This window comes from Nicotiana sylvestris, chromosome 6 (genome assembly GCF_000393655.2).
Source record: "Nicotiana sylvestris chromosome 6, ASM39365v2, whole genome shotgun sequence".
NCBI lineage: Eukaryota > Viridiplantae > Streptophyta > Magnoliopsida > Solanales > Solanaceae > Nicotiana > Nicotiana sylvestris.
In genome coordinates, this window is record NC_091062.1 from 67,885,406 (window position 1) to 67,957,494 (window position 72,089).

At 39.3% G+C, this 72,089-nt stretch overlaps 2 protein-coding genes across 2 annotated transcripts; both read left to right on the forward strand.

The window, feature by feature from the left end:
- The first annotated feature begins 30,644 nt into the window (after positions 1-30,644).
- LOC138870732 (uncharacterized) lies at positions 30,645-31,484 on the forward strand. Its single transcript, XM_070148566.1, has one exon. The coding sequence runs from the start codon at positions 30,645-30,647 to the stop codon at positions 31,482-31,484; it is 840 nt and encodes a 279-aa protein (XP_070004667.1).
- Positions 31,485-63,400: 31,916 nt separating this feature from the next.
- On the forward strand, positions 63,401-64,076 carry LOC138870733 (uncharacterized). The gene is made up of 2 exons (XM_070148568.1): positions 63,401-63,655; positions 63,747-64,076. Exons 1-2 carry the CDS (start codon positions 63,401-63,403, stop codon positions 64,074-64,076), a joined length of 585 nt encoding a protein of 194 aa, XP_070004669.1.
- Positions 64,077-72,089: the final 8,013 nt, after the last annotated feature.

Sequence of the window (72,089 nt, forward strand, 5' to 3'; positions counted from 1 at the left end):
GGTGGCGGTCAGACCCATTTCTATGCACTTTCAGGCAGACCCGATGCAATTGCTTCAGATGTTGTTATTACATGTATTGTTTCAGTCTGTCATGGAGATGCCTCTATATTATTTGATCCCGGTTCTACCTTTTCTTATGTGTCATCATACTTTGCTCGTTATTTGGGTACACCCCGTGAGTTTCTTGATTCACCTATTCATGTATCTACCTCGGTGGGCGATACTGTTGTTGTAGACCTTGTGTACCGGTTGTGTGTGGTGACTATTGGGGGTCTGGAGACCCATGTGGGTCTTTTATTATTGTGTATGGTGGATTTCGATGTCATTTTGGGCATGGATTGGCTATCATCATGTCTGCTATTTTGGACTGTCATGCTAAGACAATCACATTGGCTATACCGGGTGTGCCATGAATCGAGTGGCGAGGTGTGACTGATTATGTTCCCAGTAGAGTGATCACATTCCTGAAAGCCCAACGTATGGTTGGAAAGGGTTGTCTTTCATATCTAGCATTTGTGAGGGATGTCGGTGCTGAGACTCCCACTATTGATTCTGTTCCAGTTGTGAGGGATTTTCCCGATGTGTTTCCTGCAAACTTGCCGGGTATGCCACTAGATAGGGATATTGATTTTGGTATTGACCTGGTGCCGGGCTCTCAGCCCATTTCTATTCAGCTATATCGTATAGCTCCAGCGGAGTTGAAGGAATTAAAGGAGCATCTTTAGGAACTCCTTGATAAGGGGTTCATTCGGCCTAGTGTGTTACCTTGGGGTACGCCGGTTCTATTTGTGAAGAAGAAGGATGGCAATATGAGGATGTGCATTGATTATAGGCAATTGAACAAGGTAACAATTAAGAACAAGTATCATTTGCCTTGCATTGATGATTTATTCGACCAGCTTCAGGGAGCGAGAATGTTCTCTAAGATTTATCTCCTTTCAGGTTATCACCAGTTGAAGATCAGGGACTCGGATATTCTTAAGACAACCTTCAAGACCCGATATGGTCATTAAGAGTTCTTGGTGATGTCTTTTGGGCTGACCAATGCCCTAGCAGCGTTCATGCATTTGATGAATAGTGTATTCCAGCCTTATCTCGACTCATTTGTCATAGTATTCATTGATGATATTCTGGCATATTCGCATAGTCAGGAGGAGCACACGGAGCATTTGAGAGTTGTGTTGCAGAGATTGAGAGAGGAGAAGCTTTATGCAATATTCTCCAAGTGTGAGTTTTGGCTTAGTTCAGTGGCTTTCTTGGGGCACGTGGTGTCCAGCGAGGTTATTCATGGTGATTCAAAGAAGATAGAGGTGGTTCAAAGTTGGCCCAGACCATCCTCAACTATAGAGATTTGCAGCTTTCTTGGTTTGGCGGGTTATTATCACCGTTTTGTTCAGGGATTCTCATCTATCGCATCTCCCTTGACCAAGTTGACTCAGAAGGGTGCTTCGTTTGTATGGTCGGACGAGTGTGCGGAGAGCTTTCAGAAGCTCAAGAAAGCTTTGACCATAGCTCCAGTGTTAGTTTTGCCATCAGCTTTAGGTTCATATACTGTGTATTGTGATGCTTCAAGAAATGGCATTGGTCGTGTATTTATGTAGGAGGGTAGAGTTATTGCTTATGGTTCTCGTCAGTTGAAGCCCCATGAGAAGAACTACCCCGTTCATGACTTGGAGTTGGCTGCCATAGTTCGCGCGTTAAAGATTTGGAGGCATTACTTGTATGATGTGCTTGTGAGGTAATTACTGATTATCGCAGCCTCCAGCACTTGTTCAAATAGATGGATCTCAATTTGAGGCGGCGGAGGTGGTTGGAGTTGCTTAAGGATTATGATATCACTATATTGTGCCATCCGGGAAAAGCCAATGTGGTGGCCGATGCTTTGAGCCGAAAGGCAGTGAGTATGGGGAGTTTGGCATACATTCCAGTTGGGGAGAGACCTCTTGCAGTTGATGTTCAGGCCTTGGCCAATAGGTTCGTGAGGTTAGATATTTTGAAGCCCAGTCGGGTATTGGCTTATGTGGTTTCTCGGTCTTCCTTATATGATCGCATCAGAGAGCGCCAGTATGATGATCCTCATTTGATTGTCCTCAAGGACAGAGTTCAGCATGATGATGCCAGAGATGTTACCATCGTTGATGATGGGGTGTGTAGGATGCATGGCCAGATTTGTGTGCCCAATGTGGATGGGCTTCGGGAGTTGATTCTTGAGGAGGCCCAAAGCTTGCAGTATTCCATTCATCTGGGTGCCGCAAAGATGTATCAGGATTTGAGGAAGCACTATTGGTGGAGGAGAATGAAGAAAGACATTGTGGGATTTGTAGCTTGGTGTCTCAATTGTCAGCAGGTGAAATATGAGCATCAGAGACCGGGTGGCTTGCTTCAGCGGATAGATATTCCCGAGTGGAAGTGGGAGAGGATCACTATGGACTTTATTGTTGGACTTCCATGGACTTTGAGAAAGTTCGATGCTATGTGGGTGATTGTGGATCGGCTAACCAAGTCCACGCACTTTATTCCTGTATGTACTACCTATTATTCAGAGCGGTTGGAAGAGATCTATATCCGGGAGATTGTTCGTTTGCATGGTGTCCCAGTTTCCATCATTTTAGATAGGGGCACTCAGTTTACATTGTAGTTTTAGAGGTCTGTTCAGTGAGAGTTGGGTACTCAGGTTGAGTTAAGCACAGCTTTTCACCCTCAGACGGACGGGTAGTCCGAGCACTATTCAGATATTGGAGGATATGTTGCGTGCGTGTGTCATTGATTTCGGAGGGTCATGGGATCAGTTTCTAACGCTTGCAGAGTTTGCTTATAACAACAGCTACCAGTCGAGTATTCAGATGGCTCCATATAAGGCTTTGTATGGGAGACGGTGTAGATCTCCAGTTGGTTGGTTCGAACCTGGTGAGGCTAGGCTATTGGGGACAGACTTGGTGCAGGATGGATGCTTTAGAAAAGGTGAAGGTGATTCAGGAGAGGCTTCGTACAGCGCAGTCAAGGTAAAAGAGCTATGCTGATAGGAAGGTTCGAGATGTGTCCTACATGGTTGGTGAAAAGGTTCTGTTGAAGGTCTTGCCCATGAAGGGTGTTATGAGATTTGGAAAGAAAGGGAAATTGAGTCCGCAGTTCATTGGGCCTTTTGAGGTGCTTCGGAGGATTGGGGAGGTGGCTTATGAGCTTGCTTTTCCACCCAGCTTATCGAGTGTGCATCCAGTATTTCATATTTCTATGCTCCGGAAGTATATTGGGGATCCGTCTCATGTTTTTGATTTCATCATGGTTCAGTTGGATGATGATTTGACTTATGATGTGGAGCCAGTAGCTATTTTGGGTCATCAGATTCGAAAGTTGAGGTCAAAGGATATAGCTTTAGTGAAAGTGTAGTGGAGAGGTCGGCCTATGGAGGAGGCTACCTGGGGAGACCGAGTGGGAGATGCGGAGCAGATATCCTCACCTGTTTGAGGCTTTAGATATGTTTCTTGACTCGTTCGAGGACGAACGTTTGTTTAAGTTGGGGAGGATGTGACGACTCGGCCTGTAATACCCTATATATTAATAAGAGCATATAAATCTTTAACTAAAGTTTAAAAAAACAAAAAAAAGAAATAATAGGGCAATGGGATAAAGCCCATAAGAGTGAGAAACGGAAAAAAAAAGGGGGAAAAAGGGGAAAAGTTGCTGCTAAGCAACAAAAACTAAAAGCAAAGAAAGAAAGAAAAAAAACGATGGAGGAGGATACAAAGGAGAAGAAGAAGAAAAAGGCTAGAGCCAAACCTTGAGAAATTTTAAAAAACGCACTGGTTCTTACGGGTAATACTCGAATTTCTCATCTGGATTCCTTTATTCTGGTAATTATTGTTTATTTATCTCAGTTCATATGTTTGAAGGGTTTCAAAAGGTATAAGAAATTAAATACCAATAAGAGTTATTTTGGGCAAGTTATGAAATTGAAAATTGGTCAATGTAACTATAGGATAAATTCACTTGAAAAAAAGAAGGGTATTGATGTATTTGTACTTAAACTAGTCTCATTATATATGATCTTTGTTAGGTGTAAATTAAGTTAGGGTGCAAGGATTGAGTTTTGGTGTTTAACTATATTGCAATTAAAATATCGAATTTGGGTTGGAATGTGGTAAGTCTAATATTGAGTACAAAGATAAGTACCAATTAAGAAGGAATATTATGGACAATAAGTATATTTCAGTTTCAATTTATGCACACGATTAAGGAAATTGAACAGTACAGAGAATAAACCATATAAATAACTTTTTATTTAAAAGATTTTGGACTAATTTAAATCACCCATATGTGGGTAAATATAAATCCACAAATTAAGACTCAAACATGAACCCCAATGATTGGGTATTCTAAATTAGCTATGAATTAGCATAAATATGGAAACTAACATGAGATCGATATTATGTAATTATAGATTGATTGGAGGAATTTGTGCGAATTGCTCGAGGTAAAGCATTTGGTATTTCGATATGAGTACTGTGAGTAGTAATCTTACCACAATTTGTGTTTTAATAATCTGTATGATTTATATATGATTTTGAAAATAAGTGTATTACCGATGCTTTGAAATTGCATGTGGGACAAGTTCTTTACTTGATATGATACAGAACAGTTTACTTGATATGTTTACCGATTAATCTAAATATTTTCACCGTTACTAGATATGTTTTATCATTACTTGAGATGTTACAGTTAATTGAAGTATTCTCACGGTTACTAGATATGTTTTAATGTTACTTGAGACATGATTACTGTTACCGAAATAAAATTACAAGATTTGATAAGGAATGATATGCCCTTCATTATTTTAATAATGCTTTTGTACGAGTATTTACTATTTATAAGAAAAAGTATAAATGGGAGGAGACTTTGAAGGATCCCGTAGCTAATGGCGGCTTCGTTAGACCTGGTGCACCTTGTATTTATAGATTACCGATTACAGTTATAGCCCTCGCTAGTGGGAAGGTAGAACTAGCATACAGTTACAGTTTTTCCTCGAGTAGGGACCTACAGTTATATTTGACTCCTTTGACGATGGGGTCTATACAGTGTTACAGATTAGATGATCCTTCCTTGGAAACCTCCCAAACATAAAGATTTGATATGACACAGGGCTTATCGAGTCTATTACTGAATTGTTAAATTGATTCATATTACAGGAAACACATGTTGAGACTGATTATTATTACTGTTTTTTTAAAGGGCATTTTATTTTTATGATAGTTCCTAATTATTATTATACATGCATGTTTTCTGACTTGTCCCCAATTAAAAACGGTTGTGGTTAAGTTTTATTACTCACTGAGCTAGCGACTCACTCCTCACTATTATTTTTCCAGAGACAATAGTTGAAGGGTGGGGATTTTGTTAGTCAGACGCACAAGTTGATAATTTCTGGTGCGCCCTGCATTTGTTCGCGTGGGCGGAGATTTTATTTATTATTATGGTCTTTTCTTTGAACTCTCAGAGTCTCTCCATAGTTAAATTTTTTAGTGTCTTGAGTATTCTTCGTTATTAAAGATCTATATTGAGTATCGCTCATTCTTATCAAATTTGGAGATAAAATAGTATTTCTAGTTGTTGGTGGGTGGACTATTAAAGGTATATATTTATTTTAGTTAATTGATAAGGTCATTGTCATTTAAATTGCTATTAGGATGTTTGGTTGCTGATTTGAGACAGGGAAAATTTTGGGATAGTCCAAAAATAGGGGAAACTCTGTCCGATTTTCTGTAAAATACCGATGAGGCTTACTTGGGGGCACTTGCTCCTAGGTGCCGGTCATGAACCTAAATTGGGTCGTGACAAAGTTGGTATCAGAGCTTAGGTTATTCTTGTGACTAATGGATCACACGTCGGTAGTAGAATCTCAATTATGTTTATGTAGCCGGTCATTCCTATAATCGTGATTCTGTGAGGGCGTGGTAGGATGTGTCTTGTCATTCTTTCTTTCTTATTCCACCGTACGTATGTGGTGATTGGGGTCAGGTAACTGAATCTATCATTACTTATCCTATTCGTGTATGGCTCGGACCAATTACCCTATAATAGAATTTGGCTAGAGGTTCAAACTTCAAATACGTCAAATTTCGCCAATGGATATGCAGCCATCTCCAAGCAAAGAAATACTACATAAGTAGTATACAAGACCAAGGTTCATTATGCTGTATGAGGTGCTTTCTGGTAAGATGCGTAATAGGGTTCATTTCGGACCAGTACACTACTACAGCGATAGAGGAGTACTATCACAAAAAGAAAGAGATCTTTATGGATATAATAGATAAACATGAGAAGAATGAGCAACAGAATAGGGGCTCTAAAGTCCTCATGCACCTAGAAGATTATGCGGAACAACAAATATTCTTAATAAAGTTCCTAAAGTTGAAACTACTAAGTTTACTATTTCTGATAGTTCAAAGGATCCTTAAAGGTTTTAGTAGAATACTTACCATGTTATAAGCTATATTATATTTCATGAAAATGTCTATGGAACAAGCAACTTTTAGACTAGAGAACATGGCGAATACATGAAATGCTACTGTACTCTTAGAGATTCCAACAAGAGCAACGCAACTAATTTGGGAATAATTTCACTAAAGTGTTTATGAATCACTTCCTTCTTTGACAGTTTGTGACGTGAACTTGCCTGCTAGATCATTTAAGAAATTGATTTAGACGTTGGGTATACTTACATATAACACCAAACTTTCTCAGCTGGATATGCAAGCAACATCTTATGTTTAGAGGCTTGTTGAAAGGTTGGTTAATTTTTTAAATAAGATAGTAACTGCATATATGAAGACTTGAACCTCTTCTTTAGCAGTTGCATTTACCAGAAAGATTGAAAATATGGACATGATAGGCGTGCAAGAACTCACACAAGAAGATCGAGATCAGAATATCTTTTAGTATGGATTTTAATATGAGTTGAAGATTTAAAAATCAAGAATGTTTTGAGATATTAAGTGATCCTTTTCGGGTTGCCACATTTGTGAAAATTTTATAGTAGTTAGACATGTGTTTAAAACTTTTAAGATTCAAGTTAAGAGAAGGAGAATCTAGCTAACCAAGTTGTACTTGATATGGTTGACTCTAATGTACAGATGGATATAGATTAATTATATTCTTACCATGCTACCCTTGATTACTATGGAAAAACTATTAGGTTTGGTGAACTTTAAAAGCTGGTTTTGTCCAAAAAAGAGGATTATTGGTTTTAGAGACGAGCAAATTATATATTTTGAAGACTTAACGGTTATAGAAGAAAGGTTGTTTGGATCTCATAGATACGGTAAGGGGCACAAGAGAAGAAACACTTAGTTTGAGAAAAAAAGAAGTATCATAATAAGAGATTCTCTAATGTATTCCTAAAGATTTACTAGGACTACCCCCAATATGAGAAATAGACTTCGGTATTGAGCTGATACCTGACACGCAAACTATATCATATGGCACCCACAAAGTTGAAAGAGCTAATTGAATAATTGAGAGACCTACTGGATATAGGTTTTATCATATCGAGTGTTGCAACATGAGGTACACTAATATTGTTTGGAAAAAAAGGGACAAGTCTTTAAGAATATGGGCCAACTACAGATCATTAAATAAGATAACAATACACAATAAATATCCCTTGTCTTGTATAGATAACTTGTTTGATTAGTTACAAGGAGCCATTGATCTTTCGTCTGTTATCATCAACTTAGAATAAGAAAGGAAGATATTTCAATGTTGCCTCTAGTACTCGATACAAATATTATGAGTTACATGTGATGTCCTTTAGATTGGCCAATGCTCTAATTGCATTGATGTATATAATGAATATGATGTTCAAAGTTGTTTTTGGAGAAAACAAAATCCATAGTTTTACTTACTATATTCTAGTATATTCTCGTACTCAGGAAGAGCACGAGAATTACTTGAAAAATATGTCAAAGACGCTGCAGGAAAATCAACTTTTTTTTCCAAGTTCTTCAATTAGCTGGACTCGATGATATTCATAGGACACATGGTATCTGAAAAAAAAGGATAGATTCTAAGAAGATATAAACAATTCATAAATGGTCGAGACTCATTTCCTCTACAGAGATTACTTTTGGCTTGACAAGCTACTATAGGCATTTGTGTCGGATTTCTCTAGAATAACACCACCACTCACCAAGTTAACATAGAAAATCGCTAAATTTCAGTGGATAGAGAAATGTACAACGAGAAAGCATGTTTGACAATCACACTAATGTTAACCTTATTCCAATAGTCTCTAGAGGATTCACAATGTTATGTGATACTTTGAGGGTAAGATTAGGATATTTTCTCATGCAAAATAGTCGCGTGATATCCTATACTCTAAGGAAACTGAAGAAGCTCAAGTCGCATTATGCCATTCATGATTTGGAGAAGGTCATATTGGTATTTCCTTTTAAGATTTAGAGACTCTATTTATACGAAGAAACCTGTGAGATTTATACTTAGTACAAGAGCCTGAAGTATATTTAGAGACACAATGTATTGTTTTGTATTTTTCGGGAAAGATAAATATTATAGCTTATGCCCCCACCCCCACCCCCCCCCAAAAAAATATGTGTGATTTGACGCATTTAGCTCCTGTAGAGATACTTTTGGATGAAGATATGCATAGACTAGAGGGTGCACGTGTTAAATTCAATATGGAAAAAAAAATTCAAAGACATTATTGGCTATTGGTCAAGCCCGATGTAGAGTGTATAAAAGCTAGCCAATACGAGGATGAACGATTGTTTAATTACCGAGATTAGTTTTTAGCTGGTAAAAGCAAGGATATAACTATTAATAGTGAGGGTATTCTACGACTAGGTAACTAATTATATTTAGCAAACATATATGGGTTGAGACAAGCTATTCGTGATGGAGCTCACAACTCTGGATACACTATATATCTCAGGTCTATAAGATGCACCATGACTATAAAAAAATTTATTGGTTGGAAAAGAAAGAAGGAAAAAAAATCGTTAACTTTGTTTCTAACTATTTGACATGTCAGTATGTTAAGGCAAGCACTTACGACTCATAGGCCCACTAAAACAACTCAAGCTTTTGAAGTGGAAATACAATAGAACAATACATATATGACTAAATTAATCAAACCATTAGAGGTATGATTATATGTGGGAAAGTTGTAAATTGGCTTACCAAGTAGGCATGTTTCTTGCTAGTCAAAACATCTTATAGTGAGGTAAAATATGCATAGATATACATGAACAGAAAATTATGTGACTCAATAGAGCTCTATTGTCCATCAGCTCTAATAAAGTATCGCATTCACTTCACGATTTGAAAATATTTTCAAGGAAGGTTAGGTACACGAGTAGATCTTAGTACTAGTTTTATCGCATGCAAACACAAAGTCCAAAGGTGCTATACAGATCTTGGAGGATATGTTGAGAGATTGTATTCTTGAGTTTCGAGGTAGTTGGGACACTTATCTACCTTTAGTTGAATTTGCTTACAACAATAGCTTCCAGTCCAATATTCAAATGGCACCGTACGAAGCATTGTATGGTAGAAGATGTAGTTCTCCTATCGGACTATTTGAAGCTAGTGACACTAACTTATTGGGACCCGACTTAGTATAAGAAGCTATGGACAAAGTCCAGTTGATCCGACAGAGATTGCTTACAGCTCAAAGTAGACAAAATCTTATGTGGATAAGAGAAAAAGAGGTTTAGTGCTTACAATTGGGGACAAAGTGTTCCTACAAGACTCTCCTATGAAAGGTGTGATGCAGTTTGGAAAAAGAGGCAAGCTAAGCCCCAGGATTATTGGATCATATGAGATACTATACCGAGTGGGAGCAGTGGCTTATCGTTTGGCACTTCCTCTTGAGTTGTCCTTTATTTATCCAGTTTTTCATGTCTCAATGTTAAGGAAATATATATCAGACTCATCTCAGGTGCTTGAAGCGCCTGTTACATCTCTTGATGAGAAGTTGTATTATAAGGAGGAGGCAATGGCTATTGTTGATAGCCAAGTAAGGAAGCTATAGTCAAAAGAAATTTTGTTCGTTAAAGTGTTATGGAGAAATAATACAGTTGAAGAATCTACGTGGGAAGTAGAAAAAGATATTCAAGCAAAGTATCCCCATTAATCTCAGTCCATAGGTATATACTTAAATTAAATTCGGGGACCGAATTTCATAAAGTGGGGAGAATGTAATACCCTATATATTAAGAAGGGCATATAAATCATTAAGTAAAGTTTAAAAAACAAAATAAAAAGAAATAATAGGACAATGGGCTAAAGCCCATAAGCTTATGGGAAATGGAAAAAAAACAAAAGGGAAAAAGGAGAAAAGTTGCAGCTAAGCAACAGAAACTAAAAGCAAAGAAAGAAAGAAAAAAAACGATGGAGGAGGATACAAAGGAGAAGAACAAGAAAGAGGCTAGAGTCAAACCTTGTGAAATTTTAAAAACACACTGGTTCTTACGGGTAATACTCGAATTTCTCATTTGGGTTCCTTTCTTCTGGTAATTATTTATTTTTTATCTCAGTTAATATATTTGAAGGGTTTCACAAGGTATAAGAAATTCAATACCAATAAGAGTTATTTTGGGCAAGTTATGCAATTGAAAATTGGTCAATGTAACTGTAGGATAAATTCACTTGAAAAAAAGAAGGGTATTGGTGTATTTGTACTTAAACTAGTCTCATTATATATGATCTTTGTTAGGTGTAAATTAAGTTAGGGTGCAAGGATTGAGTTTTGGTATTTAACTATATTGCAATGAAAATATCGAATTTGGATTGGAATGTGGTAAGTCTAGTATTGAGTACAAAGACAAGTACCAATTAAGAAGGAATATTATAGACAATAAGTGTATTTCAGTTTCAATTTATGCACACGATTAAGGAAATTGAACAGTACATGGAATAAACCATATAAATATCTTTTTATTTAAAAGATTTTGGACTAATTTAAATCACTCATATGTGGGTAAATATAAATCCACTAATTAAGACTCAAACATGAACCCCAATGATTGGGTATTCTAAATTAGGTATGAATTAGCATAAACATGGAAATTAACATGAGATCGATATTTTGTAATTAAAGATTGATTGGAGGAATTTGTGCGAATTGCTCGAGGTGAAGCATTTGGTATTTCGGCACGAGTACTGTGAGTAGTAATCTTACCACAATTTGTGTTTTCATAACATGCATGATTTATATATGATTTTGAAAATAAATGCATTACCGATGCTTTGAAATTGCATGTGGGACAAGTTCTTTACTTGATATGATACAGAACAGTTTACTTGATATGATTACCGATTAATCTAAATATTTTCACCATTACTAGATATGTTTTACCATTACTTGAGATGTTACAGTTAATTGAAGTATTATCACTGTTACTAGATATGTTTTAATGTTACTTGAGACATGATTACTGTTACCGAAATAAAATTACAAGATTTGATAAGGAATGATATGCCCTTCATTATTTTAATAATGCTTTTGTACGAGTATTTACTATTTACAAGAAAGAGTATAAATGGGAGGAGACTTTGAAGGATCCCGTAGCTAACGGCGGGTTCGTTAGACCTGGTTCACCTTGTATTTACAGATTACCGATTACAGTTATAGCCCTCGCTAGTGGGAAAGTAGAACTAGCATACAGTTACAGTTTTTCCTCGAGTAGAGACCTACAGTTATATTAGAATCCTTTGACGAAGGGGTCCATACAGTGTTACATATTACATGATCCTTCCTTGGAAACCTCCCAAACAAAAAGATTTGATATGACACAGTGCTTACCGAGTCTATTACTGAATTGTTAAATTGATTCCTATTACAGAAAACACATGATGAGATTGATTATTATTACTGTTTTTTAAAAGAGCATTTTATTTTTATGATAGTTCCTAATTATTATTATACATGCATGTTTTCTGACTTGTCCCCAATTAAAAACGGTTGTGATTAAGTATTATTACTCACTGAGCTAGCGACTCACTCCCCGCTATTTTTTTTCCAGAGACAACAATTGAAGGGCGAGGATTTCGTTAGTCAGATGAATAACTTGATAATTTCTGGTGAGACCCGCGTTTGTTTGCGTCGGCGGAGATTTTCTTTATTATTATGATCTTTTCCTTGAACTCTTAGAGTCTCTCCATAGTCAAATTTTTTAGTGTCTTGAGTATTCTTCGTTATTATAGATTTATATTGAGTATCGCTCATTCTTATCAAATTTGGAGATAAAGTAGTATTTCTAGTTATTGGTGGGTGGACTATTAAAGGTAGATATTTATTTTGGTTAATTGATAAGGTCATTGTCATTTGAATTGCTATTAGGATGTTTAGTTGCTGATTTGAGATAGGGAAAATTTTGGGATAGTCCAAAAACAGGGGAAACTCTGTCCGATTTTCTGTAAAATACCGATGAGGCTTACTTGGGGGGACTTGCTCCTAGGTGCCGGTCATGATCTTAAATTGGGTCGTGACACGACCAGTCATCTCATGAGTTACTTCTCTATTTTCCCCCATTTCTGCTTCTTTATACTTTGTTTATCCGTGTTATGTGATATCGGGTTGGTCGGATCGAATCCGGAATGAATTTAGTAAGGTTTGAGACACTGAGTCTCTTTCGAGGAAGCTTAAGTTGGAAAAGTCAACTAAATGTTGACTTATATGTTAGATGGATCAGATGTGAGTTCCAATGGTTCAGTTAGTTTCGGGAGGTGATTTGGGACTTAGGAGTGTGATCGGAATGGGTTTTGGAGGTTCAGAGTATATTTAGGCTTGAATTGGCGAAGTTGATTTTTTTGAGATTTCCGGTTGGTAGGCGAGATTTTGATATAGGGGTCGGAATGGAATTCTGAGAGTTGCAATAGCTCCATTGTGTCATTTTGGATGTGTGTGCAAAATTTCAGGTCATTCGGACATGGTTTGGTTGGGTTTTTGATCAAAAGCGTAATTTAGAAGATTTTGGAATTCTTAGGCTTGAATCCGATGCAAATTTGGTATTTTGATATTGTTTTGAGCATTTCGAAGATTGGAACAAGTTTGAATGAGGTTATGGGATATATTGGCATGTTTGGTTGAGGTCCCGGGGGCCTCTGGTGAGTTTCGGGTGGTCAATCGGACCATTTCATAAAGTTTAAAATTGCAGAAATTTGTTGCTCATTGTTGCAAACAAATGCTCTTCGCGTTCGCGAGAGGGGAGCCGCGATCACGAAGGGTTAGCTGGAGAAGGCTGAGACTTTGGCCTTCGCATTCGCGATGTAGTCTTCGCGTTCACGAAGGAGTGGGAAATGATGCATCGTTTTCGCGAGGTCTGCTCCGCATTCGCATAGAAGGAATTGGCCAGCTAGGTTTTGAGATATTTTTTCATCGCGTTCGCGGGAGGGAGAGCATGTTCGTGAAGGTCTGTCTGAGTAAAGCATCGCGTTCGCGATGGTGTGGTCGCAATCACGAAGAAGAATTTTGGTCAACGGAATTTTTGTTCTTGGCGAACGCGAGGCTTTGACCGCGTTCGCGAAGAGGGAAATTTAGGCGTGGACAGAATGTTTAAGTACTCGTCTTGTCCGCGATTTTGGGGTTTATTTCCTCCATTATAGGTCGTTTTTGGAGTTTTTTGAAGGGGATTGAAGAGGGATTCAAGAGGAATCACTTGGAGGTAAGATTCTCGGACTTAAAACTCAATTCTAATGTGAATTTCACCTAAATAATCATGGGAATTAAGCCAAAAATTGAAGCACTAGGGCTTGGAAATTTAGACCTATGATTGAGAATTTAAAGGACCATTTGAGGTTGGATTTTAGAACTTTTGATATGTATGAACTCGTGGGGATATAAGGAATCTATTGATGTAAAAATTATCGAATTCCGAGACGTGGTCCCAAGGGTCGGGTTTTGGTAATTTCGAGATTTATGTTGTAAATTGATTATTTTCGCTTGGGCTTCGTTTCCTTAGCATATTTTGACATCCTCATTCTGATTTTGGATAGATTCGACGCGAGTGGAGGCCGATTCGAGGGGCAAAGGCATTACGAGCTAGAGATTTGACCGGTTCGAGGTCAGTAATGATTGTAAATGATGTTCTGAGGGTATGAAACCCCAGACTTGCACATCGTTGTGCTATATTGAAGTGACGCACACGCTTGATGACAAGCATGGGGTCGTGCACTATTGGGGATTGTGACTTAGTCCGTTCCGAATGACTATTTTACCGCGTATTTGACTGAAATCTATTTGCTATCATCATTACTTGGGTTGAATGCCAAATTTGGGCTTTGTGCCAACTATTTGAACCCTTCGGGGATTTTTACTGGTATTTCCTCACTTTTTTTTGACTTTTTACTGAACTCAGTCTTTTTATATTTCACTATTTTTCGTACTCAGCCATGTTTGCTCTGTTTTAACACTTACATGGTCTTTTAAATGATATTTTGGACTGAGAAACATGTTTTACTACTGCCCGAGTGGCTTGTGAGGATTTTGGATGAGTAAGGCCGAGGGCCTATGTTGTGAGGAAATATTTGATACTGATTATGAGGCGGAGGGGTTGAGATATGTACGCCACGAGGTGGCTTGACTGATATGAGGCCGAGGGCTTAGTGATGATGCCACGAGGTGGCTTGATATTGCGCTTGGGCCGTAAGAGGTCCCTTCAGGAGTTTACATACCCCTAGTGAGCGCGAGTACCCATTGTGAGGTGAGATTGAGCCCGAGGGGCTGGTATTGCTCTGAGATGTTGCCGAGGGGCGTAATTGTGGATACTGTGCCCGAGGGGAAAACTTTTATGTGTTTATGTTCTTAATTAACTGTCCATTACATGCTTAATTGTTGAAAAAGACTTTTCATGAAATTACATTTGTTATAAAGGTTTTTTACCTATCTTTCACTGATTCACTGATTTTTAAATAGTTTTACTACTTTATTATAGAATGCTTTGTGCTTTACGTGATTTCTTGCTTTCAGTATTTATTTACATTATTTAATCACTAAGTTGGAGTACTCGCTTTACTCCCTGCACCCCGTGTGCAGATTCAGGCGTTGCGTATCCTGTCAGTGTGAGTTGAGAGCTCCCGGCAGATATCAGAGTCCACGAGGTAGATGCTTGACGTCCGTAGTCCCATGTTTCTCCCTCTTTATCATTTCTCTCTCTTATAAGACATTTGTAATAGTTTGTAGACTTTTCATACTTGTATTAGATTTTATAGATGCTTATGACTAGTGACACCCCGGTATCGGGTTGTGTTGGGTTATTTACCGCGATTTATGCTATTAACTGCTTAAACTTTGGTTTATTTATTCATGTTTAGACTGTTTCTTAAATGCTTAATTGTTAATAATCGGATAATGGGAAGGGTCGGCTGACCTTGCCTTCACGAGAGGCGCCATCACGACATAGTCCGGGTTTGGGGTCGTGACACTATAGGTCTATAATTAATAAGCTCGTAGAAATCATGCATATAAAGATTTTGTTAATCGATTCTGAATTTAGTCGCTATTGCTAATCACTTAGGCAACGTATCTGTAGGTCTTAATAACGATTATAGGTTTATAATTGTGACATATTGCTGCCTGAAGTGCGTAGATTCATGATGAATAAAATCAGTAGGCAAACAAATAGGCCTTAATGCTAGCCTTAATAAAACTGCCTTTATACTCTATTTTATCACGTAGATATCCTGCCAATAGGATTCCAAAGTTAATAAAGTTTGTTGATTCAATTGTATGCTTTTGTTGCCTATGTGTGGAGGTCAATGTGAGCCCACACTTGTTCATTATTTGAAAGTCCTACTTGTTTTGTTTGTCAGCTAGATTTCACATCTTTAAGCAATATAGGTTGGTCTAGAACTATCCCAAATAGAGGTCCTAATACCTCCAGGGCCATAGGTAAGGGACGAGTAGTGCACGCATAAGGAACGAGCTAGAAACTACTAGAATGCTTAAGTAATAACTTAAAGATAGTAATTGGGTAGTAAAGGAGATGATAGTCCGTGCGCTAATGCTATGAGTAACACCCCGACTTGAGGGAGTTACAAAGCGTTGCCTGGAATGATCCTATAGGCTAAAAAACTTAGGACCACCCCTATACCCCTGTTTAATATAAATTAAATATTGTATTTGTCCAAATTATTTTCTCTCCCTTTTAGACTAATTCACTTAATTTAAGTTCGGTCGGGACCCACCGTTGTGGACCTCGAAGAGTGCCTAACACCTTCCCCTTAAGGTAATTTTGAGCCCTTACCCGATCTCTGATGATGCAAACTGGTATAATATGAGTTATCTGCTCTAGGTGCCTTAACGCACCTTAATCTGTTAGGTGGAGACTCTTTCAATTCCAATTCTCTACCCTCTCAGAAAAGAGTTGTCCCAGAAATGTAGAAACCCGATTTCGCGAGAAAAAGGGGGCACGATAGCATGGTGATTTTGCTGGAGATATCTTTAGGCTCTTACTATAATGAACTTTTCTATGAATTAGTCTTTAAACATGTCTTTATTATTCCATTAATACTTGCACACCCTTTCCCTTTCCCACTCTATATGAATTTATTTGCCTATATTCATTCATTTATGATTTCTCTTCCCTGTTTATCATATTTTACTGTGAAAGTTGACTTGTCTATTTGTTTTTCTTTCTTAAATGTATTTACTATTATTAAATACCACATTTTATCATTATTCATCGTGCAAATACTTGGAAACATGTTATTTTCTTTTGCATAACTTCATGCTCAACATCATATTCAACTCGTGCATACTAATACTATAGCGGCGCTTGATAAGTGTCCGCGATCTTCCTAAAATCACCCTTTAATTTGGAAAGGCTTATTTGTGGTAAAACTAGTCGATCAGTAGTGTAGTCGACGGTTCCGTGCCTTTCCCTCTCAAGTTGTACGCTTGAGGGTACCTATCTAGACTTTTATAGAAATCTTACTCTGATAATGACTGTACATGCATCATAATCAAACCTAGCCCGGGTTAATATGTTGTCCGCATAATAACCCTCTAAGAAAGCCTTGTCTAAAGTCCATCGGCATTTTCATAATCCCAATGGGCGCAACCACGATATGTGCATTATTTGGAGAGATAAATGCCGACATGCTAATCGTTAATGTGTAAGTAGTCAAATTTGGAGGGGTCAAGGGTCTAACTCTGTTTATTTTTGCAGAAAATGAGGCACGAAGTTTCCAGGTTCGGTATGGTCTGAAGTATACCACCGTTGTTGTTAGATTGGTAAGAAAACCTTTCACCGAGCGACAAAAATCACCTGAAAAGGGTTTTTGGAAATTTACCTTCCTTATTGGATATCCAACCAAACAACATGTTGATCGAGGCTGCTACTATGTTCTGGAACGGAGAAAGAGCTGTATTTCGTTTTGGCAACATAGAAATGACTCCCCTTTTGGAGGAAATAAGAGGATTCACTGGATTACCATGGGATAGTCCCGGATTACTAGTATCGGAAACCGCACCACCAGGGGGGTTCTGAAAATGATGGGTCTTAGAAAGAATGATGACTTGGAGTGCCTAAAGAAGTCCAACATACCCTTCAACTTTCTCTATGAACGATATGGACACAACAAATCTTACTGTATCTTTCATGATGAATTCTCCATCACTTCCCTGGGTTGGACTCACTATAGAGTTTTTGTATTCATCATCTGCTTTCTGGGTATGATGGTGTTTCCAAGCCAAGAGGACAGAATTCACACCAGGTTGGCCATGGTAACCAAATTTTTAATGGAGGGAATCGAGGGACAAACCTATACTATTGTTCCGATGATTGTAGCAGACATATACCGGGCTCTAGATCGTTGCAAGAAAAGGTTCAAACATTTTGAGGGTTGCAACTTGCTACTACAGATTTGGTTGTTAGAACATCTTCAGAGGGGCCAATACTGCCAAGAGTTTCCACAGAGACCATGGAAAGATCACATACCATCCTAAAAGAATGACCTTTATCCAAGATAGATTTGCACAACCGGAGAATGCTACAGAATGGGCACAATTATTTAGCTATTTGACTGAGGACCAGGTTCATTAAATGTTCGAGTGGTTCCCTACTAATGAATTCATCATCAGATCCAGGGATGTTTCGCACTTGGTGTTGATTGGGTTAAGGGGAATACATATATATGTTCCTATCAGAGTCATGAGACAAGCTGGTAGAAAACAAGTCATACCACGATTCTCCAAAATGAGCCATTACAGAGTAGATTTTCAGGATGACGCCATTCCATCCAAATATGAGGTCCATCACATGTGGAATTTGAAGATTATCGTGGAAAAGGTATCATCGATCCAGATCGATATCATGCCGGTCATGTATATTTCTACCCATCATGGTTAGAAGATGACATAGCAGGAACGGTCGAGCCAGGGTTTGGTTGAGGAAACAGAGTCATAGACGAGGTTGCTGAAGCACAAGTGAAGCATGAGAGGTTGCGGAAAAGATTCCTTGAGTCCGAAGCCAGGCATTTGGAACAAAACAAGTTAGACATGGAGGCACTTAATGAGTGAAAGGAAATGGCTACAAGGTTGATAGAAATGTTGGAATATTTAGATCAGGGTGTAATGGAACTGGAAGGGAAGATGAGGAAAAAGGTCGTAGACTGTCAGAATGCAGAGGGCAACGAAGGAGGACACCTAGCAAGGACATACCTGCTGCTGGACATGCATGACCTGGGGAATCTGATTGATGGAGCCAAGAGGGTCAAATATGGGGAAAGTCACTCCGGGACCAAGTAGATTAGGTTTATCTGTTTTGAGTCATTTTAGAATTTGAATGTAATATGGCAGATGCCATTTGTAAATTATTTATTTATCATCGTTTAAGGTTCGTCTTATTTATTACATTAATGAAATGAGGCATTTATCAACATTAAATCTCTCCAAATCTACTTGTCACTAGGCCTACCTCGGGCACAACGAGGTTCCCCAAATTAGGACACAAATTTACATTCCCACAATACGTGTTTAAATACTGCAAATGCTTCTCAGAATGCTTACTGACTTATTTATCTTTTGTTTTTTTCTTTATTTTGATTATTCCCATCCCCTAAGGTTGGTTCGCACATACTAGCATTGTTAGCATATCACACTAGATCTAGAGGCCCTCCACCTCCTCCTCCTCCAAGTAATTTGAAAAGCAAGGAAAAGACTAAGATGGATGATATGAGTGGTATTCAGAAAGAAAATGTTGCGCACGTGGAAAATGTTGAAACTTCAGATGGTCGGAGTACTCCGGCCCAAAATGATTTGGTCTACGATTGGAATAGAAAATACTGGAATTGCAAGGGAAACTTGAGCAGGTCCGCAACTTGGCAAACATCTCCCTCACCCTAAATGTCCCAGAAGTTAACCAACAAAATGCTCAAAACCCAGTATCTCCTTAGAACACACCAAACCATCGCCCACATAATCCTCCCGCACCCCATCAATACGCAACTTCTCCCCAAAATCCTAACCTTCCACCAATACCCACTCCTCTTCAACATAAACATCCTCCTACTCAATACCCACAAACCACTTACCATACTCCTCAGAATATCCTACAACCTATCCCTAATCGGTAAAATTCAACTAATTATCACCACTACACTCCAACCCCTGCCACCCACCAAAATAATCTCATATATGTGGAAACCTTACCTCACTCTACTCAGCCAATCTCATATACTCCAGAATACGCCGAGAAGGACCTGCTCATTAAGAAAATGGCAGAGGAGCTCAAGAAGATCACAAGCTGAGTCTAGGGTGATGAAGGAGGCAAATGAATTGAAGGTCTGAATTATGAGGATCTGTGCATTCAGCCAAATGTGGAACTGCCGAAGGGTTACAAACCTCCTAAGTTCGAGATGTTTGATGGAACAGGTGACCCGAAGGTACATTTGAGAACATACCGTGATAAGTTTGTGGGAGTTGGGAAAGATGAAAGGATTCGCATGGAGCTTTTCATGAGGAGTCTTACTGGAGACGCCCTGTCTTGGTACATAAGTCAAAATCCCAAGAAATGGGTCAATTGGGTGAGTATGACATCAGACTTCATGGATCGATTCAGGTTTAACACAAAGAATGCATCGGATATCTTCTACATACAGAATCTAAAGAAGAAACAAACAGAGACTTTCCGCGAGTATGCTACTTGATGGAGGTCAGAAGCTGCAAAAGTCAGGCCAACATTAGAGGAAGAGCAGATGAACAAATTCTTCGTCAGGGCCCAGGATCCACAATACTATGAAAGGTTAATGGTCATCAAAATCACAAGTTCTTCGACATCATCAAACTTGGGGAAAGGATTGAAGAAGGGATCAAGAGTGGGATGGTAACCAATTTTTAGGCATTGCAGGCCACAAACAAAGCATTACAGTCAGGGGGTATATCAAAGAAGAAAGAAGTAGGGGCAGTAATGGTAGCTCAAAGTCCAAAATCTTCACTCACATACCAAACACCTCCACCCACATATCAACCTTCACCTCCCAGAAATTCTCAACCCACTACCGCCTATCACGCTTATAACACCCAGCTAGTCTATTACCATTCACCTCCAACCCGTCAAAACTATCAAAAACCCAAACCCAATTTTTATCGCAGGCCGCCCAAACAATACACCCCTATTGCTGAGCCCATTGACCAGCTATATGAAAGGCTGAAGGCTGCCGGATATGTCACCCCCATTCCTGCTGTTACCAAGGAAAACTCCTCCCAATTGGTCAACCCAAACAAAATATGTGCGTACCATTCTGGCATGAAAGGACATATTATTGATGAATGCCACACTCTGAAAGACAAGATTCAAACCCTGATTGATACCAAAGTTATACAAGCAAAGGAAGCCACGTCAAATGTCCGCAATAATTGTTACATCCCGTACCTTAGCATCAGGATGTGCCGTAGTAAATCCACATGAGTTCGAAGGGATTATGTCTATTAGAAGGCTATAGAGGGTTTAAGACATTATTATTATGAGACCTTGTTAGGTTGTAACTTCTATGTTGAAAGATTTACGTTCTTCTTGACTCTATTTCCTATTTCCTTAAAATCAAAATCAATATTTGCGGTGTTTCTTTGTCAACTTATTTCAAAAGGGAAGGGATAATATCTTGAAATTTAGACGGATTTATGTAAATTCTATGCATGTAACACGATTATTAAATGGAGTAAAAATATAGTTTCAGTGTTAAAGAATTTATGCATAACTTATTAGCACCAAGGCTAGGGTAAGCGTTTTAGATATAGAGGCAGTCTATGGATACATTTCAAAGAGAGTTTTATTGTTGTAAATCAATGAAATGTGATTATATCTGAAGGACGTTTTGTCTTCATAATGAAGTTAATCGCCAATTATATCAAGTCTTTTTTGGTTGAATCTTACATACACATGAAGAAACACATTATAAATTGATTATCAGAGTGGAACATTTTTATAAAAAAAAAAGTTTGAAAAATATAATTTTATATAGTTATGTTTTAAATTATACACATAATATGAGAAAAGTATATGAGATTTTATTTATTGTAAAGATAGAAATTATTTTCTCACATGAAAAAAAACGTTCTCTTTTTACCATTTTAAAAATTGAGCGTACGAAAAATTTGTACTCTTTATATGAGATTAGGAAAATTATAAGTTGAGAAAATATATGCATTTTTACATGGACAATTTAATGAAATAATAGTGTATGTATTTTTTTTATACGATACCACATGACCATGATAATGGGGTATACATAAAGTGTATTAAAAGTGAATGGTATATCAAGTAATTTGAAATAATTCTTAATTACGCGGGTAATTAGTTAATTACCGGATAACGAGTCATTAGCTAGTTAATTAATAGTTAATGGATAAGATTAAACACCCACCAACCATGTGGCAGCCCCCTTTTAATGACTCATTAGTCATTTATTACATGTGTCACATTAAGAATTGGTTTTACAACATAAAGCTAGAGCCTTTTTGGTATGTAAGCAATTTTCTCTGCCTATAACGCATTGCTCAAATTTGGGTTGCTTGCCTGTTAATCAATAGTTTCAACTTGTGGGTTGTCCTGTCAGAATGGACCATCGTAGTGAATTTTCTGATGCTTTAAGAGAATGTGTTTTGTCATCAATTAGACATCTGATACAAAGACTCAACTTGCATGCCCTCCATTTGTTTTGCATTGATGTAATTTATTGTGGTGCAGACAGTTGTGAAAGGGAAAATTTTTAGGCTACATGGATGTAATTGTAGAGGTTTAAAATGTCTTCAAACCATGGAGAATTGAAGAAAGAAGCTAAAGGAAGGAGACTTCACTGTTGTCATAAAATTTGGCTTGAGTTTTCGGTAGTTCTCCAGTTTCGTCGTACCATTCTTTAGGTGGTAGATTGGGTAGAGTGTTATAGGTCGTCATGGAATCTAGTTACTCTTATAATTTTGTTAAAATATTGTTGCATGTGTGCATGCAATAACTATGAGATGTTTAGTGCGTGGGAGTGGAGCAGGTGTCCATCTAGAAATAGATGCCTTGCCTACGTGGATGTCCACTTGCATGCATCTAACTAACTATTTGTTTTATTGGAATAAAGAAGCTAGCGAAAGGAGATTTCATTGTTGTCATAAAGTTTGAGTTGAATTTTTCAGTAATGCCTCCTCAAAGGAGTGGAAGTTTGAAATTAGAGAATACCATACGGATTTTTTCCCTAACCCAAGTATCTTATGGTTAATCCTTTCTTCTATTGGCATGATCTAAGTAACAATACGTAAATGTAATGTTATTCTATAAGTGGTTCTACTCTTAGAAGTTTAGGATATCTACATTATTCATTCTTATAAAGAGATATTCAAGCATGTCTAAGTATGTTACTGATTCACCATATGTCCTACTACTGTATTGTCTATCCATGGGTCTCATAATATTCCAAGATATCTTATTGTCTTACTTCGTTATGCACTGCATTCATTTATACATGTGCATGTACCCACGACTCAGATGACGTTATATATGCGTATATATGTATACATATGTATATAGGATATGGAAAAATGTTACGACGTTATATACGCATCACCACCTGATCAGCTGGTATACGTTGATGATTTTGCCCACAGTGGCTGAGATGATATGATGGGATGTCCTCAAAGTCATGATGATATTATGTACGTACAGACCTATGCATTACATTATATTTACATGCATATGCATGACATTATAAATATTTTATGATTTATGGAGCTATCCAGACTTACAGGTTGAGTCATTTACCCCAGATTTCTTCCATGTCCTTTATATACTTATTTAAATGTTCTTACATACTCGGTACATTATTCATACTGACGTCCTTTTGTTGGGGACGCTGCATTTATGCCTACGGGTATAGATAATCAGTTTGACGAGCCCTCATAGTAGACGAGATTGGCATTCGGCGAAGGATCGGTAAGACTCCACCTCATTCGGAGTGCAGTCGAGTCTATGAGTCATCGCATTAGAGTTTTGCTACATACTTATGGGTAGGCTAGTACTCTGTCCCATTTTATGTCAAATAATCTTAGAGGCTTTGTAGGCATATGTTTACTATGTACAATATGTCAGAGGCCTTGACGGCCCATATGTATTCATGTTTTATGAACGATGGTTCATTGATATAATATTTGCCCACTTACAATTTTACATTACGAGTTGTGGCCATGTTGGCCCATGATAGTTATAAAAAGGAATGAATGAGTTACAGAGTGGTTCGCTCGGGCTACTACGGCACCGGGTGCCAGCCACGCCTCCCCAGGCTTGGGCATGACAAAGTGGCATGAGAGTAGTTCGTGTCCTAGGGAGTCTACAAAGTCGTGCCTAGTAGAGTCTCACTTATGGGTGTGTTGCGCGCCACATTTATAATTGAGAGGCTATAGGGCATTTAGAAAATATTACCCTTCTTTTGTTTCCAGATCGTACCATAGAGTTGAGTCGCAAGAAGTCAGTATGAAGTTGTCTCGAGATTTTTATGCACCGGATGTGCAGGTATTACAGTAGAGCTTTAATGCGCAATGTGGAAGGGAGATTATGAAAGAAACAAAAGATACGACGCCAGATTGAAAGGTAAGTAAGATAAAGGTGAAGACAATGTGAGATACTTAAGTAGAAAAGATTGTGAATAGTCGAGACTTCAGATAGAGGTTGGGTTTTAGTTTCTATACAGAGGAGACCCTAGCGAAAGTTTTGAAATCTCAAAGAGTTAACATTCGAGGACGAATGTTTCTAAAGGGGGAAATGATGTTACATTCCGTACCTTAGCATCAGGATGTGCTGTAGCAAATTCACATGAGTTCGAAGGGATTATGTGTATTAGGAGGTTATAGAGGATTTAAGACATTATTATTATGAGACCCTGTTAGGTTGTAACTTCTATGTTGAAAGATGTACGTTCTTCTTGACTCTATTTCCTATTGCCTCAAAATCAAAATAAATATTTGCGGTCTTTCTTTGTCAACTTATTTCAAAAGGGAAGGGATAATATCTTGAAATTTAGACGGATTTATGTAAATTTTATGCTTGTAACACGATTATTAAATGGAGTAAAAATATATTTTCAGTTTTAAAGAATTTATGCATAAATTATTAGCACCAAGGCTAGGGTAAGCTTTTTAGATATAGAGGCAGTCTAAGGATACATTTCAAAGAGAAAGTTTTATTGTTGTAAATCAATGAAATGTGATTACATCTGAAGAACGTTTTGTCTTCATAATGAAGTCAATCGCCAATTATATCAAGTCTTTTTTGGTTGAATCTTACATACACATGAAGAAACACATTATAAATTTGATTATCAGACTGGAACATTTTTATAAAAAAAGTTTGAAAAATATGATTTTGTGTAGTTATTAATATTATTACTTTCGAATATGTTTTAAATTATACATATAATATGAAAAAAGCATATGAGATTTTCATTATTCTAAAGATAGAAATTATTTTCTCACATGAAAAAAAAAGGTTATCTTTTTACCATTTTAAAAATTAAGCGTACGAACAATTTGTACTCTTTATATGAGATTAGGAAAATTATAAGTTGAGAAAATATATGTATTTTTAAATGAATATTTTAATAAAATAATAGTTTATGTATTTTTTTATATGATACCACATGACCATGATAGTAGGGTATATATAAAGTGTATTAGAAATAAATAGTATGTCAAGTAATTTGAAATAACTCTTAATTATGCGGGTAATTGATCATTACCTAGTTAATTAATAGTTAAGGGATAAGATTAAACACACCATTGTGGAAGCCCCTTTTAATGACTCATTAGTCATTTATTACATGTGTCACATTAAAAATTGGTTTTACAACATAAAGCTAGAGCCTTTTTGGTATGTAAGCAATTTTCTCTGCCTATAACGCGTTGCTCAAATTTGGGTTGCTTGCCTGTTAATCAATAGTTCCAACTTGTGGGTTGTCTTGTCAGAATGGACCATCGTAGTGAATTTTCTGATGCTTTAAGAGAATGTGTTTTGTCATTAATTAGACATCTGATACAAAGACTCAACTTGCATGCCCTCCATTTGTTTTGCATTGATGTAATTTATTGTGGTGCAGACAGTTGTGAAAGGGAAATTTTTTTGGCTACATGGATGTAATTGTAGAGGTTTAAAATGTCTTCAAACCATGGAGAATTGAAGAAAGAAGCTAAAGGAAGGAGACTTCACTGTTGTCATAAAGTTTGGCTTCAGTTTTCGGTAGTTCTCCAGTTTCGTCGTACCATTCTTTAGGTGGAAGATTGGGTAGAGTGTTATAGGTCGTCATGGAATCAAGTTACTCTTATAATTTTGTTAAAGTGTTGTTGCATATGTGCATGCTACAACTATGAGATGTTTAGTGCGTCGGAGTGGAGCAGGTGTCCATCTGGAAATAGATGCCTTGCCTATGTGGATGCCCACCTGCATGCATCTAACTAACAATTTGTTTTATTGGAATAAAGAAGCCAGGGGAAGGAGATTTCATTGTTGTCATAAAGTTTGAGTTGAATTTTTCAGTAATGCGTCCTCAAAGAAGTGGAAGTTTGAGAAAATATCATACGAATTTTTCCCTACCCCAGGTATATTAAGAATAATTCTTCCTTCTTTTGGCATGATCCAAGTAACAATACGTAAATGTAATGTTATTCCATAAGTGGTTCTACTCTTAGAAGTTAAGAATATCTTCATTATTTATTCCTATAAAGTGATATTCAAGCATGTCTAAGTATGTTTCTGGTTTCCCATATGTCCTACTACTGTATTGTCTATCCATGGGTCTCATAACATTCCAAGATATCATATTGTCTTACTTCGTTATGCACTACATTCATTTATACATGTGCATTTACCCACGACTCAGACGACGTTATATACGCGTATATATGTATATATATGTATATGAGATATGGGAAAAAGTTATAGCGTTATATACGCATTACCACCTGATCAACTGATATACGTTGATGATTTTACCCACAGTGGCTGATATGATATGATTGGATGTCCTCAGAGGCTTGATGATATTATCTACGTACAGACCTATACATTACATGACATTTACACGCATATGCATGGCATTATAAATATTTCATGATTTATGGAGCCATCCAGACTTACAGGTTGAGTCATTTACCCCAGATTTCTTCCATGTCCTTTATATGCTTATTTAAATGTCCTTACATACTTGGTACATTATTCGTACTGACGTTATTTTATTGAGAACGCTGCATTCATGCCCGTAGGTATAAATAATCAGTTTGACGAGCACTCATAGTAGATGAGATGGCATTCAGCGAAGGATCGGTAAGACTCCACCTAATTCGGAGTGCAACCGAGTCAATGAGTCATTGCATCAGAGTTTTGCTACATACTTATGGGTAGGCCGGTGCCCTGTCCCATTTTATGTCAAATAATCTTAGAGGCTTTGTAGGCACAAGATTACTATGTACAGTATGTCAGAGGCCTTGACAACCCATATGTATTCATATTTATGAACGATAGTTCATTGATATAACATTTGCCCACTTAAAATTTACATTATGAGTTGTGGCCATGTTGGACCATGATAGTTATAAAAAGGAATGAATGAGTTACAGAGTGGTTCGCTCGGGCCACTACAGCACCGGGTGCCAGCCACGCCTCCCCCGGCTCGGGGCGTGACAACAACCCCCTCCTAGATCATAGGGGTGAAGGAGTAAATATGATAGAAACTAATGAAGAATGGGATCCTGAGGGGTCGATTGGGTTAATTCGGGAAGGTGATGACCCTAAACCTGCAGTTACAATCACTCCTATTGTGGTAAGCCACCAGTCGAAGTTAAAGTAGCCACATCAGTCCCACTTGAAATTGAAGTAACAATACCTACGATTACACTGCCTCTATTTCAAGTAGAAGTATCCACAAACTTCACTGTGATGGTAGCACCCACACCTCTTTTCAAGTCCAACGCCATACCCTGGGATTACGTTGCCGAAGCTAGATGAAAGGGAAAAACAAAGATGGAAGAATCTGGTGCCGCACAGGGGATGACCAGAACTGGAAGAATTTATACACCCGAAAATTTGGGAGGAACAAGCAAGGAAGCTTCTATCAAACAACCCGTCATTGAAACTGGTCCAGATGATCTCTGGAGGAAAGTACAAGCAAGAGAATACTCTGTCGTTAATTATCTGAACAAGACTCCCGCCCATTTATCTATCCTGTCGCTGCTGCAAAATTCTAAGGCACATAGGAATGCTCTGATGAAGGTGTTGAATGAATCTTATGTGCCCAACAACATCACCAGTGGAGAGATGGCCAATATGGTAGGGTGAGTACTGGAAAGTCACAAGATTACCTTCCACGAAGATAAACTACCAATTGAAGGATTAAGCCACAACACGGGACTGCACATCACAGTACAGTTTGAGGACAAATTCATCGCTAGAATCTTAATAGATGGGGGTTCATGCCCCAACATTTGTCCATTGACTACTTTGAAAAGGTTGGGTAAAGATGTCCATGAGATACGAGTAGGGAGTATGAATGTGAAGGCATTTGACGGGTCTCAAAGGGCCATAATTGGGGAATTTACCTTTGTTTGTAGATAGGCCCAACTTGGTTCGATATTGAGTTTCAAGTATTAGATATATCTGCTACATACAATTTACTATCGGAACGACCTTGGATACATACCGCTGGAGCTGTGGCTTCTACGTTACACCAGGCCGTGAAGTTCGAATGGAACCATCAGGAGATAATCATTCACGGAGATGGAAGTAATCCATTTACACCAGTCAAACTGTCCCGGTTGTCGAGAATATAAGAGAGTTGGATGGAGAAACTTATCACCGCATTGAGCATGTCAATGCAGTTGAGAAATATAAGTGGTAGAGTAGCAAAATAGAAAGCATACTGGCATGGTCAGGGTATGAACCCGACAAAGGGATTGGGAAGAAACTCCAGGGCATTACCAAACTGATACAGTTGAAACATCATGGCACAACTTTCGGGCTCGGATATCAGTATACATGGCAAGAATATGATGATTGGTCACCTCCATGGCGTGGTCCCTATTACCCTCTCGAGCAGCAGGTGTCGCATCTGAGTCAGACCTTTCACCAGGCCGACACAACATGGGGATCTGCGGAGGAGGAAGCTTTGGCTGGGCTAAGGAATTTGTTTCTAGAAGACGAGGATATGGATTGCAATGTGATAGTTGAGGAGGAGGAGGAAGAAAGCCTTACCATTCAAACCGTGGAAAAAGGAGCCGTTCTCAAGAATTGGGTTGCCGGACTATCCCGGGCTCGTCGAGTTCCTAGGTAGCTTGGAAATTAGCCTCACCTATTTTTAATAGCCATTTTAGGCACATAAGATATTTCCAGTATTTTATTTTAAAGACGCATTTTGTTTCGAAATAATTGCTCAAGTCATCGAGCCGTACCTGTTTTGGATGTTTTCAAAATTTAATTAATGCATTATTATTTAGTATTTATTTTATCTTTTACATTTTCCCTCTACAACATTACTATTTCTTACCTTGATAAACCAACGACTGTGACATGTAATGAAACAACACAACATAATGATAGTGACTCTGAAGAAGAGGATGAAATACCTGAGGAAGTTATTAGAGAAGTTGAGAATTTTGAGAACAAACATAAGTCCAACCTGGACGAAACCGAGGAAATTAATTTGGGAGATTTTGAACCATCAAAGAGACTCGCATAAGTATTCACTTATCACCGTTAGAGAAGGAAGAATACATTCGTTTCCTAAAAGAATATGAGGATATTTTTGCATTGTCTTATGATAACATGACTGGCCTAAGCACATCCATAGTGGCTCATAAGTTGCCTACCAATCCAATATGTCCGCCGGTGAAGCAGAAACTCAGAAAGTTCAAACGAAACATGAGCCTAAAAATTAAGGAACTAAGCAGATTAAAGCCAAAGTCCTCATGGTAGTTGAGTACCCAACCTAGTTAGCCAACATCGTACCGGTTCCGAAGAAAGATGGGAAAGTCAAGGTGTGTGTTGACTATCGAAATTTAAATAGAGCAAGTCCAAGGACGATTTTCCACTGCCAAATATACACATTATGATCGACAATTGCACCAAGCATGTACTCTAGTCCTTTGTAGATTTGTTTGAGAGTTATCATCAGATTTGGATGGACGAAGAAGACGTAGAAAAAACAACCTTCATTACACCGTGGAGAGTGTACTGTTACAAAATGATGCCATTTGGTGTAAAAAATACTGGGGACACCTACATGAGAGCCATGACAACCATCTTCCATGATATGATACATAAAGAAATAGAGGTATATGTTGACGACATCATCATCAAATCCAAGAGGGCCACATATCACAAAGCAGGCTTGAGGAAGTTGTTTGACATGCTACAGAGGTACAATCTAAAACTGAACCCCACAAAATATGCATTCAGGGTTTCTATAGGAAAGTTGTTGGGATTCATCATCCGCCGCTGAGGAATTGAGTTGGACTAGTCAAAAGTTAAAGCTATCCAAGAGTTACCACCACCAAAGAGCAAAAAGAATGTGATGAGTTTCCTGGGACGGCTCAACTACATCAGCCGTTTCATAGCACATTCCCTAGTAATATGTGAACCCATCTTCAAAATATTGAGGAAAGATGCTGAAACCAGTTGGATTGAATATTGTCAAAGGGCTTTTGACAAAATTAAGGAATACCTATCCACGCCACCAGTCCTAGTCCCGCTAGAACTTGGGAGACCTTTCTACTCTATTTGTCCGTACTAGATGGGGCTTTAGGCTGTGTTTTGGGACAACATGACGAGACAGGAAGAAAGGAGCAAGCCATATATTACTTAAGTAAGAAGTTCACACCTTATGAAATACGGTACTCTCTGCTAGAACGCACTTGCTATGCTTTGACATGGACAATTCAGAAATTAAGGCATTACTTCTGTGCCTATACCACTTACCTCATATCAAGGATGGACCCTCTGAAGTACATCTTTTAGAAACCTATGCTTACCGGAAAGTTGGCCAAGTGGAAAATATTGTTGAGTGAGTTTGGTATCATCTATGTAACTTAGAAGGTAGTCAAAGGACAAACGTTGGCAGACCATCTTGCTAAACATACTGTGGGAGGAGAGTACGAACCACTAAAAATGTATTTTCCTGACGAAGAAGTGTCATTCGTAGGAGAGGACATTGCTGAAACCTACGAAAGTTCGAGAATGTTCTTCAACAAAGCTGCAAACTTCAAAGGAGTGGGTATTGGAGCAGTTTTAGTGTTAGAGACCGGTCAACATTATGCGGTATCCACAAAGCTTAGGTTCCCATGCACTAACAACATGGTAGAATATGAGGCTTGCATCATGGGGCTCAATTTGGCCATCGATATGAATATACAAGAGTTGCTCGTAATTGGTTATTCGGATCTTCTGGTACATCAAGTTCAAGGAGAATGGGCTACGAAAAATACCAAGATACTACCATACTTGTATCATGTGCAAGAATTGATGAAGAGGTTCATGAAGATAGAATTTAAACATGTTCCAAGAATCCAGAATGAGTTCGCAGATGCACTGGCTACCTTGTCATCAATGATACAACATCCAGACAAGAATTTCATCGATCACATTCCGGTAAGGATCCATAACCAACTGGCATATTGTGCTCATGTTGAAGAAGAAATGGACGAAAAACCTTGGTTCCACGACATCAAAGAGTACTTGGCAAAAGGAGAGTACCCAGAACAGGCGAACTATACTCAGAAATGTACACTACGGAGGCTGTCCAATCACTTCTTGCAAAGTGGAGGAATTTTATATAGAAGAACACATGATCTAGGACTATTAGGGTGTGTTGACGCCAAAGAGTCTTCCAAATTGCTCAAGGAGATATATGCCAGAACCTGCGGCCCACATATGAACTGCTTTGTCTTGGCCAAGACGATACTCAGGGCCGGATGCTTTTGGATGACCATGGAGACAGACTGCATATAGTATGTTCAAAAATGCTACCAATACCAGATACATGAAGAAATGATACGAGTGCCGCCAAATGAGCTTAATGCGACAAGCTCACCTTGGCCTTTTGCTGCTTGGGGAATGGATGTCATCGGCCCAATCGAGCCCACCGCTTCTAACGGGCACCAGTTCATTTTAGTGGCCATCGACTATTTCACTAAATGGGTTGAAGCTGTATCTTACAAAGTTGTGACCAAGAAAGTCATCGCAGATTTTGTCAAAGATCATATTATTTGTCGATTCGGGGTTCCTGAGTCCATCATCACTGATAATGCCGCCAAACTCAATAGTGATTTGATGAATGCTATGTGCGAAACCTTCAAAATCAAGCACAAAAACTCCATAGCACACATGCCTCAAATGAACAGAGTCATGGAAGCTGACAACAAGAACATCAAGAAGATACTTAGAAAAATGGTAGAAAATCACAAACAATAGCACGAGAAGTTACCCTTTACCCTATTGGGGTACCGTACCATAGTACGCACATCAACTGGGGCAACTCCCTATCTGCTGGTTTATGGTACCGAATCTGTCATTCCCGCCGAGGTAGAAATTCCTTCTTTAAGGATCATGCAAGAAGCCGAACTCAGTGATACAAAATGGATAATGAGCCGCTATGAGTAGTTAGCCCTTATAAATGGAAAAAGGACGAATGCAGTATGTCACGGTCAGCTTTATCAGAACAAAATATCCAGAGCTTTCAACAAAAGGGTCAAACCCAGACAATTCACACCGGGGCAGTTGGTGCTGAAGTGAATCTTCCCATATCAATATGAAGCTAAAGGAAATTTTCACCTAACTGGCAAGGTCCTTATATGGTTAATAGTGTACTAACAGGAGGAGCACTCATACTCGCAGAGATGGATGGAGAAATCTGGCCAAAGCCTATCAATTCAGATACAGTCAAGAGATACTATGTTTAGCTTATTTACGTTCCGTTGTAACTGAACTAAGCTTAACCCGATTCCCGTTTAAGAGGGGATACGTAGGCAGCCCTGTGGGTTCGGTCACATCTTAATAAAATCTTCATTTCCCCAAAACCAGAAACTAGGGCAGAATTTTTAGGAGTACCCTCAAAATTCTGGAGCAAGTCTAACCAACATCATCATATGCAAGACAGTCATAAATCAGTTAAGTAACTGGGCAAAATTTTGAGAAGGATTCTCAAAATTCCGGAGCAAATCCAACAAACTTCGTTACATGCAGAACGACCAAAGGATCACTTACTAAACTGGTGCAGAATTTTGAGGAGGACCTTTAAAATTCTAACGCAAAAAAGTCGCAATGTCTCTAAAAGTGTCACAGTCATTAGTTCAACTAATTTAGTTGATGTTATACACCACCATGCTTTATAAAATGATTCTATTCTATCAATAAGTGCATATTTTTGAAAACTTTATTTCTATGACCACTAGGTGTTACCCAGGGAAACTTGAACAGGGCCTCCAGAGCAAAGCAAAGCAAAACAAGCAGACAAAGGCACGAACTAACCTCTCTGCAAAACTCATAGTTTTTCTTTGAATGCGGGGAAAAGGAATAACCACAAGTACGTGCGCCTTAAATCATTACCTTCATAACAGCCAGACCGCCAAGCGCAAATATAACTCCAACTAAGAAATATTCTACTCCTATTTGCTATTTGTCCATATTTGCATAATGCTAAGCATTGCCCTCTCTTTGCATGAGACTAAGCCTTATCTCAAATCGTGCATGAGGCTAAGCCTTGCCTCCATATTTGTATAAGGCTAAGCATTGCCTTCTCTTTGCATAAAACTAAGCCCTATCTCAAATCGTACATAAGACTAAGCCTTGCCTCCCTATTTGCATAAGGCTAAGCATTGACTTCTCTTTGCATGAGACTAAGCCTTGTCTCAACTCCTGCATGAGGCTAAGCCCTGCCTCCCTATTTGCATAAGGCTAAGCATTATCTTCTCTTTGCATGAGACTAAGCCATGTCTCAAGCCTTGCATGAGGCTAAGCCCTGCCTCCCTATTTGCATATGGCTAAGGGTTGCCTTCTCTTTGCATGAGACTAAGCCCTGTCTCAAACCTTGCATGAGGCTAAGCCCTGCCTTTCTATTTGCATAAGGCTAAGCATTGTCTTCTCTTTGCATGAGATTAAGCATTGTCTCCCCAATTGCATAAGGCTAAGAATTACGTTCTCTCTGCATGAGACTAAGCCCTGTCTCAAATCCTGTATGAGGCTATGTCCTGCCTCCATATTTGCATAAGGCTAAGCATTGCCTTCTATCTACATGAGACTAAGCCCTATCTCAAATCCTTGCATGAGGCTAAGCCCTGCATCCATATTTGTATAAGGCTAAGCATTGACTCTTTGCATGAGACTAAGCCCTGTCACAAACCTTGCATGTGGCTAAGCCCTAACTCCCTATTTGCATAAGGCTAAGCACCGCCTTCTCATAAGACTAAGCATGTCTCCCTCTTCATAAGTGGTTCTCTGTTCTATACTTTGCATTATCTTCATCTCTCGGGGTTAAGCTCTAGCCCCAAACTCTACACAAGGTTAAGCTTTGCCTTGTTATTACCTTTGGTATCATGTCTCTGCACTTCATGGGCTGATGTATAGCCAACTTTTCCAAAGGCGTCATAGTCCGAAGGCATCATCCTCATAGCCCGGAGACACCATGTCATGGATTGAGGATCTCTCAATACTACACATTATTATTCAAAGGTGTCATGGTTTAGAGGCACCATTCTCATGGCCCGAGAACATCATTTCATGGCCGGCGAATTCCTTCTCTCATGACTCATGGCCTGGGACGTCATGGTCTAAGGACGTCATCTTCATTGTCCAAAGACAACCTTTATGGTCCAAAGGGAACTTGCATTATGTCTAATTTCTCACAATAATCTATATACTTGCATGCGTTGTGTTTTTTTTGAGTTTTGCAGGTGATCCAGGAAGTAACCGTTCTTCAAATGGGAGCAACCTTTGCGCTGGTTTCCGCTCATATCATTTAGCGCTACCATTATCTCAAACGTAACCGATTCCCATCAATTGCTCGCCTTCGCTCCACCGTTCAAATGCTTGCCCTGTGATACATCCTTTTCACTTCAGATTCATATTCATAACTCCACAAAAACCCATCCGACACTATCCTTCCCAGAAGGAACCCTTTCCAAAACATACGACTATTCCTATAACAATTCTATCGGTTTCATTCACCGTTGGGTCCACAACTACACACCTAGGGACATGTAGGAAGATCAAAGACCAGGGTGCGGCCTATATTTTTCAAAACACCCCAATCAGTCAATATCGGTCATCATTTCTTTACCCGACAACTCTTTCATCCTTCCCGGGTAAAGATAGGCAGCTGTTGATACCTAATTTTTCTCTCATAGATTTTAAATATTCATATACATCTTTAAAATAGTGCACATATATTATTATTATATTTACAAGCACGCCCAAGTGTTTTTATAATTTTTCTATAATTTTAAAGGCTTTAAATAAATTTATTTCTGTATTCTTTATTATATAAATATCCAATAATTATCACTCATATTATTTTAGGATGATTTAATCATTTAAATTTATCATTTATGCCTATATAGTTCTCAAATATTTTATTTTTTTTTACAATTACATTTGCATTTTTTAAGGCTAGAATTGCATATTTTGCACTAATAGCCCATATATATGCATAATTATATTATCTCTACAAAAATGATTTTTTTTATATTTTTATAATGTTAAATAATTATTTTTAAATCATTTCCATATATAAATGGAATTCTATCATTAATTATATTTTTATAAATTATTTTATTAGCTTAATTGAGTATTTAAAACATAGCCCCTTTTCTAATTAATTTTGCGGACCTAACCAGCCCAATTACCCTAACCCAATTACCCAACATCCAATTAACCCGCCCGTCTAAACTATAATCCTGGCCGTTGATCTTAGAAGATCAACCACCCCTAGTCATTTACTCCTTTTAATTATACCAATCACCCATAACCCTAAACCATTTCCCCCCACCCGCCGTCACTGAATCCTCTCGTCTATCCTCTTTCCTCTCTCGAACCCTAACCCGCCGTCACCATTTCCCCTTTGATTCCTATCAGAAATGGGATCCTTTCTTGATTCCCTTCCTTATTTGGCTTTACTTCTTTACTTGCTACCCGGTTTGGATGTTACTTAAGCTTCTTTGTCTCAAATGGCAAGTGTATCTCAAGAGACTCGAACCAGATCTGGTTCAAAATCTCTCATATTTCGATTATTCCCATCTATATTCATCCAAAAACTTGTGAGTACAAATTGTTTTCGTATTTTTCAGTTAGGGTTTTGGATCTCTCGTTCAAACAAGATTTTGGTTCATTCTGGTTCGCTTTAATGTTATTATTTACCTTGTCACTCACGAATCTGTATATTTTTTATTGAATCTTTTACTTACCCAAAAATTAGGGTTTTGATTTTAATAGATTTTTGCCAAAATGTTTTTCCTAATTTATTTCTTACTGATTTTACTTACCATAATTTTTGCCTATATTACTTATATTAAAATTTAGGGTTTTTCGATATGTAATTATTTTCCTTTAATGGTTCTACTTATTTGTCTATGTGATTCTTGCCATTAATTATTGACTAACTTTATTTGCCCTAAAATTAAGAGCTTGAAATCTTTATTATGGTTTAAGTACTGGTACTTCCTTATTTGGTGCGATTTACCTGTTCTCATCACTCCCTAGCTTATTTGATCCGGCATCTTGACTATTTAATTGTCTCTATATAATACTTTTCTTAACCTGAATAGTACTAGCCTAATTTTATGCTATTATGTTCTGTTAATTGATTGAAGCCGACCTAAATTAATTATGGAATTATTTTCATTCCTTGTTTATGTATGATTGACTTATTACCTTATTTGTGTGCTCTAATTCAGTGCTATTTAAACCCCTCTCCCTTTTCCCCTTATACAGGTCTCGAAATCTCTTATTCTCACAAAACAAACTTAAGCTCTCCCTTGCTCCTTCACTCTGATTTCCGTGCTAAGTATCTCTTGATTTTGGTCGGATGAAAGCCAAGGACAACATTATTCTGGAACCTCATTGATGTGGTATACTTACTTACTTTCTCACTTAACTGGTATGCCCTAACCTTTGCAAATTCTATTCTCTATGTTTTACTTGACTAACCTGTTTCAATTCTCAGCATGATTCTGTCCTTCACCTGATTGTGTGATTCCATTTAGTGACACTATTAACCTAGGACTAATTAGTTTGGATTAATATGAATCCTATCATGGGTTAGCCTAAGGTTTAATCTATTTCTTGAACTGTGTGAGTGCTATATTGTGTTTAGAAATTGTGATGACCCTAAACCCGGACCCGGTCGTGATGGCGCCTCTCGTGAAGACAAAGCCAACCGACACTACACCCAATTCTTTTCAACAATTAAACTAATACAAATTAAGTCTTTAACATAATAATAATCCCCAAATAAAGGTGAATAATACAATTTGCGGAATAGACATAGCCCGACATCGGGGTGTCACCAGTCATGAGCATCTACTAACCGATTTAAAACAGGAAGAGTCTACATAGTCTATTACAGAACTAAAACAAGAGAAAAATGAAATAGGGGAGAAGCACTGGTCTACGAACGCTGAGCAGCTACCTAGTGAACTCCGAAATCTGCTGGAAGCTCTCAACCCTCACAAGCAGGACCTGAAGCGCCTGAATCTGCACATGGGGTGCAGGGAGTAAAGTGAGTGCTCCAACTCAGTGAGTAATAATAATAAATGAAGACTAAGTGATAAGAAATCATGTAAAGGCACATCAACATGCTATAGAGAAGTAGTATAAAGCCAGTAAAAGCAATGAAACAGTGAAAACATATAAAGTCACCTTAGTTCAGTTTAAGCTTCTTTGAAATACCTTTTTAACAGTTAAGCAGGTAAATAACAGGCAGCTAGAAAAGATAAACACATAAAGAACCGCCCCTCGGGCACAATACCAACAGAATCAGCCCCTCGGGCAAGACATGGAACAACACCAACCCCTCGGGCTATATCTCATATCACAATGGGTGCCCGCGCTCATTGGGGGTGTGCAGACTCCAGGAGCGGCCCCTTACAGCCCAAGTGTAATATCAAACCATCTTTTGGCATAATCAATAGGATCTCGGCCTCATATCAAGCCATCTCGTGACCCTCGGCCTCATAATCATAAATAAGTGTATCCACACAACACAAGCCCTCGGCCTTACTCAGTCAGAATCTGATAAGCCACTCGGGAAATAGTAAAACATGATTCTCAACCAAAATTATTATTTAAAAATATCATTTAATGTATTAAAACAGAGTAAACATGGCTGAGTTATGAAAACAGTAGAATATAGCATGACTGAGTACAAGTATAAAGTCAAAACAGTGAGGAAATATTAGTAAAAATCCCTTAAGGGTCCAAATAGTTGGCACGAGGCCAAAATATGGCATTCCGCCCAAAACATGATGATAGCAAACAGTTTTCCATCAAATACGCGGTAAAACAGTCATCCAGGATGGACTAATTCACAATCCCCAATGGTGCACGACCCTAGGCTCGTCATCTAGCATGTGAGTCACCTCAAAATAGCACAATGATGTGTAATCCAGGGTTTCATACCCTCAGGACAACATTTAAAATCATTACTCACCTCAATCTAGTCCAAACTCTAGCCCGCGATGCCTTTGCCCCACGAATCGCCCTCCACTCGCATCGAATCTATCCAAAATCAGAATCACGACGTCAAAATATGCTAAGGGAACGAAGCCCATGCGAAAATAATCAAGTTATAGCATAAATCTCGAAATTACCCAAAACCCGACCCCGGGGCCCACATCTCGGAATTCGATAAAATTCACATCAATAGATTCCTTATCTCCCCCCGAGTTCATACATATCAAAAGTTCCAAAATCGGACCACAAATGGCCCTTCAAATCTTCAAGTCAAGGTCTCCAATACCAAGCCCTAGTTTCCTAATTTTTAACCCTTAATTTCCATAATTACAGCTCTAATCCGTGAAATAATACCATAGAAACGAGTTTTAAATTCAACAATCTTACCTCAATGAAGCTCCCTTGAATTCCCTCTTCAAAATCTCCCAAAAAGCTCCAAAACCGACTTAGAAATGGGGGAATAATCCAAAACTTCGGGAAGGAAATAATCTATACCTTCTGGCCCAGGCTATTCGCACTTGCAGTCCAGCTACAGCTTCTGCGGTCCAAGACGCCACATCTGCGGTCCTCACTTAAGTCCTCAACTTTCGCATCTGCGATACACAACCCGCACCTGGGCCATCGCAGGTGCGGTTCCTTAACCACTTCTGCGGTTCCTGCCCTCCTTGGCTTCTTTCGCTTCTGCGACTCCAAACTCGCTTCTACGAGACCACACCTGCGGTCCCATAGCCCCAGGTGCGGTTATGACAGCAATGGAACATCCTCAGTTGCCAAAACCAAACTCAATCCTTCCGTCAACCATCCGAAATAACCCCGAGGCCCCCAGGACCTCAACCAAAAGAACAAACATGCCATATACCACTGTCCAAACTTATAGCAATCTTCAAAAAACCTCAAACAACATCGAAATAACCAAATCACATCTAAATCAAGCCTAAGATTCCAAAATCTTTCGAATTTCGCTTTTGATCAAAAAGTCTACCAAACCATGTCCGAATGACCTAAAATTTTGCACACACATCCCAAATGACACAATGGACCTATTGCAACTCCCGAAATTCCATTTCGACCCCAATATCAAAATCTCACCTATCAATTGGAAAATGCCAAAATTCCAATTTCGCCTATTCAAGCCTAAATCTACTCCGGACCTCCAATACACATTCCGATCACGCTCTTAAGTCCAAAATTATCTCCCGAAGCTATCCGAACCATCGGAACTCACATCCAAGCCCTCAAACACATAAGTCAATATCCGGTTGACTTTTTCAACTTAAGCTTCCTCAAAAGAGATTAAGTGTATTAAACCTTACCAAAACATTTCCGAACCTGAGCCAACCAACCCGATCACACATAGAACCAATAAACAAAGTAATAAGAAGCAGAAATGGGGGAAATGGAGTGGTAACTCATGAAATAAGCGGCCGAGTCGTTACATCCTCCCCTTCTTAAACAAACGTTCGTCCTCGAACGAGTCAAGAAACATACCTGAAGCTGCAAATAGGTGAGGATATCTGCTCCGCATCTCCCGCTTGATCTCCCAGGTAGCCTCCTCTACGGGCCGACCTCTCCACTACACTTTCACTAAAACTATATCTTTTGATCTCAACTTTCTAACCTGACGCTCCAAAATAGCTGTTGGCTCCATATCATAAGTCAAATCACCATCTAACTGCACCGTGCTGAAATCTAGAACATTAGACGGATCCCCAATATACTTTCGGAGCATAGAAACATGAAATACCGGATGCACACTCGACAAGCTGGGTGGCAAAACAAGCTCATAAGCCACCTCCCCAACCCTCCGAAGTTCCTCAAAAGGCCCAATGAACTGAAGACTTACCCTTCTTCCCAAATGTCATAACACCCTTCATGGGTGAAACCTTCAACAAAACCTTCTTACCAACCATGTAGGACACATCCCGAACCTTCCTATCAGCATAACTCTTTTGTCTCGACTGCGCTGTATGAAGCATCTCCTGAATTACCTTCACCTTTTCTAAAGCTTCTTGCACCAAATCTGTCCCCAATAGCCTAGCCTCACCCCGTTCAAACCAACCAACTGGAGATCTACACCGCCTCCCATACAAAGCCTCATATGGAGCCATCTAAATACTCGACTAGTAGCTGTTGTTATAAGTAAACTCTACGACCGGTAGAAGCTGATCCTATGACCCTTCGAAATCAATGACAAAAGCACGCAACATGTCCTCCAATATTTGAATAGTGTGCTCGGACTGCCCGTCCGTCTAAGGGTGAAAAGCTTTGCTCAACTCAACCTGAGTACCCAACTCTCGCTGCACCGACCTCCAAAACTGCGACATAAACTGAGTGCCCCTATCTAAAATGATAGAAACTGGGACACCATGCAAATGGACAATCTCCCGAATATAGATCTCTGCCAACAGCTCTGAAGAATAAGTGGTACACACAGGAATGAAGTGAGCGGACTTGGTCAGCCGATCCACAATCACCCAAATAGCATCAAACTTCTTCAAAGTCCATGGGAGCCCAACTACAAAGTCCATGGTGATCCGTTCCCACTTCCACTCTGGAATATCCATCTGTTGAAGCAAGCCACCCGGTCTCTGATGCTCATATTTCTCCTGCTGACAATTGAGACACCAAGCTACAAATCCCACAATGTCTTTCTTCATTCTTCTCCACCAATAATGTTGTCTCAGATCCTGATACATCTTCGTGGTACCCGGATGAATGGAATACCGCGAGCTATGAGCCTCCTCCAGAATCAACACCCAAAGCCCATCTACATTGGGTACACATATCCTGCCCTGCATCCTCAACACCCCATCATCATCAATAGTCAAATCTCTAACATCATCGTGCTGAACTCTGTCCTTAAGTACAAGCAAATGAGGATCATCATACTGGCGCTCTCTAATGCGATCATATTAGGAAGACTGAGAAATCAGACAAGCCAATACCCGACTGGGCTCCAAAATATCCAACCTCAAAAACTGATTAGCCAAGGCCTGAACATCAACTGCAAGAGGTCTCTCCCCAACTAGAATATATGCCAAAATCTCCATACTCACCACATTTCAGCTCAAAGCATTGGCCACAACATTGGCCTTCCCCGGATGGTACAATATAGTAATATCATAATCCTTTAGCAACTCCAACCATCTCCACTGCCTCAAATTGAGGTCCTTCTGCTTGAACAAGTGTTGGAGGCTATGATGATCAGTAAATACCTCACAAGACACACCATATAAATAATGCCTCCAAATCTTTAGTGCGTGAACAGTGGCAACCAACTCCAAATCATGAACAAGGTAGTTCTTCTCATGGGGCTTCAACTGACGAGAAACATAAGCAATAACTCTACCCTCCTGCATCAACACACACCCAATACCAACTCTCAAAGCATCATAATACATAGTATATCAACCTGAAGCTGATGGCAAAACTAACACTAGAGTTATGGTCAAGGCTGTCTTGAGCTTTAAAAAGCTCTCCTCACACTCATCCGACCATACAAATGAAGCACCCTTCTGAGTCAACTTGGTCAAAGGTGATGTGATAGATGAAAATCCCTGAACAAACCGGCGGTAATAACCCGCTAAACCAAGAAAGATGTGAGTCTCTGTGGCTGAGGACGGTCTGGGCCAACTCTGAACCGCCTCTATCTTCTTCGGATCAACCTGAATACCCTCACTAGACACCACGTGCCCCAAGAAAGCCACTGAAATGAGCCAAAACTCACACTTGGAGAACTTTGTATAAAGCTTCTCCTCCCTCAATCTCTGCAACACAACTCTCAAATGCTTCGCGTTATCCTCCTGATTACGCGAATACACCAGAATATCATCAATGGAGACTATGATAAACGAGTCGAGATAAGGCCAGAACACGCTGTTCATCAAATGCATGAACGCTGCTGGGGCATTGGTCATCCCAAAAGGCATCACCAAGAACTCATAATGACCATATCGGGTCCTGAAAGCCATCTTAAGAATATTCGAGTCCCCGATCCTCAAATGGTGATAACCTGAACGGAGGTCAATCTTGGAGAACACTCTTGCTCCCTGAAGCTGGTCGAATAAATCATCAATGCGAGGCAAAGGATACTTGTTCTTAAATGTTACTTTGTTCAACTGCATATAGTCAATGCACATCCTCATTGTGTCATCCTTCTTGTTCACAAATAGAACCGATACCCTAAGGCGACACACTAGGCCGAATGAACCCCTTATCAAGGAGTTCCTGAAGCTGCTCCTTTAACTCCTTCAACTCTGCTGGTGCCATACGATACAGCAGAATGGAAATGGGCTGAGTGTCCGGCATCAGGTCAATACCAAAATCAATATCCCTGTCCGGTGGCATGCCCGACATGTCTGCAGGAAACATATCGGGAAAATCCCTCACAACTGGAACATAATCAATACTGGGAGTCTCTGCACTGACATCCCTCACAAAGGCTAGATACGAAAGACAACCCTTACCAACCATACGTTGGTCCTTCAAGAATGAGATTAACCTACTAGGAACATAATCTGTCAAATCTCGCCACTAAATCCATGACACACCTCGTATAGCCAATGTCACTGTCTTAGCATGATAGTCCAGAATGGCACGACACGAAGATAACCAATCCATGCCCAAAATAACATCGAAGTATACCATGCATAATAACAACAGATCCACTCGGGTCTCCAGACCCCCAATAGTAACCACACATGACCGGTACACACGGTCTACAATAACAGTATCGCCCACCGGAGTAGATATATGAACAGGTGAAACAAGAGACTCACGGGGTGTATCCATATAACAAGCAAAGTATGATGACACATAAGAAAAGGTGGAACTGGGATCAAATAATACAAAAACATCTTTGTGGCATACTAAGACAATACTTGTAATAACAGCATCGGAAGCGATAGCATCGGGTCTAGCTGGAAGTCCATAGAAACGGGCCTGACCGCCACCTAATCGACCTCCCCATCTTTCACGGCCTCTAGCTAACTGACCTCAACCCCTAGCTGGCTAGGTGGGTGGTGGTGAAGTAACTGGCGCTGAAGCCGATGACTGACTTCTCTACTGAGATGAACCCGTAAGACGATGAGGACACTGCCTCCACATATGACCCATCTCTCCACACTCATAGCAACTCCTAGGTGCAGGAGACGGGGACTGAAGGGAACCCCTAGCACCGGAATGACTAGCAGTTGCACCTGGCATAGAAGAGCCCTGAACTGATGGAGCACGAGACAAACTTTGAGCTGGAAGGGCACTAAGTAATGACTAGTCCTGATGAGGACCGTGAGAACCATGACCCAATGACGCCCCACGATAACCTGGACGAGCTGGCTGAGCATGCCTAAATGGACGACCTCTGCCTTGCTGAAACTGACCTCTCGAAGGAGCACCACCATAACTACCAGATCCTCGAGGCTCTTGGCCTCCCTCTCATCTTGCTCCTGGCGATGAACTGACTTAATCTCACGAGCAATGTCTACAACCTCCTCAAAAGTAGTACCAGTCACCATCTCTCTAGTCATGAGAATACGAAGCTGATAAGTGAGGCCAACAACAAACCTCCTGATCTTCTCTCTATCTGTCGGAACCAAACAAATCGCATGACGAGCTAACTTAGAGAACCTCATCTCATACTGCATCACAGTCATCTCTTCCTGATGCAACCTCTCGAACTGCCTGCGCAACTCCTCTTTGCAAGACTACGACACATACTTATCCAAAAATAGAACAGAGAACTGTTGCCAGGTAAGGGGTGCTACACCAACAGGCCTACACCTCTGAAAAGCCTCCCACCAAGTGAAGTTAGCTCCAGAAAACTGAAAAATAGTGAAAGCAACCTCGCTGGTCTTCCGAATACCCGATGTACGAAGCATCCTCTGACACTTATCCAAGAAACCCTGGGCATCCTCACCCTCTACACCACTGAAAGTCGGAGGCTGAAGTCTACCAAACCTCTCCAACCTGCGCTGCTCGTCCTCTGGCATGGCAGGAGCTACATAGTCTTGAGCAGCTACAACCGGCTGGGCTGGATGCACCCCCGATGTTTGAAGTCCTTGCACGACCTACTCAGGTGTGTGAGCGGTGGGAGTCTGGGTGCCTCCCCCGGCCTGAGAAGTAGTTGCGGCTGTAGTAACTGAGACCACCTGATCTAGGCCCATGCACACTGATAGAATCTGAGCCAAGCCTCTTGAAGACCCGAAATCACAATGAGCACAGCTGGTGCTGCTAGAACATCCACAACTGGAACCTGATCCTAAACTGGGGTGGCTGGTGGATCTATAGGTGCTACCCTAGCTGCTGTGCAAGCTACACCCCTACCCCTACCGCGACCACGACCCCGTCCTCAACCTTTAATGGCCACGGCTGGTGGTACTGGTGGTCGTCCATCCTGACTGGTATCGTGTGTCTTCACCATCTGAGAGAGAATAGAGTAACAAAAGTTTAGTACTCGGATTAACAGATTCATACGACAAGAATTTCAAGAATATGAAGTTTTTCCAAAAGGTTCTGTAGCCTCTCGAGGATAAATATAGACGTTTCCGTACCAATCCGCGAGACTCTACTACATACAGACCTATGTAACCTAGGCTCTGATACTAACTTATCACGACCATAAACCCTAACCCAGTCGTGATGGTACCTCTCGTGAAGACAAGGCCAGTCGACACAACACCCAATTCTTTTCAACAATTAAAATAATAAAAATTATGTCTTGAACATAATAATAATTCCAAAATAAAGGTGAATAATACAATTTGCGGAATAGACATTGCCCAACATCGGGGTGTCACCAGTCATAAGCATCTACTAACCGATTTAAAATAGGAAGAGTTTACATAGTCAATTACAGAACTAAAACAAGAGAAAAATGAGATAGGGGAGAAGCACTGGGCTGCAAACGCCAAGCAGCTACCTAATGAACTCTGAAATCTGCTGGAAGCTCTCAACCCTCGCAAGAAGGACCTGAAGCGCCTGAATCTGCACATGGAGTGCAGGAAGTAAAGTGAGTACCCCAACTCAGTGAGTAATAATAATAAATGAAGACTGAGCGATAAGAAATCACGTAAAGGCACATCAACATGCTATAAAGAAGCAGTATAAAGCCAGTAAAAGAAATGAAACAGTAAAAACATATAAAGTCACCTTATTTTAGTTTAAGCTTCTTTGAAATACCTTTTTAACAGTTAAGCAAGTAAATGACAGGCAGCTAGAAAAGACAAACACATAAAGAATTGCTCCTCGGGCACAATACCAACAGAATCATCCCCTCGGGCAATAATTGGTACAACACTAGCCCCTCGGGCTATATCTCATATCACAATGGGTACCCGCGCTCACTAGGGGTGTGCAGGCTCTGGGAGGGGCCCCTTACGGCTCAAGCACAATATCAAGCCATCTCGTGGCATAATCAATAGGCTATCAGCCTCATATCAAGCCACCTCATGGAATACAACTCAGTCCTTCCGCCTCATAATCACAAATCAGTGTATCCTCACAACACAGGCCCTCAGCCTTACCTAGTCAGAATCTCATAAGCCACTCGGGCAATAGTAAAACATGATGCTCAACCCAAATTATCATTTAAAAATATCATTTAATGTATAAACATAGTTGAGTTATAAAATAGTAGAATATAGCATGACTGAGTAAAGGTATAAAGTCAAGACAGTGAGGAAAAATCAGTAAAAATCGCCTAATGGTCCAAATAGTTGGCACGAGGCTCAAATATAGCATTCCGCCCAAAACATGATGATAGCAAACAATTTTCAATCAAATACGTGGTAAAACAGTCATTCGGGATGGACTAAGTCACAATCTCCAATAGTGCACGACCCCAGGCTCGTCATCTAGCATGTGTGTCACCTCAATATAGCACAATGATGTGTAATCTGGGGTTTCATACCCTCAGGAAAACATTAAAAATCATTACTCACCTCAATCCGGTCCAAACTCTAGCCCGTGATGCCTTTTCCCCTCGAATAGGCCTCCACTTGCGTCGAATCTATCCAAAATCAGAATCACGACGTCAAAATATGCTAACGGAACGAAGCCCATGCAAAAATAATCAAGTTATAGCATAAATCCCGAAATTAACCAAAACCCGACCCCCGGGCCCACATCTCCAAATTCGATAAAATTCACATTAATAGGTTCCTTATCTCCCCACGAGTTCATACATATCAAAAGTCCCAAAATCTGACCACAAATGGCCCCTCAAATCCACAAGTCAAGGTCTCCAATACCAAGCCCTAGTTTGCCAATTTTTAACCCTTAATTTCCATAATCACAGGTCTAATCCGTGAAATGATACCATAGAAATGAGTTTTAGGTTCAACAATCTTACCACAATGAAGCTCCCTTGAATTTCCTCTTCAAAATCTCCCAGAAAGCTCCAAAACCGACTTAGAAATGGTGGAATAACCCAAAATTTCGCGATCAAAATAATTTATACCTTCTGGCCCAGGCATTTCGCACTTGCGGTCCAGCTACCGCTTCTGTGGTCCAAGACGCCGCTTCTGTGGACCTCACTTAAGTCCTCAACTTTCGCATCTGTGATATACAATCGGCAACTGCGCCATCGCAGGTGCGGCTCCTTAACTGCTTCTGCGGTTCCTGCCTTCCTTGGCTTCTTTTGCTACAACAACTCAAAACTCTCTTCTGCGAGACCAAGCCTATGGTCCCCTAGCCACAGGTGCGGTTATGACAGCAATGGAACATCTTCAGCTGCCAAAACCAAACTCAATCCTTCCGTCAACCATCCAAAATCACCCCGAGGCCCTCGGGACCTCAACCAAAAGCACAAACACGCGATATACCACTATGCAAACTTATACCAATATTCAAAACAAATCAAACAAAATCAAATCAACCAAATCACATCGAAATCAAGCCTAAGATTCCAAAATCTTTCAAATTCCGCTTTGAATCAAAAAGTCTACCAAACCACGTCTGAATGACCTGAAATTTTGCACACACATCCCAAATGACACAACGGACCTACTGCAACTCCTGAAATTCCATTCTGACTCCTATATCAAAATTTTACCTATTAACCTAAAAACACCAAAATTTTAATTTCACCAATTCAAGCCTAAATCTACTCCGGACCTCCAAAACATATTCCGATCATGCTCCTAAGTACCAAATTATCTCCCGAAGCTATCTGAACTATCGGAACTCACATCTGATCCCTCAAATACATAAGTATCTCAAACCTTACCAAAACCTTTCCGAACCCGAGCCAACCAACCCGAACACACATAGAACCGATAAACAAAGCAATAAGAAGCAGAAATGGGGGAAACAGAGCGGTAACTCATGAAACGACCGGCTGGGTCATTACAGAAATCCTGCCTGTAGGACTCTCATAATCATCTTGATTCTGCATTTTACATTTGCATATTAGAGATCCTGTTTATAGGACTTTCATTCAATTCTGCACATAAGAAATCTCGTTTATAGGATCTATACATGTTTTCAAGAAATGTGTATTAGCAAGCATGCCTATAGGATCCTATTATTTGAACTAACAGGCCTTCCTGGTAATCTGTTTAATTTCTGCCCGTACACAATTAATAGATACCATGTCTATAGGGTTTAAATCAATCCAACAATAGATATTATGCCTATAGGACTAAAATTAGTTTCAAACCTAGAAATTATGCCTATAGGGTTTAAATCAATAGATAACATACCTATAGGACTAAAGTCAATTCAGAAATTAGAAAGCATGCCTATAGGAAATAAAATCTATATTTTCTTTACAAGTTAATATCAATGCTATACCCAGAAACCATGTCTATAGGTCTGTAATTAATAAGCTCATAAATATCATGTATGTAGGATTCTATTAAGCGATTCTAAATTCAGTTGCTATTGCCAACCACTTAGGCAACGTATCCGTAGGACTTAATAAGGATTCTGGGTTTATAATTATGACATATTGATGCCTGAAGTGCCCAGATTCATGCTGAATAAAATCAGTAGGCAAATAAATAGGCCTTAATGCTAGCCTTAATAAAACTGCCTTTATACTCTATTTTATCACGTAGATATCCTGCCTATAGGATTCCAAAGTTAATAAAGTTTGTTGATTCAATTGCGTGCTTTTGTTGCCTATGTGTGGAGGTCAATGTGAGCCCATATTTGTTCATTATTTGAAAGTCCTACTTGTTTTGTTTGTCGCCTAGATTTCATATTTATTAAGCAATATAGGTTGGTCGAGAACTATCCCAAATAGAGGTCCTAATACCTCCAGTGCCATAGGTAAGGGACATGTAGTGCACACATAAGGAACGAGCAAGAAACTACTAGAACGCTTAAGTAACAACTTAAAGATAGTAATTGGGTAGTAAAGGAGATGATAGTTTGTGCGCTAATGCTATGAGTAACACCCTGACTTGAGGGAGTTACAAAGCATTGCATGGAATAATCCTATAGGCTAAAAAACATAGGACTACCCCCTATACCCCTGTTTAATATAAATTAAATATTGTATTTGTCCAAATTGCTTTCTCTCCCTTTTAGACTAATTCACTTAATTTATGTTCGACCAGGATCCACCGTTGTGGACCTCGAGGGGTGCCTAACACCTTCCCCTCAAGGTAATTTCGAGCCCTTACCCGATCTCTGGTGATGCAAACTGGTATAATATGAGTTATCAGCTCTAGGTACCCTAACGCTCCTTAATCTATTAGGTGGTGACTCTTTCAATTCCAATTCTCTACCATCTCAGAAAAGAGTTGTCCCAGAAATATTGAAACTCGATTTCACGAAAAAAAGGGGGTGCGACATATATATATATATATATATATATATATATATATATATATATATATGTAGGGGTGTGTGTATATTTATGTATGGTGTGAAATTAGTTGGTTACAGGTGGCTGAATATCGTGGTAATGTGTGGAACCGACAACAGATAGAAGTTGAGTACCTAAATAATTGACATCGGTTACGAGGTACATAACGGATATAGAGTGAATCCTGAAGGAAGCATAACCCATGGAAAAGATTCGAAGGCTTGACATTAGATAGCATTAAATGAGCAACCATTACAAAATATATTTTCATTCAAGCCATCCTCCATGCACCGATCAATGATAATTTTATTCTCATTCAAGAAGAGCTTGATTTTAGGATCTTATCTCCCAAGAAATAGCTATAAATACTAGATTGGCAACTCTTGTAAAGGGAGGACAGATTTTGCACACAAAAGTTATCATATGTTGTTTCAAACTCAATCAAAAGCATTTGTATCATTGTTTTTATCACTGTTACTGTTCTTGCTGCAGGGAAGACCGAGCTCAGAATCAGGCTTGCTATCTTCCTTTTGATTTAAATCACTAATCCTATTTTTGCTCTATTTATTTATTATTTATGGATCAAATCGATTTGCTTGTCTATAGACCACGTTACAAATTCAACTGCACCATCTTATACGGTAAACAATTTTGCGCCCACCATGGGGCATAGACAGTTGCGTAATTGCTTTGATCCATTCATTTATTACTACCAAAATTTGTTTCTTTCCATAGTAAAAACAAGATATGGCAACTAAAAATGTCAACAATGCACACAATGTTGAAGCATGCGTTGAACGGTAAAAATTGTCCCAGCGTGATGATTCAATCAGCGAGACCCGCAACAAAGGTAGAGAGACAACTCCAGTTCGTGAAGGTCGATACCCTCGACATGTACAGGACCTAACTCCTAATGATACGGAGGAGGAACATGTCATAAAGACACTCAAATTCTTGAGGGAACAACAGAGAGCAATCATGGATCACCTCCCAAGGCAGGATCTATTTATGACGCAATTAAAACAAGAATTGTCATGTGTTTCCAATAACGCGAAACAAAAAGGGTCCAATTCCTCCTGGTGTTCCCGCAAATCAAACGGCTCAGAGAATCGATAACAACACCCCAAATGGTGAAGTCTGCTTCGACGAAGCCAAAGGGACCGGTAGCGGATCTGGGAACAACAATGAGAGTGATCCTTTCAAAACCGAGCTCATGAGATTCATGAGAGAAATGAATGAATGGATGAATCAGATGGAAGGGAGTTTCACCCTTGGATATATCAGATCCGGGCGCACTGCCAATATAGAGGGTCCAAATTCAAAAAAGTACACGTAGTTACCATTTAAGCCAAGTGCAACACCAGAGTTAATTCCAAAGAGATTCAAGATGCCGGACATACCAAAGTACGATGGGACTTCGGATTCATAAGAGCACATCACAACCTACACTACGACGATAAAAGGAAACGATTTGTCTCAAAATGAGATCGAGTTAGTATTGTTGAAAACGTATGGTGAAACCCTCACGAAGGGTCCCCTGACACGGTACTCCCTCTTAACCAAGCGTTCAATTGATTCTTTTGAAATGCTTGCAGATTCGTCACTAAGGCCCATGTTGGAACAAGAAAGGTTTAGGCCAGAAGGCAGACATATTTAGAATTTTGTAGGGTGAATTCGAGCTGTTGTGAGAATTCGTGATCCAATTCTAGAAGGAAAGGATGCTGCTATTGACGGTTCCAGATGATTGGGCAGTAGAGGCATTCACGAAGGGTCTAAACCCACTATGTTCCGATGCCTCCCAAAAACTGAAGGAGAATTTGCTTGAATTTCAGGAAACTACATGGGCGGATGTCCAAAACTGCTATGAGTCAAACATAAGGATAGAAGACGACCAATTTGGCTCTTTAGTGGCAACCAATGGGCGGGGTCGTGATAAAAATTAGGATAAGTTTAAAAATGACTCTGATGTAGATTGGAGGTCCTCCAAAGGTCGTTTTCTACCATATGAGAGAATTGATGGGCACAATAGTATATGATTTTAGTCATCAGATAGGTTTGCTCACGACAGAAGGGAGGGTCGTGGCCAAAGTAACATGTCATTACAAGAAAGAGAGATGTCGGGGTCTCGATACTCTGTATATCCTAGATTGTCAGACTACAACTTTAACATCAGCCTGGTAGAATTGGTGTCAGCAATGCAAAATATCAAAGAAGCCCAGATCCTTAAGCTAATCCGATCGGATCCTAGCTAGACAGATCCCCATTTATGATATGAATACCATGGGACTCACGACTATAGAACTAGGGACTATCAACATCTTTGTTAGGAGGTGGAGACACTGTTAAATAATGGACATCTTAGAGAGTTTTTAAGTGACCATGCCAAGAGCAATTATGATCGGAATCAGGACAATTTAGAGCCTGAAAGACAGCGACAGAGTCATCTCAGATGATAATTAACATGATCTTCAGAGGATACAAGGTCAATGGGTAACTTTTTGAGCAGCGAACAAAATGAAAATAGCAGTGACTTACGGCAAGAGAGAACGGGAAGTCTCGGAGGACGACATCACCTTCACAACGAAGGATGCTGACGGACTTTTTTTGCCACAAAATGACGCTTTGGTAATCTCTCTTAATGTTTTATCTTTCAAAATTAAGCGTGTTTTGATTGAAGTTCAGTCAATATCATTCAATGGGGAGTTTTGGAGCAAGCAAAATTAACCTAGAACATCATTCCAACAACAAAACTCCTTGCTGGCTTCAACATGACAAACATGACAACCCATAAGAGATTTTTTTACCTAGTCATGCTAAAGGCGTAACAAATACCACTATGTTCGAAATGGTAGATGGTGACATGGGCTATAACGTAATCCTCGGAAGGCTATGGACGAGATGTAGGTCGTGGCATGGACATATCACCAATTGCTAAATTTTTGACTCCAGAAGATATAAGGAAAATAAGAGAAGACCAACCAGCAGCAAGGGAGATGAACACGGTGACCATTTCCAATAGCAAGGGAAAAGAGTCCAACAAAGAGCAATTACAAGAACTGATGCCTTCTCCTTTTCTAAATGAAATGATAAGGGCGAGGAGTCATCGGGGTCCTACTAGGTTCCGAGATATTTTCAGGTACCAGAGGAGACCTATGCGACCAAGTCGACCATGGAGGATCCCGAGCAAGTGGTTTTGTTCGAGGAATTTTTGGAAAGAATGTTTCATTTAGGAACGGGGTTAAATCCCTAGCTTAGGTTAGAGTTTATAAATTTTCTTAAAGTTAACTTTGATTGTTTTGCATTGTCGCACTCGGATATGACAGGTATTCCATTGGAGGTAGAGGTCCACAAGCTCAGCTTGGATCCGAACTTCCCACCGATTACACAAAAGAAACTACTGATAATAGAGGCCAGGAACATGTTTGTTAAAGAGGAGGTAACTCGACTACTCAATATCGGTTCGATCAAGGAGGTAAAGTATCCAGAATGGTTAGCCAACGTAGTTATAATACCTAAAATGAATAACAAATTTAGGTTTTGTGTAGACTATAAGGATTTAAATAAGGCATTCCCTAAAGACTCATTTCCGTTGCCGAACATTGATCAGATGATTGATGCTATGACCGGGCACGAGCTAATAAGTTTCATTGAAACTTATTTCGAGTACAATCGGATTAGGATAAATGCGGAAGATCAAGAAAAAACTTCTTTTATCACAAACTTCGGCACATATTGTTATAATGTGATGCCTTTTGGGATTAAGAACGCCAGATCCACTTATTAGAGGCTCGTTAATAAGATGCTTAAAAAGTAGATAAGAAAAATGATAGAAGTGTATATTGATGACATGTTAGTTAAGTCTTTATATGCAAGGGATCATTTGAAACATATCCAAGAAACTTTCGACATTCTAAGGATGTATAATATGAAACTCAACATTGAGAAATGTGCCTTCAGGGTCGGTTCCGAAAAGTTCTTGGGTTTCCTTGTCTCACAAATAGGGATTGAAGTTAACCATGATAAAATCAAAGTTATCAAGGACATTCCAGATCAGCTAACAAGTGTGAAAGAAGTGCAGAGACTGACAAGAAGGTTAACAACTCTAAGTAGGTTCATCTCAATGTCTTTGGAGAAGTGCCACAATTTTTTTTCTCCTTTGAAAAAGAAGAATGACTTCGTTTGGACTCTAGATGCCAACAACATTTGAGGACCTAAAGAGGTACTTGTCTAGTCCTCCGTTGCTGTCAAAATCGGGGAAGCTAAATAATTGCTAATTTATTTAGCGGTCTTCGAGGTAGCGGTAAGTGTCGTTCTGGTCTGAGAAGATGAAGGTACACGATTTCCTGCTTATTAAGTTAGTAAAATACTATCGAGAGCGGAGACAGGATATTCACACCTAGAAAAGGTTGCCTCGCTCTTGTGACTGCTTCTTAAAAGATTAGGCCTTACTTTCAGTGTCACCCAATAGTCATTGTGATGACCTTTCCCTTAAGGAACGTCCTTCATAAGCCTGAGTTGTCATGCGGTTTGGCTAAATGGGCAGTCAAAATTAGCGAATTCGACATTGAGTACAAACCTAGGACTACAATCAAGTCACAAGGTTTGGCCGACTTCAGTTTGGGGTTTATGCCATTGGATGTTAAGGAAGCAATGTTGGTGTTGGGAATGACATCAGGAGTTTGGACCTTATTTACGGATGGAGCTTCCAACGTAAAAGGGTCCAGTCTCGGGGTAGTTTTGATTACGCCACCAGGAGAGACCACAAGGCAGGCCAATAGAATTGTATCGTTAACTAACAATGAAGGCAAGTATGAGGCTTTAGTTTTAGCACTTGAACTAGCCTGTGGGATAGATTCCGAGGTCATTGAAATAAAGTGCGACTTCCAGCTAGTGGTAAACCAAGTGTATGGGATTTTTGACACGAAGGAGGAACCCATGTAGAAGTACTTGAACAAAGGTCCAGGCGTTACTTGTGCAATTTAAAGAATAGACGATCGTCCACATTTTGAGGGAAGAAAAAGTGGAAGCAGACACATTGGCTAATTTGGGGTCATCCACGGAGATGAAAGGATATGATTCCGATATGACCGTCCAACTGCAATATTTGGTGTTGGATCTGGACGGCTATTGCAAAGTTAATTCGACCAACTTAATTTGGGACTAGAGGAAAGAGCTCATTTGAATATCTCAAGCATGGTAAATTACCCGAAGACTCAAAGGTCTCCTGGGTACTGCAAACCAAAGCAGCTCGCTACTGCCTCATAGATGGGCAGTTATATAGGAGATCGTTCTAAGGACCTTTTGGCTCGGTGTCTAGGGGCCCCGTAGGCAGACTACGTGATGACAAACGTCCACGAAGGATTTTTGTGGAAATCATTCTAGTGCATAGTCATTAGTTCAAAAGTTGATCAGGGCAAGTTATTCTGGCACCGGTTGGAACGGGACGTAAAGGTTGAAAAAAAAAGAACACAAAAAATAGTGTTATTTGTTACCTCAATATATAATTATAATATTTTTGAAATTAGAACAATCTTATTTAATTAGCATGCATTAATAGTAGTAGTATTTTATTTTTAGAAAAAGTAAGCCAATTGTGGACAAGTTCTTGATTCAAAGTCCAAAAATCAAACAGCCAATCTCCAACACCAAAGGCCCAAATTGAGCAGCCCAATCCCCTTTAACCCCTGCCAACCCGCCGATCGGGTTTTAACCCATTAACCTATCAGATCCCTCTATCCAATCTCAGTCGTATCTCCTTTTTTAATCCAATGACCCTTATTCTTTCACACCCTAATACATAAACTAAATATCTTCCCAAACCCTAACCCTAATATTCCCAAACCAGCTGCACCCACCATTATCTTCTAACACTGCCGCCTCCCTCACTACCCAAACTCGCGAAAAACTCACCAAACCCGGTAAGTTAACTCATGGTCCCCTCAACGGTTCCCCTCATCATTATCATCCAATATTAACGCATTTTTCTTGCTCTCCAAGTTTGAATCGAATAAATGGAGGCCGTAGATTGAATCACTGTCAGTATCCCTCCATTTGTCCGATTTTGATCTATAAAGGAGAGAAATCAGAGCATGTGAGGGGTTCAGACAGAAATTTCAGAGAAGAAAGGAGAAAAATTAGGGTTTGGTCTTGGCTTTGATTTTTCTTCTTCTGACTTTCATTTTTCAGTTCATTGATATAAAAAAAAGTTTTTCTCTGATTTTATTTTGCCTTAAGTTCAAAAAATACAAAAACAAATGTATAAAAAATAGTATCTATTCCTTCTTTTATCGATTCTGGTGTTCAAAAAATTGGATTCGATTGAGTTCAATGTCCGTTGAGTTTTTCCGGTGCCATTCGAGTTTTGATATTGGATCGCGGTTCATGCTCATCGGAATTTTGCCTTCTTTTATTGTACTCGCTTCCAAAGTGAATTAAAAGGCTATTTTAGGTTCACTCTTACTGTTCCATCTACTTTAAATTTCTTGTTGTGAATCGAGCCTCATAAGCCATTAATTAATATGGATTAATAGTGATAGTTGGAGTTTATTAATCTCTTGACGGTTAGCTGACATGCTTGTAGTTGTTTGTTTCTGATTTAATCTTCTTCTGATGAATCTGTTTAGTGTTTGAATGAGCTTAAATTGTATCTGATGTCCAATTTTGTATCCTTTCTATGCTGAATCTTCAAGTATTTTGTTAAAGTTAAACAATAGTTTATGTACTTCGCTTTTATTCTGTTTGAGTAGAAATATAAGTCTTCAAAGGTCTTGATCAATCTTTTAAAAGGTTTTTCTTCAATAAAAAGTGAATTTGCATGTGTATTTGTGAGATGCCTTGTCTCTATTCGAATTTAAAAACTTGTCAAGAACTTCGAAGTCTATTCTGTCACTATTTGAGCCAAATGTGACTTTTAATCTTTCATAGTGTCGAAATATAGTTCTTATTAGTTGGTTTAGAATAGCTGCAATTATCTGTTTGCTCGTGACAAGCTTCTTTGGAGCTCGTGGTTGGGTATTAATGCAGTTTTCATTCTCTTATTTCAATTGTGTGATACTTTAATGTTGGATTTATGAACACCTTTTGCTATTTGAATGGTATTAAGACATCCATGCTTCAAAGTTATTGTTTGCAAGTTAGTATTTCACTGTTTTCATCCACAACGAGACTTTCCACGACACTAAACCCATTTTGGAATCTTTATAACTTTGGATTGCATCCTTTGTAGAATTAAACTTTGGTTTTGACGGATTTAAATAGCTCTTCTGAAAGCTTTGATTCACTTTTTCGTGCTTGTTACCTTTTTGTTTTGCATAGTTTTATTTCTCTCTAAATGATCTGGGTGTTTAATTATTTATTTGCATCTTTTGAATTTATATTTGAATGAATGATTGTTGAGCCGTGGGGTAGGGAAAGGCTGAGCTCATTAGTGATTAAATTATTTACATGCCTTAGGAATTGAGTTTTGCCAAATACATAAAAATAAAAATCAAAAGAATTTGAGCATGATTTTGAATTTTTCTTTTATTTAGTTTTCTTTACTTTATTTATTTTGTTATATTATTCGTTAGTAGCATGTCTAGGCCGACCGCACAAGGTAGGCAGATGTTAGGACGCTTTACTAATTTTAGAGGTAGAGTGTAATGTCTCGACCAGTCATTTTGAGCACTTTCACTTCGCTTGGTAGTTTGGGGGCCCGAGTAGTTGAGTATAATGTATTAGGACTTGTGTGCAAAATTTGAGTTTATTCTGAGTTGATTTGATATGTTTCGGCGCAAGTTTTTACAATTCAAAAGTTTGAAAGTTCATTAAGTTTGATTTGAGGCGCGTTTCGTCATTTCAATGTTGTTATGCATGATTTGAGGCCTCGAGTTGGTCCGTGTTATGTTATGGGACTTATTGGTATGTTCGTACGGGGTCCCGAGGGGCTCGAGTGATTTTCGAATAGGTTTGGGTTGCGTTTCGCTCGTTTTTCTTATGTTTCGACGTCGCTTCTTCAAGCATAAATGGTATCACATTAAACAAATGAGTTCCGATTTCTGTTTTTATTGAAGCGTTAGATCTTTATCGTAACTACGGAGCCATAACAAAAAGAATCATCAAATTTGAACATCGTATGAGGAATTTATAGTCATTTTACAAAGAATTGAGTTGCTAGATTTTTCAGATTAATTACTAAATTGCCACATGATTCATATTTAAAAATCTACACTATTTACAAATATTGAAATCAACATATCTCCTTCATTATAAGGTCAAATGGAGTGATTCAAAAACCTAACTTGACTAAAACTTCACAAGGAATTCATTGGAGACATAAAAGTGAGTTTTGGGATTGTTTGGAATAAGAATAGAGGCAGAATATCTGGCAGAAAAATATATAAAATAAAGGTTTGCTCATTTGGTCATATTTTGAGTTGGGATGCTCAGATTTGGGCAGCGTTGGAGGAAAGTTTTACCAAATAGATTGGGGTAAGTGTTCTCTACTCGGTTTTGGTTATATTTCGTGAATCCATATTCATTTTTGGTATTTGATTGATGATTTCAAAGGGAAATTTGGGGGTTTTTGCCTAAAGTTTCATAAAGAAAAATTTTAAGTTTTGAACATCGATTCGGAGTCAGAATTGAGAGAAACTAGTATGGTTGGACTCATAATTGGATGAGTTGTTGGATTTTATGAGTTTTATTGGTTTCCGAAGTTTGGGCCCAGGTTGGGCTTTTTTGCCGATTTTGGGATTTTGATTAAAGATTCGACCTTTTTCGATTGGGATTGTTTCCTTTAGCATGGTTTGATGTATTTGAGTTATTTTGGTTAGTTTCGAGCCATTCGAATGTCAGAACGCACTTGATGACATTTTTGGAGCATCTCTTGGCTTGCTTGGTATTGGAATTGGCTTGTTCGAGGGAAGTAACTCTTCTAAACTTAGTGCTGAGGGTATGAAACCCCAAATTACGTGCTATGCGATTGATGATGAGGTGATGCACATGTTAGGTGACGGGCGTGTGTGCATGCACCTTGTGAATGGTGAGTCAGTTGTTTTCATGGCAATGTTTAGTGGCCCAATTTTGTTGATATCTATGTTTTCACTATGTAACAAAGCAACTGAGTTGTCAATCATGCTATATATCATATTTAGGTATTATGCTGATATTGTTAGGACCCATAGTGGTCATTTCTTGCTGTCATGTCACTGATTTTATTTTCGTAATCTATCATATTCATACATTCATATCATATCTCAGTCTCAGTTGTGTGTATTGATACATCATATCATTGTTATCGGGCTAGTTTCATTTCATTGTGATCCCGTGAGTAAGACTGAAGAGTTTGATGACTAAGTGTGGCCGAGGGCCTAGGTGAGAGTGATATTATGGGATCGGGCTGCAAGCCGCAACATGCTATATTGATTACATTTTATGGGATGGGGCTGCACGCCGTAGCGATATAGCGCTTGGGCTGAAGGATCCCCTCCGGAATCTGCACACCCCTAGTGAGCGTAATGGACTATGTATATATATATATATATATATACATGGATCGGGTTGCACGTAGCAACGAGCCTTATAGCTATATGTATATGGATCGGGTTGCACGACGCAATGAGCTTTATGGCTATATTTATGTGGATCGGGTTGCACGCCACAACGGGTATTGTACAGTGCTGAGTGATTTAGTGTGATGAGTATTGAGAATAATAAGAGATAATGCAAGACAGTGAGGTTGAGCACTCTGAGAGTGTGAGTACATAAGTTCATCATTGAGAGGCATGGCATTTGACATGCGTACTTGAAATGCATGCATATAGATGCATTTCCTTTTTGTTGCCTGCTTTTGGTGACATTTATAATTTTTACATGTATCTTGACATGTAGGCATAGAGATGCACTTTCCTCATGCTATCTGAAAACGAAACATTCTTCTGATGAAAGGTTTTTAGGAAAAATTACAGTTTTCAAATTATCTCAGAGTTTTCTACGATTTTGGTAAAGAATTTGGGTTTTCACTAATACTCTTTAGAAACGGAACTATTTTCGAAAAAACTGTGAAAAAGCTGAGCATTTTATCTCTGAGTTACTTCCTTATTTATATGCTCTACATTGTTATGAACTATTGTTGGCTATTTGTGTTGGACCCGACCTATGTTCCAGCTCATCACTACTTTCAACCTAAGGTTAGGTTTGTTACTTACCAGTACATGGGGTCAGTTGTACTGATACTACACTTTTGCACATTGCATGTAGACGTTGGCTGTTTTTGTTGTTGTGTTCGATGGTCGCTAGATTTGAAGGTATGCTTGCGTCCCTGTTGTAGCTGCCTCTTGTTCATGATAACCTTAGATTTATAAAGCTCTGTTTATGTACCTTTCAAACAGAAGATGTTTTTACTTCATATCAGCTTTGTAAACTCTATTTTTAGAAGCTCGTGATTTGTACTACCAGTCCTTGGAAAATGTATAAATTTCATATAATTTCGTCCATTTAATTATTTTATTAATTTAATTGGAAATGGATAATTGTTAATTAGATTACCTAGCGGGTTGGGTGAGGTGCTATCAAAACTAGTCGGATTTTGGGTCGTGACATAAAGGTTGTCCCTTTAGTCAATTATATTATCCAAAAAATGTCCCGAAGAGCTTGTACATATTTTATCCGGGGTATGCCCCGTAGTGAATGTAATTGGAGGCCATGATAGACTTCGTGGATGAGCATAGTATAGACTTTTAGTATTTTTCTCTTATTTTATTTTGTTTTATTTAGGTAGGGACGACTTCGCGCCTCTTGTGTATTTATTTCCTTTGTGTATTTTTGCTTCAGTTTGAGTATTCTCTAAAGCCGACTAGATCAAGTATGCAACCATACTAGTTACGGGACTCGGGGAATGCATAACATCTTCTCCCCGAGTCAAATGAATCCCCTTGCCTAGAATCTTTGGTGCAGTCAGTTTTAGATTCAAATGTGTTTTGAAGGAAAATTCTTATTTTAAAAAAATGGTGACCTGGCACATCGAAACCAAATGTCAGGTGGCAACTCTGAAAAATCCTTTGAAACACGATATTTTGTCATTTTTCAAATTGAAACCCTTTTGAGCTTTAAAATCGTTTTACAAACCTTCATCTCTTTTAAAGGGGGTTAGTTGGTAAAAAAGGGTTGTGACAATGTCAACGTCAAGCGTAGTTAGTGCATCAACCAGCAGAGCTTTTTCATTCGGTGGTGTCTTTATGACCATTCATGAAATCAGGGATGATCATAGTCGGACCTTTACCACTGGGCCCTATAAAGGTAATATTTCTCTTGGTTTTAACTGATTATATCACTAAATGGGTTGAAGCAGGTCCATAACAAAAGATTGTAGAACACAAAGTAGTTGACTTAATATAGGACCACATAATGTGCCGATTTGGAGTACCGAAGTATATTGCATGTGATAACGAGCCACAGTTCATAGGTTCAAAAGTCACAAAGTTCTTGGAAGGGAAAGATAAAAAAATCACTTCTTCGCCGTACCACTCAAGTACTAATGGACATGCAGAATCAACGACCAAGGTAATTATTCAAAACCTTAAAAAAGGTTAGAATATGCCAAGTGCAAGTGGCCCGATGAGCTACCGGGTGAGCTATGGGCATACCGGACAACAACAAAGGTGATAATGGGAGAAACTCATTTTTCTCTTATATACGGCTCGAAAACTCTGATACTGGTGGAAGTGGGGGAGCCGACTTTAAGGTTTTCCCGAGTAAACGAAGAGGCAAATAATGAAGTGTTCTGGTGAACCTGGACATGCTTGAATAACACTAGGACCTAGCTTACGTAAGAATGGTGGCTCAAAAGCAAATGATGGAAAGGTATTATAATCGCAGGGCGAATCTCCATTATTTTAAAGTGGGAGATTTGGTTTTGAGGAAGGTTACTTAAAGCACTTGGGAAGTCAACACCGGAAAGTTGGGACCAACATGGGAAGTTCCTTACCGGATTTCAATTATCACCGGTAAAGGATCATATAAATTGGAATATCAAGATAGATCCAAACTACCCAACAATTGGAATGTGACTCACCTTAAAAGTTATTATTGCTGATGATTTCTATCAACACTTAAAGTATGTGCTGCACTCTTTTTTCCTTCCATATGTTTTTGTCCCAATTAGCTTTTCTGTTAAGGTTTTTAATGAGGTAGCAACAAAAAGCATACTACGAAGGAAGCACCATCGGCAAAGGCAAGACCTTTAAATATCAAGGCACTAAAATTCTCACATCGATGGTAACATATATATGGATGTTAAATAATTTTTGTGTTATGCCCCACAATATTACGTAGATATTACGTCCCGCAGTATTATATTACGATAATGTTACGCCTTGTAGTACTACATTACAATGATATTACGCTTCGTAGTATTAAATTATGATGATGTGGCACCCTGTAATGTTGTACGTTGAATTTGTCATAAGGTAATTGACACCAGTCCAAGGAAAAGATTATTCGGAGATTATAAGGATTATAATAGTTCAAACAAGTGATGAGTAAATTCGTGAAGCTAAGAGGGGAAGCAAGTCAAAGAAAATGAATTTTCATCCAAGTTTGGCATGTTGGGACGAAATTCGGGTCGAGCGTTAATACCCGATATTTATGGACTAGTATCATACAAGGTACCATATGACCATGATAGTAGGATGTATAAAATGTATTAAAAATAAGTAGAATTTTAAGTAATTAGAGATAATTCTTAATTATGCGGGTAATGAGTTAATTACCGGGTAACGTGACATTACCTAATAAACTAATAAGTTTGGATAATGATTAAAATCTCCACCCCACCCCCACATGGCAGCAAGCCACATCTTAAGCAAATGACATTTAGTTAATTGGATTAGCTGGCCATCTAAGGTAAGGTAGATAGACACTTACATAGAAGTTTGGTTTCAAGTGATTTCACCTTGTAGTTCCCTTGTCTTTTAAAATTAAATATTGGCAATATCATGGAGATATTTTATTACCAGTATATGTTATCATCCCTATATCTAGATCTCCAGCTCTTCCTTTTCTTGCAGGATAGTCCATAGAATCACCTTCATATATATTAATTAGACTAGTAGAAAAACAAGTTTGGTATTAAACAACATTTAAGGTCATAACACTTACTGAATATGGAATCAGTAAATGGTCGTCTAGGTGATGAGTCCCTTGTAGGACCTAGGAAAAAATGAAATAAGGATGACATTACTCTCTGCAGTTAGAAGTAGACAAGGATACAACTAACTTTTTCCATTTCATAAAGCAACTAGAAATATGAAAACTGAAGTATATTACTATGGTAGAAGACCTTGAAAGGGGAACAAATGACTTACCAGGAGAGTTGCGTAGTGCCTTGACAATGTCGAAGTTTTTGTATGTATAGCCCCAGTTAATATGGTCATAAACCTTTTCCAAGAATATCATACGAATTTTTCCCTACTCCAGGTATGTTAAGGCTATCCATGCCATTTTGTCTAAAGAATGTTGGGGCTACCTACATGAGAGCCATGACAACTATCTTCCATGATATGATACACAAAGAAATAGAGGTGTATGTGGATGACGTCATTATTAAATCCAAGAGGGCCGCTGACCATATAGCAGACTTGAGAAAGTTCTTTCGCAGGTTAAGAAGGTAAGACTTTAAACTGAACCCCGCAAAGTGCGCATTCAGGGTTCCCGCAGGAAAGTTATTGGGATTCATTGTGAGCTATCGAGGGATCGAGCTAGATCCGTCTAAAGTCAAGGCCATTTAGGAGTTACCGCCACCTAAGAGCAAAAAGGACGTGATGAGCTTCCTGAAACATCTCAACTATATCAGTCGCTTCATAGCACAGTCCACAGTCATATGTGAACCCATCTTCAAGATGCTGAGGAAAGATGCCGAGACAAGATAGACCGAGGAATGTCAAAAAGCCTTCGACAAAATCAAGGAGTACCTATCCATACCACCAGTTTTGGTCCCGCTAGAGACGGGGCGGCCTTTGCTACTCCATCTACCTGTGTTGGATGGAGCCTTCACATGCGTTCTGGGACAACATGACGAGACGGAAGAAAGGAGCAAGCCATATACTACTTGAGTAAGAAGTTCACACCTTACGAAGCACGGTACTCTCTGCTAGAGCGCACTTGATTTGCTTTAATTTGGACGACCCAGAAGTTGAGGCATTACTTCTGTGCCTATACTACATACCTCATATCCAGGATGGACCCTTTGAAGTATATATTTCAGAAACCCATGCCAACTGGAAAGTTAGCCAAATGGCAGATACTGTTGAGTGAGTTTGATACTGTCTACGTAACTCAAAAGGCGGTCAAAGGCAAAACATTGGCAGATCATCTTGTTGAAAATCCAGTGGGAGGAGAATACGAACCCCTAAAAATGTATTTTCCCGATGAAGTAGTGTCGTTCATAGGGGAGGACATCAATGAAGCACACAACGGTTGGAGGATGTTCTTTGACGGAGCTGTAAATTTCAAAGAAGTGGACATTGGAGCAGTTTTAGTATCAGAACCAGGTCAGCATTATCTGGTATCTACTAAACTCAAATTTCCCTACACTAACAACATGGCAGAATATGAAGCATGCATACTAGGACTCAACATGGCAATGGACAAGAATATTCAGGAGTTGCTGGTAATCGGTGATTCAAATTTGCTCGTGCACCAGGTACAAGGAGAATGTGCCACTAAATTCCAAAATATTGCCATATCTGCACCATGTGCAGGAATTAAGCAAGAGTTTAACGAAGATAGAGTTCGTACATGTGCCCAGAATTCAGAACGAGTTCGTCGATGCATTGGCCACTTTATCATCCATTATACAACATGCAAATAAGAATTACATTGATCCTATCCTGGTGAGAATTCATAATCAGCTGGCATATTGTGCCCATGTTGAAGAAGAAACAGATGGAAAACCTTTGTTCCATGACATCAAGGAGTATTTGGAGAAAGTGGAATATCCGGAGCATGCGAACCACACTCAGAAACGCACTCCGGAGATTATCCAATCACTTCTTCCACATCAGAGGAAACTTGTACAGAAGAACTCCTGATTTGGGATTGCTAAGATGTGTCGACGCAAAGAATGCTTCTAAGGTACTTGAGGATATACTTGCTGGGACCTACGACCCGCATATGAATGGTTTTGTCTTAGCCAAGAAGATACTCAGGGCCAGTTACTTTTGGATGACCATGGAAATAGATTGCGTCCAGTACGTCCGCAAATGTCACCAATGTCAAGTGCATACCGATATGATAAAAGTACCGCCAAACGAGCTCAATGCAACAACCTTACCTTGGCCATCATCCGCCTGGGAAATGGATGTCATTGGTCCAATCGAGCCCACTGCTTCAAATGGAATAGGTTTATTCTAGTGGCCATTGATTACTTCACAAAATGGGTAGAGGCTGCATCTTACAAAGCTGTTACCAAGAAAGTCATCGCAGATTTTGTCAAAGATCGTATCGTTTGCCAGTCCGGAGTTCCCGAGTCCATTGTTATTGATAACGCCGCTAACCTCAACAGTGATCTGATGAAAGACATGCGTGAAACTTTCAAAATCAAACACAAGAATTTCACAACCTATAGACCTCAGATGAATAGAGCCGTAGAAGCCGCCAACAAAAACATCAAGAAGATACTAAGGAAGATGGTAGAAAACCACAAACAATGGCACGGGAAGCTTCCTTTTGCTCTGTTAGGATACCGCACTACAGTTCGCACATCAACAGGAGCAACTCCCTACATGCTGGTTTATGGTACCGAGGCTGTCATCCTAGCCGTGGTAGAGATTCCTTCTTTAAGAATCATGCAGGAAGCTGAACTCAGCGATGCAGAATGGATAAGGAGCCACTATGAACAATTGGCCCTCATAGATGGAAAAAGGATGAAAGCAGTATGTCACGGTCAGCTTTACCAGAACAGAACGTCTAGAGCTTTCAACAAAAGGGTCAAACCAAGGCAATTTGCACCAGGACAGTTAGTGCTGAAGAAGATCTTCCCACACCAAGATGAAGCCAAAAGGAATTCTCTCCCAACTGGCAAGGTCCTTACATGGTTCACAGGGTGCTGACAGGAGGAGCACTCATACTTGCAAAAATGGATGGAGAAATTTGGCCAAAACCAATCAATTTTGACGCAGTTAAGAGATACTATGCTTAGACTATTTACATTTACTCATCTAATGTAATTGAACTACACTTGACCTGATTCCTGTTTAAGAGGGAATACATAGGCTGCCTTATGGGTTCAGTCGTATCATAATAAAATTTCTATTTCCCTCAAAGTCATAAAATAGGGCAGAATTTTGAGGAGTATCCTCAAAATTCCAGAGCAAGTCCAGCCAATGCCCACATATACCATACGGTCAGAAATCGGCTAAGAAACTAGGGAAGAATTTTGAGGAGAATTCTCAAAATTTCAAGAAAGGGTCGACAAGTCTTGTTACTCGAAAACGGCCGAGGGATCATCTACCAAACTGGGGTAGAATTTTGAGGAGGACCCTCAAAATTCTAACATGAGAAAGCTGCAATATCTTTGAAATGTGTTACAGTCAGTAGTTCATATAAAATTACTTGATATATCAATATATTTCTAAAATAACTCTATTTTATCAATAATTGCATATTTTCGAAAACTCTATTTTCGTAATGGTCAAGTGTTACCTAGGGAGACTCGAAAAGGCCTCCAGAACGGAGCAAAGCAAGGCTAGCGGACAGAAGCACGAACCAACCTCCCCTCACAAAACATACAATTTTTCTTTGAACGCAGGCACATTTGAAGTAGTGATAGCATTCACAAACATGTATACACGAAGCAAATTCACTATCGATCCGGCCATCAGACACTGAATATAACTCCAAATAAGAAATATATACTACTCTAATTTGATACTCGCTCTTTGCATGTGACTAAGCCTTGTCCCGCATATTTGCATGAGGCTAATCCTTGCCTCCATATTTGCATGAGGCTAATCCCCTGCCTCCATATTTACTTGAGGCTAATCCTGGCCTCCATATTTGCATGAGGCTAATCCCTGCCTCCATATGTGCATGGGGATAATCCTTGCCTCCCTGTCTGCATAAGGCTAATCCTTGCCTCCATATTTGCATGAGGCTAATCCCAGCCTCCATACTTGCATAAGGTTAATCCGTGCCTCCCCGTCTGCATGAGGCTAATCCTTGCCTCCATATCTGCAAGTGGCTAATCCCTGCCTCCGTATTTGCATGAGGCTAATCCCTACCTCCATATCTGCATGGGCCTAATCCCTGCCTCCATATTTGCACGAGGCTAATCCTTGCCTCCATATTTGCGCGAGGCTAATCCTTGCCTCCACATCTGCAAGAGGCTAATCCCTGCCTCCATATTTGCACGAGACTAATCCCTACCTCGATATTTGCACGAGGCTAATCCTTGCCTCCACATTTGCATGAGGCTAATCCCTGCCTCCATATTTGCATGAGGCAAATCCCTGCCTCCATACCTGCATGAGGCTAATCACTACCTCCAAATCTGCATGAGGCTAATCTCTACCTCCATATCTACATGAGGCTAATCTCTGCCTCCATATTTGCACGAGGCTAATCCCTGCCTACATATTTTCACGAGGTTAATCCCTGCCTCCATAATTGCACGAGGCTAATCCTTGCCTCCATATTTTCACGAGGCTAATCCCTGCCTCCATATTTGCATGAGGCTAATCCTGCCTCTATACCTACATGAGGCTAATCCCTGCCTCCATACCTGCATGAGGCTAATCCCTCTCTCCATATTTGCATGAGGCTAATCCTTACCTTTCTACCTGTATGAGGCTAATCCCTGCCTCCATATTTGCATGAGGCTAATCCCTGCCTCTATATTTGCATGAGGCTAATCGTTGCCTCCATATTTGCATGAGGCTAATCCCTACCTCCATATTTGCATTAGGTTAATACTTGCCTCCATACCTGTATGAGGCTAATCCTTGCCTCCATACCTGCATGAGGCTAATCCTTGCCTCCACACCTACATGAAGCTAATCCCTGCCTCCACATTTGCATGGGACTAAGCACTGTCCCTCCTTACATAAACATTGCTCTAGTACTATCTATTTGCTTTTCAATTGGGCTAAGTTCTGCCCTTCATTTCACAAGACTAAGCCTTGTCTTGGTAACACCATGTTACTGCATCTCATGGGCTGAAATATCGCCAATCTATCTAAAGGCGTCATAGTCTTAAATGCATCATCCTCATAGCTGGAAGACACCATGCCATGGCTTGAGGATCCCTCAAATTTGCATATCATTTTTCAAAGGCATCATAGTTCGGAGGCATCATTTTCATGGCCCGAGAACATCATTTCATGGCTTACGAATCTCGCACTAAACAATTCATGGCCCAGGAAATCATGGTCTGAGGACATCATCCTTAAACCGTCTGAAGACAACTTCATGGTCCAAAAGGAATCTGCATCAAGTTTAAATTTTCGCACAAATACATGTTTGTAGCATCTCTTTATCTGCGGGTGACCAACAAGCAACCGCTATCCTAGAAGGAGCAACCTCGCTCTAGTTCCTTCAAATTACCTCAAACCTAACCATTCACCATAACCGCTCTTGCATCTCGTGTCCGTTCTTGCAATGACTTCATCGGTATATTCCGCCAATGAATCCAGAACTACACATGACTTGATTATGTAAAACCAGGGATATGTAGGCAACTCAAGACCGGAGTCCAGCCTCTATCTTTCAAAAATATCCCATTTGGTCAAAATTGGTCATCATTTCATTACCCGAAAACTCTTTTATCCTTCCCGGGTAAAGAGGGGCAACTGTTGATACCCAATTTTTCCTCACATATTTTTAACACGTATATATACTTTCAAAATAGTACATATGTTTTTATAAGCATGCATAAGTTTTTTTTAAATAATTTTTCCTTAGATTTAAAAGCTCCAAATCAATTTATTTCTTCTCTTTTATTATATAAATATCCAATAATTATCCTTTAAATTACTTTTATGATGATTTAGCCATCTAAATTCATTATTTATGCCAACATAATGTTTAAATTTTTTTAGTGCATTTTCGTAATTATATTTATATTTTTAGGCTAAATTACACATCTTTGCAATAATAGCCCATACTAATGTATAATTACATTATTTATGCATAAATGGTCTTTTATATTTTTATAATGTTAAATAACTATTTTTAATCTTTTTAGTACACAAAGATTTTTTTTGGTATTCATTTATTATTTTTATAAATTATTTAGTTGTTAAAATTAGCTATTTAAAATCTGGCCCTATTTTTATTCAAATTTGACCCAATACCCAGCCCAATTTTTAACCTAAACCTACCCAGCCCAAAACTTAATGCTCGACCTGGCCTCAATCTTATTCAATCTCAACCGTTGATCATAGAGATCAATGACCATAATTAACCCTTTCCCTTTTTAACCAAACGACCCCCCCCCCAAAACCCGACCATTTCTCACCAACCACCGCCCTGAAATCCCTTTCCTCTCCAAAAGCTCTCAAGCCCTAACCCTAATTTACTCACATCGCCGGTCATCTGCTGCCTTTCATGGTGTTTCCCCACCACCATCAGGCCTCTAATGGCCTCTCTTACGTTGGTATTGCCATCTCTAAGGTCCTCGAGGTCCTGCCCCTCTGGTGTGTATACTGCTTAGAAACCCTTGAGATCTCTTTGAACTCTAGCTTATCAGGGCTGGCACTTCCACACTGCACAATAATTAGTTGTTATTTGAAAAAAGGTCTAGGTGTGAGCACTGCCCAGGATCCTTGAGGTCCTTAAGGAACTCTAACACACCTAGTCATGAAATTAGCTATGGAACTTTGGCATTTGAGACTACCAGAGGCTTGGAAATCACTTTGGGCCTTCTTCAAGCTCCCTATAGCTTAATTTTTGTTATATTTATGTATTTTTTTTGTTTATCACTGGTCTGTAATAATTAATTGTAAACAAACAGTGGGATGATTAGTGAAAAAGAGAGGGTAGTTGTATATCATTGATAAATTGGGTAGATAACATATCTATAGGGTCCATTTTGATTCAAATGTGTTTGTTAGATAACATGCCTATAGGATTTGCTTAGGTTTAAATAAGTTTTGTTTGCTTTACTTCCACAATTAGAAGCCATGCCTATAGGATCTAAATCAATTTTTAATAATTAGGTACCATGCTTATAAGACTTAAAATCAGCTTTAACAGAAATCATGCCTATAGGGGTTTCACTTTGGTCAAATGAATTCTGTTTGCTTCATATTATGTTTGATTAGAAATTATGCCTATAGGACATAAAACGAGTTTGGTTAGAAAATCAGTATAATTCATGTTTATTCTAAATCGGTTTAGTTAATTAATCTGTCCGCTCCTTTAATACATTTTCAACACTGCCTTAATTAATATTACTAGAGAACATGCCTATAGGATCTAAATTGACGTAAAATAAAATTGTTTGCTCTTTTGTTGCATTCTTAATCAAAAATAGATATCACGCTCCTAAGATACCACTATTACGCGTCTAGGCAAGCCTATAGGGCGACTAAAACCCTATAAACTATAAAACTGTGCCTTGTTATTTGAGACTGCTCACATTCAATAGGTTTAAAAGAATCAGTAGGCAAGTAGGATTCAGTTTTTTGACACCTTGGTCCTAATTCAATACCGTATACTCTCTACTCACCTAGATATCATGTTCTAAGGTTTTTCTCTTATATCCCTGAAACTGTTGTTTGAGACGAGCACTTAGTTGTTCTGTTTGCGGAGGTAAAAATGTGAGCCTTTAATTGTTCCCTCTTTAAATGCAGTCCCAATTGTTTTGATGGACGCTTAGACTTTTCTCCTTTAAATACCTTAGGATGGTATAGAACTACCTAAATTAGAGGTCCTAAATACCTCCAGGGCTACAAGGAAGGGACAAATAGTGCACACATATGATATCTCTCAAGGTTGCTATAACGCTTTAGGCTATGACCAAGGGGAGGGAATTGGGTAGTAAGGATATGATGACTACGCGCTAATGTCACGATTAGCCCCTCATTGAGGATTGATTACCGGGCATTGTGAGGGTATGATCCTGTAGGCTAACCAACCTAGGACCCCTCTTTCCCAACTCCCATTGTTTAAATAAATTTACTTTTCTTTATATATGTGCAACTTGTTCAAGCCTCTTCCCTTGTTTCATTACTTGAATCATACATGCGCTTTGAATGTCAAAACATACCATTACTTGCAAGTACATGTTAAAACTGTTTATTTGTTAAAATAACTAATTCACATAGTTTAAGTTTGGCCGGGACCCACCGTTGTGGACCGCGAGGGGTGCCTAACGCCTTCCCCTCAAGGTTATTTCGAACCCTTACCCTAATATCTGGTAATGCAAACTAGTTCATGAGTTAATCACTCCAAGGTACCCTAACACACCATAATCCGTTAGGTGGCGACTCTTCAAATACTGAATTCCCAAAAGGAAACGAGTTATTTCCCCTATGAATGTCGAAACTCGGACTTCCCCGTCAAAAGGGAAAAAGGGGGCGTGACAGCATGGTGACTCTGTTAGGGATACTTTTAGGCTCCTACCATAACGAACGTGTCTTTTGTGAATTAGTCCAAGCATGCTCTATCCCACGTACCCTTTCCCCTTATTTGAATTTAACTATCTATTTTCAAGCATATATGATTCTTTTATTCCTGAAACTAACTTGTCTCTCTCCTTGTTTTCTTTTTCCATGTCCTTCAATTATTTAAATAATGCATTTATTATTCTTATGTGCAAATACCTGACAACATGCTATTTATTGCTAGATAAATCATGCTCAACATCATATTCCACTCGTGCGTAATTAATCCTATAGCAACACTTGATGAGTGATTGCGCTCTTCCTATATATCACCCTTTAAATTCGGAAAGATGCGGTAAAATTAGTAGATCAGCGGTGCGTTCCACGGTTTCGTGCCTTTCCCTCTCAAGTTATCCGCTTGAGGGTCCCAGTCTAGATCTCTATAGAAGCCTTACTCTGGTTAATTGTACATGCATCATGGTCAAACCTAGCCGGGTTAATATGTTGTCCGCATAATAACCCTTTAAAACAAGCCTTGTCCAAAAGTCCATCGGGTTTTCCATAATCCCAACGGACGTAACCACGATTATGTGTATTAATTTGGAGAAATAAGTGCCAATATGCTAATCATTACTGTATAAATAGACGAATCTGGAGGGGGAAAGGGCCTAACTCTCATTGTTTTGCAGAAAATGAGGCACGGGATCCCCAGATTCGGTATGGTTAGCACACCCTCACTCTTGCTAGATTGGTGGAGGGATCTTCCTTAATGTGACCAAAACCATATGAAACGAGTCCTAGGAAACTTGCCTTCTCTGATGGATCTTCAGCTCAACAAAATGCTAATCGTGGCTGCAACTATAATTTGGGACAAGGAAAGAGTTGTGTTCCATTTTAGGAACATAGAAATGACACCCCTTCTAGAAGAGATAGGATGATTTGCTGGGTTACCTTGGGATAGTCCTAATATGTTGGCACCTGAAAATCGCACTGCTAGGGGATTTCTGAAGCTGATAGGGCTGAAGAAAAATGACAATTTGAAATGCCTAAAGGACTCCTACATACCTTTTGAGTTCCTTTATGAAAGATACGGTCACAACAGTTCCTACCAAATCTTTGATGATGAGTTCTCAATCACTTCTTTAGGTTGGATTTATCATAGGGCCTTCGTGTTTATTATGTATTTCTTGGGCATGCTGGTATTCCCAATCCAAGGGGACAGGATCCATACTAGGTTGGTCATGGTGACCAAAACTCTGATGGATGGGATCGAAGGAGAGATATACACTATCATCCCTACGATCGTTGCAGACATTTACCGGCCTTTAGAGCGATGTCAGAAGGGGTTCAGGTTCTTCGAGGGTTGCAACTTGCTACTACAGTTCTGGTTGTTGGAATAACTCTAAAAGGGACAATACCATCAAAAATTTCCGTAAAGGCCATGGAATGATCTTATAGCCTTCCATCACCCCAAAATAATGAACTACATTCCAAACATGT

What these genes read in the sequence shown, in the direction of transcription:
- LOC138870732 (XM_070148566.1), top strand. Translation starts at nt 30,645, where the DNA reads ATGTATTTTCCTGACGAAGAAGTGTCATTCGTAGGAGAGGACATTGCT.
- LOC138870733 (XM_070148568.1), top strand. Translation starts at nt 63,401, where the DNA reads ATGTATTTTCCCGATGAAGTAGTGTCGTTCATAGGGGAGGACATCAAT. An exon ending in AGAATATTCAGGAGTTGCTG is followed by an intron (nt 63,656 to 63,746) that starts GTAATCGGTGAT and finishes CACCATGTGCAG; the next exon opens with GAATTAAGCAAGAGTTTAAC.